We start from the raw sequence: 72,089 nt of genomic DNA, 5'->3' as shown, positions 1-72,089 counted from the left end.
GAAAATGCATAGAAAACAGTGTAGTTGTAACACTGAGCTACTGTACTGAGAAAAATTTAGGTACAGCTGTAGATAGGTGTACTCTCAGTACTCAGAGCAAGTGTGTAACAGGCTTGGATTTATAATGAGATCTCAGATCAATATTATTTGCTGTCATCACATGTATTTCTGGGCACTTGCTTAAAGAATAGAGTTACATGTCAGGCAGAGTAGCAAATGACCATGTTACAACAAATACGCTTTTTCTGAAGCATAAAGTAGGGAATTTTGAATATTTAGTAACCAATTAATATTTGCAGAAAATCAACCATCGATTATGTCTGGTATTTTATTACAAAAAAGTCAGATAAGCTCAGACATCACAAAAGTCCACTACTATACTGAATAAGAAAAACCACAGATATTAAGTAATATTCAAATTATTCCATCAATAAAATCACTGTAGAAATGAATGAGAAAATACTGGTTAATGAAATCAGAATTGCTAAGTTCTTGAGTTTTCCTGGAGAGCTGTGACCTCCTAAATTATTTATAATGTGCCCTGCACATATTTTACTCAGACTGACAATGAATTGAAAGCTTTTTAGAAATATCTTGTTCAGATAAAATGTTTCTGAAAAGCAAATTTAAGCCTGAAAGTTACTTCTGATACCTCAACTTAGCCAAGGAATTATTTTTAAATATATGCTTCAAAGAATGTTCAAAATTTTCATTGTTTGCTTCGAGGTAAAATTACATTTCCTATGGGATCAGCATCATTCAACAGATTATTTTCTTTTGAGTTAGCCTTTGTAATACACAGTGATTTTTAAATCAGGAGCTATTTTTCAGATACACAAAAAGCCTTGTTCAAAGTCTCAGTTACATAATACTCACTTTATTCAGCCTGGACATAATTTCTATTCTGATAACTGATTTATCTTGAACAGCAGTTACTTAACATATTTTCAGGAATTAATTTACTAAGAGGAGTAAAGGGCTATACAGACTTCCCCCAATATCTGTCTCAGTGCGTTCCCAGGATCTGTTCTATGGCTCTAGCTCCCCAATCAGGATGTCTTCAGGACAACAGTACATTACAATCCACCAAAATCGGAACCTTGAATAACTCTTATGAAGTTACCCCTCCAGGTAATTATTTCAAGACATGCCTATATAAAGATTAAATTTTGTAAAAATAAATTAAGTACAAAAAAAAAAAAAAGTAGTGAAATGTAATTTAATAAAACTTGTTTTCCTGAGTACAAACCACAGGGAATGATATTAACCTTTCAAGTCAGTCAATACCAAATTAAAATAATACTTGGTAGTTGCTCATTCATGGCTAATGCATCCTTAAATAGATGACAAAAACCTTTTCATGAACTCCTTAATAGTCTGAAGCTGTTTTATACAAAACAGGTCACACAACTTCATCATCAGAGTTATCAGAGACCTTTGGAGGTCTTTTAGTCCACACCTCCAGCATTTCAGTCCCTCTGAACAGCAGCTCTGACCTTCAGTAATTTCCACTAATTTGGTGTCATGTCATTCTGCTCCATCATCCTGAAGATGTTACAACAGCAATGCCTCTCACTACCAGATGCAACTTGGACTTCAAAAAACCACTACCCTTGACAAGTCCAAACATTTTTTCTCCATGCTTTGTAATCCACCCGTGCAGTTCATAACTCCCCAGCTTGACTACAGCAAGGATGCTGTAGGAAACCGTGTCAAAAGGCTCAGTATGTGACATCCTCTGTTTATGGCTTAGGTAATCTGAGATATCTAGTGGTTTCTTTGTTTCTGTTCCTGTTTTTCAATAAGGCTCAGTTGGGTATGATTAAAGTCCATTCCCAGAGGAAAACTAGATTTACCCAGTGTATACAAAGAGTAATTGTGAGCTCATATAATTTTGTTTTGGAGTTTGTTTGCATCAGGTCTTAAAGAAAATTTCAGTAAATACTGAACCTCATAAAACTACGGCAAAAAGAAACACTGGTATATTTGTACAATGATGATTTACGTCTAAGTAATTTTCTACTTATCTTCCCAGGGCAATGTTATCATGAATAATAGTTTTCAATTGAGAAATTGTGATAACATAATCTTATTTGTTTTCTTATCTTTTTTATTGGAAGAGGAGATACTGATTTTTCCACATCAGAATTATCCTAAAGCTATTAAGACTAAATTTATATTTCTCAAATGTTTCAACAGCAAACTAAGGGCCACAAGCATAGACTTTAGTGAAGTTCTTGAATTGGTTAATTTAGAATTATTGGAAAAATTAATTATTTTGTTAGTGAGATACTGGCATATCTCCTGGGCATTTTTTTTCCTATGGGAGATGTAGGTTGTGCAATATATTGTGACCCATCTTCTTAACTACTTTATCCACAACAACTCTTGGTTATCTGACAACCATGACTCTTAGTTAAACTGAATTCTACCTAATGGCACTGGTTTTGTATTATTTTTTATATTTGAGAAATAATTATTTATTGGTATAAATCTCTATACTTTTTTAGATATAGGATATATCATTGCCCTTTTGTACAAGTAAATTCAGTAGAATAAGCAAATTTATTTTCTATAAATAATTTATTATTCTTATACCTCTCAGTCTGTCCCCTTTCTAAATAAATTTATTCTAGTACTACTACTCTTCCAGTGCTCTAATACATTTTTCAGCAACTCTTCAGTCCCCACTGCTTATTCTGCTTACTCCTTTTTGAAGTGTTCTGAGAGAAACACATTAGATTTTTTGATACACGTTACATCACGTAGGGAGAATTAGTCACATCTTTGTCCTGTGTGTATTCCTGGTCCACAAGGAGGACATCTGGTTCATGAACAGGCTTGTTCTCTGACTTGCAGCAATAGTCAGTCCTGTTTGAATGTATCCTAAAAGCAGCTCAAGATACAAAGATTGCTACTGACCTGTTTTCCACCCTGTCTCTGAATACATGCACATTTATCAAAAAATTAAAAACATTACATGTTAACCATCTCCCATGAGGATCAGCTTTAGCCATAAGCAAAGAACATGGTCTCCGGCATTTTTGTTTTCAAAGCCTCAAGTTCCCCTCTGACTCTTTAACCTAAAGGCTAATCCTACTTCCACCTCTGCCTTTCACATAGCAGGCAGGAATTTACTGGCTCCCGGACACCTCCTTGGTCCCCAAGAAAAATTTTGCAAGTGTTCTTGCTTTTTTTTCTCATTGTGTTTAATATGTTGATATGAAAATTATATGGACATTGCCATGTAACAGGCCCAACAGTACATATTTTAGTAACACATGCAATTAACCTAGATACGCAAAAATGCAGATGAAACGCAGATGAGTAAACTGGAAGCTATAGTCCATGCTATGTCACACAAAGTTTCCAGTCTCATGGAAGTCCCTCCTGGCCCAGAAAACTATACTGAAACCAGAAGCAAAGAACAAGAGAAGTTCCCCTAAGGTAGGAAGGCGTAGAAATAGTGAGATTGGCAGTGTTTTTACCCTTCTACTGAATTTGAACAGGAATCAGTGTGATCAGCAATCTGCGGCACAATTAACCTGGTTCAAATTTCTGTGCTCTAGTCGTCATCTTTTGCTGATCTTTTTTTGTCCTTTGGACTTGCTTTCTCATAAAACCATGTACATATTAAGTTTGAGTCCATGAATGTGAATATCTTCACTGCAGCAGTAGAGTAAAATCAGTTCCCATTACTTGCCTCACATTTACATATTGTACCCTAGTGGCCTTAAATGATTGCTGTTGTCCTTATCTAGAGTGAAAGTTGCCATCAGAACTCTCTGAGATCTTTAGAGTTTCTTTCAATTTAAAGAGTTTTTCAGTATTTCTTGGCACCACAGCTGGAACATTCATTGAGGTGTCTCTTACTAAATAATTTTATATGCAAGTAATTTTGGTTAGTGCTGGTCCAATGCATTTGAATCAGAAGTACTAGAAATTACAAAAAACAAAGATCCTACTACATCATTTTTTCATAAGTTCTTCAGAGTTTTAGAAAATCTACTTTTAAAGCAAATTTCAGCATCCAGAAAAAAATACTGTGTAGTTTATGTTCCTGCTCCCCATGATTATTTTCATAGATCTAACTTTTGCTGAAATGTTACAAATATATTATTAATTGTGATGATCTGATACATAAAATTGTTGTTTTGGAGAGACAAGAGGCTTTTCACAGAGAAATGCTCATGAAATAATAACATCACAAATTCTGTTTAGAAAAGCTAACTATTAGCCTGTGGGATTATGGTTCTTTGTAAGTTTGTGATTTTATTATCAAAAAATGCAATGACAAAAATGCTGACCCTTTCTCTGGAAAAAGCTAAAATGTTTACATAAGGAAAATAAGATCTCTATCTTGTTTTACATTATCCAGTCTATGCCACCAATCAATCTTTTTCATAATTTCTCATTTCCAGGGACAAGTTATCTTTATTATTTCTAATGTGTATTTCCTGCTCATTTATGAAACATGTTTAATTCACTACATCTATTTCTATTGATTTAAAGATATAGCTTCTATTATGAATCTAATTTCTTACAAAATTATTGCTCTTGGAGGGTGTGAAGGATTAAGGGCTAAGGACAGAAGGGGCTGGTTTATTTTGGGTTTATAACCTTTCTATAAATTAAACTGCGAGCATTTGTATCGGGCCTATCATCATCAGTCCACTATGGAAAACATTTATTTCAGAAGTGAAGCATCGTCCATTATGTCCACTGTGTTTGCTTTGGTGTAAAACACTGCTGGACAATAAATCATACTCACAATAGCAGAAATTTTCTGTCCTTTGTTACAAGCAGCAAAATACAACTTTAGCCTGAGGACATATATGCTTGTTCTCCTCTTTGTCAATGAAAAAGAGGATGCATTTGAAGAAAATTTTGAATGGAAATATTGACTGAGTCAGTGTTCTTAGAATGTCCCATATATTTAGAGCATGGTGGTTATCTTTTTTTAAGATAACTCTGTTCTCTAAGGTGTTCTTTCTCACCTCAAGGACTCAAGAATGAAAAACTGTATTGGCTGAATGCATAATCACCATTACCATTAACAAGTATTTCACGAAGCAGTAACTTTGCTTTTGTGAGTGCCACCAGGGACTAGGTTGTGGAATTTTGGAGTGGGCAGAGAAGAACAATTTCTCTTCCTAAAATGCCTGTATTTATACTGCAGTCAGCAGTAGCTTTACCACTCTTCCTCCTCCCACTCTGAGCTACCAGCTCCAGAGGGCAGCACATGAGGAAGAATGGAAATGTTACTCATCTGCTCTTCCAACTCCTTCAATATCGTCTGTGTGTGGAGGGATGTAAAAACAGATCAGTTCCTGTACTTGTTGGACTAGACAGTGAAATTATCCCTGATGGATACAATGTACAAGGAGAGGGAAGGTGTGTGTTGGCTTAATTTGTGTTTCCTCTGGCATGAATGAGAAGAGACACTCTTTTTCCTCTGGAGATTTCAAAACACTCACCTAAAACAGAATGACATGGCTTCCCTGATGTCTCTGAGAAGGCCACTGCACAAGCCACCAGGTGATACCAAGAGCCTTGAATTACAAATTTTTTGAGAAAATGAAAGAAAAGGCCTTTTGATACAATACTGGCAGTAGATGTAGTATTCAAATTTTCCCAGTTCTAGATCTGTCAAATGAGAAAGCTACACTAATGGCTAAGGTTCACCGCTGTTGTTCATACAGAATAAAAATTTACCCAGATGCTACTGGCATTCATACTACATTCACTTGTGTCTATCAGGAATAGAATAAATTGCTCTTGCTTATAGCTCTTTCCCATTTAGAAATGACACAGAAATTAAATAAGGTTAAGACTGGTTAGGTCATCGAGTCCATCTCCATACAAGGGACATGACCAGTTTGTGTTTTCTCATGTGGTTCCACAAATCACTTTCTAAACAGATGGTAACAGTGATTGTACATGTTAAAAAAAATTTCCTGATAAGCTCTAACCATCTAGTTCTTCTGTTAAATAGAAACAAGGTTGCAATTTTTTCTCCTTTGGAGTTTTCCTGAACCAGGTACAATTTATTGTCAAACACTTGCTTTCCTCTTCTCATTAGTATTCTTGGACATACGCTATTTGTATTTTGTGATTTTCCTGGTTTAACAGTCTCTTGACACTTAAGAAGGAGTGATGTTATTGTTTCACTTTCTAATTATTCTGGACCCCCCTACCTCCAGAACCTAATCTCTTAGGCAATGTTTTTCATGTTAAAATATCTTTTCTTATCCATTGTCATAAATTTCAATTACAGTTCTAAAGACTTACTGTATCGTGTCATCATTAGTTTCCTAAACATTTGCAGTTTTTAAGAAACTAGTAAATATGACATATTTGTTTTCTAATATTTTTGCTTCCTCTGTGGAAAATACACTATTATTAGCTAATTTCATACCAAAGTCCTTAGGCTTCTCCTTTCCTCTCTCTCCAAAATGCTAATTGTTATTCTGTACCTGCACACTTCTTGTTTGCAGTCTTGGAATGCTTTCTGACTAGCCATGGTCCTTACAGATCCCCTTAACTGCTAGGCACTTGCTCTAGCTATATTCAGTTGTCTTTATAAAGGATGGCATCTTTTTTCCAGGAACCTTTTTCAAATTTTTCAGTTTTGAGAGATTCTGAAGAGTTTTGCTAAGTTTTGACAGATTCCTCCAGTCCACTCTACATCACTTCATATGCTGAATTTTGTTATTCCTATTATTATTCTTAATAACAGTTGAAACTAATTCCTGTGAGCTACAAACAAGTGCCTTTCAAGCCAAATGCACTGTTAACCTAAGGAAAACATCCCAAGATTACAAGAATTCAGATGATTGTGGTTCATGCACATATGCACCATATATGTTTGATTTTACTTAAAAGTCCATAACAGACAGATCTAGTAACTTGTTCACTGGAGTGGAAAGACATTCAGCTATCCTTCCAAGGGCATATATCCAAATTCTGGAACAGTTACTCCAATTAGTATCAGTTTAACTAAAATGCTTCATGACAGGCAGGGGTGGGAGGGGGGAACACCACTGCCTAAAGGTACCCCTTTTTATATATTGGTTGTTTTGGGGACACCATTTTTAGCACAAGTCTTCTCAAACAAAGCATTAACTGATCAGCATACCTACCACCATCAATTTAAACACAAGCTGAAGAAATATCTTAAATAATCTACTTAGTTATATTAAATTTTTAAAAAATAATTTATTCAGTCAGACAATTCACATTTGGAGATCAGGCATATTACTTCAGAGTCTCTACTTTTTGTGCTGAGCTCTTTTTTGAATTCAGAGCATTTTAAAATTGGCAACATCCTGTTAGAGACATCTTTACGCCAAACAGAGCACATCCTCCCTGTTTCCAGTCAATAAGGCTTTGCACTTCTGTTTTCATTAGGGCCAGTGTGCTCTGACCTACAGTCATTGATGCTGGGGACATTCTTACCTGACAAAATGACAAGGCTGATTCCACAGCATAAGTGAGTGCCATGGTGTCTATTCGTTACAAGACTCAACTTCCTTAAAGAGTAACTGGCTGAAATACCAGATATAACACTGGAAGTAATGGGAATTTCAGAGTAAACCCTTGTATCCACAGCCTAACTGTGGATACACGCTGTGCCAACTGCTGACTTAAAAGTGACCTATAAATCCAATTCAAAGCTGCATGCTAGACCACCTGCACTGTTTACTTTGAGGCATGCCAGAGGAAAACTTTCCAGCAATCCATTGTACAGTCATGTATGCAATTGCAATATGGACATTCCCATAACTAGGCAGCTTAGGTGTAGCACAGAGGGAACTGTACATGCTTAAGAACTGCATATATATATATATATATATATTTCTGCCCTGTACTCTGTTGTTGTTGATGGGAGGCAAGCACATAATTTTCACTGGGCCTTTCTTTTCATTAATTTTTTGCACCACTGATTCTGAAGGGAGAACCAGCATGATAGGTATAGTTGTTGGAATATTTCCCTTACAAAATCTGTTTTCTAAAAGTGAAACATCTCTCGGTGGCAAAGACTGCCTCCACAGTAAGCAGTAGATACATGCTAGGGTACATCCGGGGGCTTCAGTTGTTCATTGTTCAGTATGGGTCAGTGGGGACTGGGACTTGTTGCAGCTCTCCTTGGGTTTGTCTTCCACTGAAACCAAGGTACAGGGGACCCTGGGGTTAGGTGCTCATAACTGGCCTTATGTGGGTTTATAGCCTAAGCTTGTACCTGGAGCTAATAGCTTGCAAGCACTCTCAAGAGCCCAAATTTAGAAAATCAGAGTTGAACTGATTGTATCCAAGTATCCAAGTTGTCACATGGCACAAAAATTGTTTCTTTTGAATTGTGCTGCTTGAAACAATGCCTATATTATAAATTCTGAATGCATGAGGTATCCTTATTACAGGATAAAATATAAAATCAGTCTCAAATGAACAGACTGTGATACAGTGATAGCTTGTGATGGGAAGAAGGATGACAATAACAAGGACTTAGCAGAATGTGCTAAATAGTGGGCACACTGTGAAAAGTGTACTAGGTATTCTGAGAAGTGGAAGAAATAGGCTTAGGAAGGGAAGATAAGAAGAAACCCAAATGATATGAGGTGAGATTAAAATAAGCAATTCTACTAGGAACACCCTGGAAACACTGAAAATTGAAATATTTGAAAAAAAAAATCCACATTATAATATCTTGAGTACTATTTTATCTTTCATAAAGGTACTGACCAATTAATAAAAGAGCATATTAAAAATAAGATAGCCATACCAAAGTAGATTGAGACTGGGTTGTATTTCATTAAAAAATAACACTGCTGTTTGCCTAAAGAAAGCTGTATAGCTTTACCTCCCTCTGCCTTCCACCAAGGACAAAGCCAAGATATCTCCAAGGAACAAATAGTGTCCACATCAGCAAAGCTAGGTTTGTTTCTCAATTGCAACATCAGTTAGAATTTTACCATACCTGTGACTAGGTCAGCAGGCCTATGCCCATCAAAGATTATCTCCTACTGGGCAAGCACATCAGTGCAAGATGTCTATGAAGAAAATGAGGATGAAAAAGATCAAATGATTCAATATTTTTCTTTCCTGATGCACTGTCCTTGGTAAATAAGAAAGGAAACAGAAATAAAATCTTCCACAAATAGTCATTCTAATTTTTAAACAAATGTAGATTAAAAATTGTTTGTATTCTTTTTCTAGCAAGCAAAATTGATAACAGAGCAGAATGTTAAGTGAATATTGTAATAATTTTTAAAATATTAATTTATAATTTGTACCAGATAACAAATTTTGCCTACCGATTTAAGAAATACCAGTATATTTTATGGTTTATCAATCCAAAGTAATTCAAATTTTAGCATTCAGATTTGTGTATTATTCATAAAATAGCTACACACCAGGGATTATTTATATAAATGTTGCTGAAAATAGTAAACTGTCTGTAGACTGATTCTAGTAAAATAGGAAGCTAATTTTGTTAAATTGTTTAGATCAAATTATCTGCTTAGCCTTATTATTGAGTATACAGTGCAGTCTATTTTTAACTATGCATTGAGGCTCGCAGAACTTCTCGGAAGAGTATCATACAGCCTAACACATTCCACTGCTGCAGTTTTTTTCCCCAGTTCTTCATACTCAGATTCAGTCCCTACTGTTGTTTATAACAAAACCACCCACAGTTAAGTAATGCTTACAAAGCAGTATCTGTTTTACGGATCACTGGGGAGGAGAAATATATGCCTTTGTTGTACTTTCTAAAAAGTAATTCCATACAATTATGAAAAATTAGAGAAAATAGGCGAAGGATCTCTGACTCATTGTACAGACCCAAGGATAAAAAGAAGAAACAGATCAGTCACTGAAGCCTTATAGAAGAATATTAAGTACTATTCAATGGCAAGGAAGTGTAAAAGACTAAGAGATGATGGATTTTCCTTCAACATACATATGAGAAATGTGTCAGAAAGAAAAAAAAACAAGGAATAAGCTACTATATATTTCAAACATAATCCTACAGAATGAGATATACAGCTGTTCCCAGGTTTTATCCCTCTTTAGCTAGCCATAAATCTCAAGTAGTTTGCAAAAAAGAAAAAATCTCTTTCCTCCTAGTTTTATAGTTTCTTGCAACATCATTTACTACATTTTGAAGTCATGTATTCATATCTTGAAATAATAAGCACAACTACATAAATGCATTTTAAAGGCTAAGGGGGAAATTACATACTTGGATTCTAAAATAATTTTACAGTCTTATTTGTTTATTTCTCCTACTACAAACATAGATCTTTGCAAGATGGGTCTAGATAGATAGGTGGATGCGCATGAATAGAAGTCATGTGGTTAGACAATGAGACCACGTGATATTTTCTGCAAACAGTCCACACAGCTCCAACAGTTGTCTTTCGGATGGGTAACAGAAACAGGCTACAACGAGTCCAGAAGGTGCTTTCCAGAACTTCATGAGACTGATAATATTTTAGTAACATAAAAAATGTTACTTAAACTTCTCAAGGTAATGTCCATGTTTTGTTGTCTATCCAGGAAACAAATGTTGTTCTGTAGGCCTACTATGATATATAATTATGAATGGATCCAGTGTATGGATTTGCTTTGAACTCTACTATTCAAGTAAATCTTTCATTGCGTTCCTGGGAACTTCTAAGCCATCCTTTTCTGTTTCTGGACAGATTTTCTGAATCTTCTGCCTACTGTATGATTTCCTCAAAAGAAAAAAAACAGATAACTTCCGTATGAGAAAGAGTAAACAGAGTAGACAAGATGACTGTTATTATGGGGTTCACGAGGGGTTTGTATAGCACAATCTCAAGGCAATAAATTTCCTTACTCTATAGGTAGGAAAGGAACGTGTTGGAGTTTAGTCTGAGGTACATTTAAAAAGCATTAGGACACGTAGGCCAATGTTTCTGCTCAATGTAGTTGCTAACAGTATCTGCAGCAGGGAAACAGAGGCAAAGACTAAGGATTAATTTACGACCAAACAACATCGGAGAGGCATCTGATCCTAAAAGGTCTGTCTTACAGAACTGGTTTACAGTTTTTATTTATTCAGTCTGCAGAGTTATAAAGACATTTTATCTGAAAAATATAATCACACTGCACTCCAAATCAAGTCCTTGGAGAAAATAATGATTTTATTTTCCTATTTCAGTATTCTTTTTCTTTTACTACCTGCAAAAGAAAAAATAAAACCTTTTTGTATGTTTCTCCAAGTTTGGATTTCTTAGATAATTTTGCTCTGCCATTTCCAAAGATTCATGAAAAGGGAAAAAAATTCTGAAGCTGAGACCTGTAAAAGCCCATGTATGAGCTGCAGGAGAGCAAGAATGGGAATTAAAGCTAATTTCTTCATTAATACCAGACAAAATGATTGTATTTTAAGGGGAAGAGCCATCCATAGCAGATCAATGCAGGCAGCACATTGCTTGGATGATTCTATGGACTCAAGGTGAAAGAACAAAACAGATACTCAGTATGCCAGAACTTGTAAACCTTCTGATAAGCCCTTTTGCTTTGGCCATTCAGGTTGCGTATGGTGCATGAGGATAGCATAAAATTACCTTAGCTCTGGTCTCTACTTCTAATTGAGAGATGCTGCAGCCCCTGAGCAGTCAGAAGTCAGACAAGCAGTTATACTAGTTGAGGACTGTTGATTGTTGTAATTTTGTGGTGTTACTGAGTGCTAAAGTGATCCTGCCATCCCCAAACCAGTAATTGATCGCTATGCCCGGGACTGACACCCACACAGCATTAAAAAGCTAGGGAGATGAGACAGAATCTGTCCACCATTATTTAACACCCTTGTCCCCATTTTCTTCCTTCCACCTCCTCCTCACAAAAGGAATCCTAAACTGAAATAACAACACATTTTTTAGAGTAATTTCTGTCACCAGAGGTTCTCTGAGAGGTCAGGCTGTGTCAGGAGCTGAACTCATTCTAGTGTTAAAGAGAAATCTAACTGCTTTATGTGCAGTGGAATTCTCAACTGCCTTTTTCCTCTGCTTGAAAGGTTTTTAACAAAGTCAGTCATGCTGCTATTTACTCCCTATTCATCATTAGCTAAACAAAACTGCTGCATAAATATTTTATTCGGGTAAGACCTTAATATTCAACTAAATCAACATACTCCAACAAACATGTCCATTATTACAGGTTGCTCTGAGTTGACCAGGCACATATAAAGACTTTTTTTCTCCCAGACAATAAATAGAATTATTATGTTTTGGAAAGGATAGATCACTCTGAGTGTTTTAATTCTATTTTATCTGGTGATCCAATGAGCAAAAGCAATGTCCATAGAACAGAATTCTGACATCCCATAAACTGGTATTAACAAGACAGTCAGTACTCAGTGCTTTTCAAGAAGACAGCCAAACATGCATAATACACTGACGTTTAATTCTCAGATTCCCTACTCACAACCACCTTAAGGTAAGCTCAGAGTTGCATTTCATACACAGAAAGGCCTATGAAGCTAAACATCATTTATACTTGGTAAGGATTTTGCTCATCATTTTTCTGTTAGTTATCATGCAGGTCATGTTTCATTATTTGTTAACGCCAGGACTGGAAATCTACAAAACACAGATACAATAGTTTTGAATTCATGTCTGGTTTTTTTCATCTCAATTTTCAGAGACTATTTTGAGAACAGTGCAATAGCGGTGTGTGAAAAATAGAATGGTATCTTTTATTTCTGTACAGTGACAGGTAACACCACACACACTTGCAACCAAGTAATTATGTTTGGTGAGCAGACAATATGGAGAAAAATCCTTAATCCTTAACCTTTTTAACTGAATAAGAATTTAGGGATTTAACTTTACATAACAATTGCTTCACATTATTAATATATGATTACTTTTACCATGTTTAATAGTGAGATAATGTTGGCACCTAGTGTTTAGTATTTGTACATAATCTAGAAACAAGGTGCATTTATGTGATGTTGTCTCACGCATACACATATATTCTCCATAAATTGTGAAGTAGCATATAGATATGCTACTGAATCATACAGAAGGCATATTTAAATCATATATAGGATATCTTTTTTATAACAAATCTGTAGCTTAGGGGCTAGATTTCATCATAGATGTATTAAAGTACAATCAACAGACGTTACATTCAGTTCTACCTCTATTGCAGTCACTCCAGGGTTTTAGGAACTTAAGTGTAATTTCATATCCATGACAAGAATACACACTGTTCATCTTGTATGGGAGGCAACAGGATTTCAGAACTCCTGTGGCACTTGGGAGATGGCAGATTCTGGGACAGTTCCCACCTCCACGGAGTTTCCACAGCATGCCTATCAGGAAACCCTCCCTGCAAAATTAGTCTACTCTTTACTGACTGAACCCGAAAAGTTGAAAGTGCAGTAGAAGTATTTGCCAAGTGACAGAAATTGATCCCTTGTCCTTAATGAAAATTGTGTTCCAAACCCTTCAAGCTTTCCTATAGTGTAGGAAAGTACAGCTCATTTCCAAATGATCTAAGGCCATTCTCCTCTCTTTATAAGATTAAGCCTTTGGAAACTATATAGGTCATCTACCTCCAAATTATGCCCTGGGGATACAATTCTTAATGAGCATTAGATTGTTTTACTATTACATGAACAGCACAAAGAAAGAACTGTTTTCTCCTTTCCTCCCAAAGATTGATATTAATATAAGAAAATATTTACTATTCTTGTCACACTGGCTTTTTTGCAGTGGCAGATTATTTTGGGAAGAGACAAGCCTATATCCATTTTTGTATTCCTCCCTGCTCTGAAATTCTGTATAGCTCTCTCTGGAAAGAACAAAAGAACAAGACTCATTCTTCCTTGTTTTCCTCAGCAGTCACACAGCTGATTTCATAATATAATGCTGAGTTCATGATGCTTCCAGTGTTTATCAAAATAAGAGAGAGAATGTTGTTTGTGTGTTTGACTTCACATTATGAGAGATTTCAGGAATATATCAACTGAAGGAGGGAGGAAGTGGTCCAGAGCTCATTTTGGGTTTTAATGTTTCTGGCTCTTTCCATTCTTATTCCATCTACTAAAAGAATAATGTAGAAAAAATAATTGTAAAGGGACACAGGAGGGACCCTTCCTTTGTTCACTCTGACACTTTCTTGGCATTTATTTTATCTCTGTTTGGCAAAATTACATTGCAGCTGTCTGGAAGTGTTATTTAGTCTATTATAAACCCTGCATGAAGGATTTTTAGATTTGATTTTGTTGGGCCTCCTCTCTTTTAGCAAGTTATTTCTAATTCATATGAGTTACATGAACCTGAGTGCTCCATTAACCTTTGTTATGCCATCTCCACAGTTCATAGTCTGAGCTCACATACAAACACAAAGAAAAGATATACATGAATGAGTGTCTTCAGAAAGATTCAAAATCTATCAAACAAACTACTGATTTAAGGAGAAACTAAGAGGCACAGCTACTTTGTCTATACTAAGATACCACAGTTCCGTTTGACTGGTTTTAGTGGACCAGAGCCTAGTCAATAATTTCTGGCTTTCGTGTCTTAGTTTCTTGTCAGCTGTATCAGAAGAGCTCGTTTTCTGTCACTCTGCTGCCCTCTAAGAGCATAGCTCACTTTAATAGTATTTGGGGGGATTTTTCCCCCTTTCAGTCTCATCTGAAAAGTGGAAAAGTCTCTCTGGTATTTCCCAGTTCAGTCCTTCCACCCAGAAACAAATCTTTCATTCCCTACCTTCATCAGAAGCTCAAAAAGAATTTAATCTGTTCCTCCAAAACTTAACGATTTAACATACTTGCATCATAAACACTCAGCCCTGCAGCATCCTAGAAATACAGTTGAAATTAATTTCCTTTGAGTTCTTTTTGCTGACAGAGGATGTAATGAGACTCTTAAGTGGGAAATGAACAAATCTGTCTCAAACTAACAGAGTTCAGGCCATACAGCTCTTCCCTTTTGCTCTAAAGTCTTCAAAATCACTCACCAAATTTGTCATCACTCATAACTTGGAACTGTGCATTGGGTTATTTGATGGAATATGCAGATGGGATTGAGCAGATCTAAAATACTGTGCTATGGAAAAGAAAGGAAAAAAAGTGATCAGGTCAGTGCTGTGAAAAGTGTTGCAAATTGTGTGGCCTGTAGTTCAGTAACGTCATTCTGAACATAACTGGCATGACTTATGTTCCCTTTAGACTTTTAAGTCACTTCCACTTCATTCATTGCTTCGTTAGTGTTGCCTCAATTCCGAAAGATGATAGCTTATACTGTATTTTTTAAAAAACATTGTACAAAGCAGTGACTTTCCTCTGTTTCACAGAAAAGGACAAATTTGCCTGGAAAGGTTTACGATATTTTTTTTTTAATATTTTAATATATTTTTAATATATTTAATATATTTTACAAAACTAAAAAGTTGCAGTACAGTTTCCTCAATTCTAGGTGTTTTTTTTCAATTCCTGTGAGTAATCAGTAATTTATATATTAAGAGCAGAGGCAGGACCCATATTCACATTCTTGCGCATAGTCCTTTAATTACAGGATATCCATGAATCTGTGTCACGAGCAGGAAAAGATAAGTGTTGAAATAGCAATTGGTGATTTCACATAAGGTGAAATAAGATATTTCCTTTTATAATTTCATTGATTAAATAGTCAATTTGTAGCAGGAAATTTTCTCCAGTTTATTGGAATGAAAGATGTTTCAGTGGGTACTGGTCATAGGAATTTTTATTCATATGTACATTCCTTTGTGTTTCAGTAAAACTAAATCATACTTGGGTCATGCTATTAATTCATGCATGGAATAAAAAACATCAAAAATTACCACTGTATACAAGATTTTTTAGTGATATGTGCACACTCCTTTACTATTGATAAGAAACTCAGAAGAAACAGTAACATACCAGTCCTTTTTCCTTTAAAACTGTTATCTCAGTACCAGAGCCTGGCATTTCTGATGCACTTTCCTAAAGATTACAGGTTTGCTTTTCAGGAACTGCTGACATGTATCCAGTAAACGACCAGAGGAGAAGAACTAAGATGGTCATAAACCACTGGCAGTACTGTAGACTTGCCAGGAGAACCTGCTCATCATAACATAAATCAGAGCTGACTGAAGCCTATGTTGCCAACAAGTGATTGTCTCAGAGGTTCAGGAAGACAGTGAGCAAGAGAGTCATATAACCCAGAGATTCCCCAGCCAGTGCAGTGCAGCTAGAGAGTCCCAAAGCATCCTAACAGAAACCAGAAAGCATCTGTTTCTCGAATTATGTCAGCCTTAGTTCTTGCTCTTCTGTTTCATTGTCTCTGTGAAAGAGCTCAATTTTCAGCTACAGCAGTTTTCTTTCAGTAGATTGTTACCATATTACCTAGTAGGAACAACATACTAAGCTGAGGAAAATCTTATTAAAAAGGGTCACTATAGAATAACGAAGAAATAATGTTATCTCATTCAGCTTTCCATAATAATGTTCCAGACGGATTGTTGCAAGCCCAACAAGTTGCCTCTCTTGTTTCTTTGCTTTGATTGCCACTGGGAAAGACAGAATTATCCATTAAATCTCGAGTAATTCTGTTACTTCATACATGTCCTTCTGCTTTTATTTCTATTTGTGTAATTCTACTTCCTTCTTCTTCCCTACTTCCTCATTTAATCTTGTATCAGCCTATGTAGTATTTTTGCTTTTTTCCTCTTTTACAACAGATTGCAGACAACTGTTTCCCAATCCAGAAGTCTTAAATTACAGTATGAATATAGATTGTGAATTGCCTTAGATTCTTCATAATTACTAGAGACTTTATGCAGTAACTGTATAGAATGATGGAAGGCTTTTATCCTAATGGTTACATTCATAATGCATAAAACAGTATGCTGTATTATAGCTACATTGCAGTTCATATGCCTTTGATAATGGCTTTAAGTAATATAGAATTTATCATGTCTCCTTCAACATCTGATAAACCACACTCTTCTTCAGGGGTGCTTATTTTTTCCAAGGTACTGATATTCTCGACTGTCAGCCCTTTCAGTTTCTACTTCATTTTTAAAGGGTCTGTATAGTCATCTCAGACACACTATTTTCTCCAGTTTGTCTCAGTGATGTGTTTGATTATCTTCTCTATGGGTACTGAACATTTAAAATTTGAAAATTTTCACATATAGACTGTAAAGCCAGTTTTCTCTCTTTTTGTATTTGATAAGTTCCTGGAGAACAGATTTGTCTAATGGAGCAGTACTAGCATTTTGTCCTCTGAAACAATGTTGTTTCCAATTCACTACATAAGGAGAAATGAGGCATCTTGTGAAGTAAGCATTAGAATATGAAGTCAAGAAGTCTGCATGTGCTAAGCCAGATTGGTCTTTGGAGAAATTGCAGTTTCCACCCCACTAAAAAGCTATTATAATCACATTCTTTAGACTGCCAAACAGGCTGCACTAGAGACTTCATTTGGTCCCTCCTTAACGCATCTGACTTCTAATACCTCATTTTTGAGTCAAAGCAAGAGATTTTACCATTTCTGTTGTGAATCTTTTGCACCTCCTGATTCCCAACCTTCATTCCCATACTGGTTTCATTAGGTTCTAGCACCCTTGCCAAGTCCAGGACAATGTAAACTTGCAGCAACACAGGAACAGTATCTTCTGAATTAAACACTAATTCCTCCAAGGCCCAAAGTGCAAAGAGGAGAAGTAAAAACAGTAAATGGCGTTTATATCTAGATAGTATTTGTAACCTTTCTATGTTTCACCTTAGCTTTCCACCTTTATTACTAGAGTACAATGCAACTGAGATAAAAGCTGGTTTCTCATCTTCTATGTAAAACCAGTCTTTTCCTATCTCCTCCACTCTGCCTCCTTGCTCTGATGTGTTCAGGGTAGAACTGTCTATGATCCCACATTTCAGGCCTGAGAGAAGTACTCCATTCAAGGCTGCAGGAGTCAGATATGCATTCTTCTGTATTCATGATCAAGCCATTGTCATTTTTGAACCACTTGAAGCAGTTTGCCTGGGACTTACCTTTACCTCCATTTAATTTCCTGTATGTTTCGAGTTAACAATCTGCACTGAGAAAGGATACCATCACACAAATGATCTCATTTATATATGACAACTTGTTACATTTTGAAAAAAAAAAAAAAGTTACAAATCCAGTATATTGTTTTTGTCTCTGGGACTGTCAATCTGCTCAAAGGATAGCCATGACATTTCCCATACATCTGGGAATTCATAGCAGTGTCATCAAGGAACACTACTTAGGATACTGCTTTGTGTTTTGCTGTTTTAAACATACTGCACAGTCCAGAATTTATTTATAGGCAGTTAATCATACCCTCAAGGAACTACTAGGAAAGTCCATACTAGGTCTACAATCTAAGTCTACAGTCAGTCTCTTAATACAGGTACCCTCAAGCTATGACTCCTAGGAGAGTATTTGACTCTGCAAGGAAAGATGCAAAATCTGCAGTGAGATTACAGAGTTCTTCTGAAAAGAGTTTCAGATCTGAGAATCTGGTTCTGAAATCAATTGTTCTAAACCCAGAAAGCAAACTTTAGCACAGAAAACTAATACAGGTTAAAGAGTGTTCTACATCCATGTATGTACATAAGCCATGTAAAAATTTAGGAAGAGGTCATATAATTTATTAAACCTACTGACAGAGTTAGAGAAAATGGTTTGCTAAGGGAAAAATTTGACAATTTATATTGCTTAAGAAACCATAACCACGAGTTATGAAGAATCAAAACCACAAGAACTACAAACCGCTTCCTCTGTACAGCTCAGACCTGTATCTTAACAATAAATAAACATGAAACACTGCCAGCAGCAAAACATTCAGTTAGATTTCAGGATAAAACAAGATTGCTTGAATGTCCCCAGTTAAGTGTTTTTGTAGTCTGCTTTCCCAGGCTCTAGATCATTCCCATAGGCTGTTTTGCTTTTATTAGAGTATGGCTATATCCAGTACCCTGTTAAACAACAAAGTAAGTATATTTCAAGTCTCTATCAATTTTTCAAAAGAATTAAAGTGTCTAAGCTTGTATTTATTCTAAACCCTTTGAAATAAGATTTGTTTTTCAGCCCAAAATATCCATTCATGTTACTAATAAACCAATGAATTTATGTAAAATGATTTGACTGACAAGATTTTGTGGATCAAAGAGTCATTTGCAACTGGGGGACTTGTCTCTTTCACACATTAACAATTTATTAAAAGGAAGCATTCCAAAATGTTTCCTTTTTTATCAAAGTCATTTAACAAAATCTCCAGTGATATGTTTAAGATTTTAAGTTCATCCACATATTTTTAATATTCATCATAGTGCAGATGAAAGAATGTGCATGTCACTAACTTTATCTACTGAGTTTCCCTTTAACTCATTAAATAACTCATCTGCGTCCTTAGTTCACTGAAAAATGAAGCAAAAATCTCACAGTCCAGAGCAGAGTTTAACAACATGAGCAAAGGTAATCTATCCAAACCAGAAGAATTGATACACTTCTTGTGCAAATCATGCAAGTTATGATTTGCCTTTAAATGATTTTGATTATTTGACTAGAATGAGCAAAATCCATTTGCAAAGTGAATTAAATTTAATTAACTTACTCCAGACCTAAAACTTAGCACTTTGTTTTAAAACTCCACTTAAATTCTTCCAGGAAAACTTCGTATAAATTCAATGGGTTTTGTTGAAGTGCCCTTCAGGAAATGGCTTGTATTATCTCTAAAACATGCATGTGGTAGTAAAAGAAAAAGAGCTCCCAGTGGAGATAATTTAGAAAAGTATTATTAACCATCTTCAGCCTCAAGTGGTCATCCTTTGCATAGATTTAAAATCTGCAGAAGTCTGTTTCCTAAACAGTCTAACATAGGCGAGAAGCTGCAACTAGCTAATTACTGGTTTATTGGGTTTTCTTTCTATTGACAAAGCCAACGTCTTTAAAATTATCTGCTACTGTCTATCCATTAGGCAAGTTTTCTTGTTATTACTGACTGCGCACTGCTGAAGTCATGCATTAATATTTCTACTTTCTTTGCTCCTTTGACCCTTTACTTCCCCTTTGACTTCAAGAAAGCTTATGAGAAGAACACAGACAGCAGGCTTTTCCCTGCAGCAACCATGTTTTCAAGCTAGAGAATGTATTTTCACTTTTTTTTTTTTTTTCTGCATTATATGTTACATTAAAGAAAAAAGCCCCATCTAATTCTTGCAAATAGCCCCATGGCATTCCATCTGGCCCCAAAGATGACAAATATTTTCCCTAAGCACTGGCTGAGGTGGCTTCCATCTGGACTCACTTTTCTCCTTACTTGTGATAGGTTGACTGTGTGTTATATTCAAAAGAAAACAAACAATAATTTGCTGGTCCATCAAATGCAAAAAATCAATTAAAAAGAAGGATATGTGAAATGCAGTTTCCTCAGCTTCCCACTTTCAACCTCTGCAATATTTTCTTCAGCATCTTCCTATTTCTGTCAGTCTCTTTTTACATAGATTTTAAATAATTTTATTATAAATTTAAAACTTAATTCCAAGGCTAACAATGATGGACCTTAGTGCTTACTTATTGCTATTTAATTGCCTTAACATCACCAGCTTTGACAAATTGCCTAAGTTGTATCCATTTTTTTCCAGTTTCATGTTATTAGTTTTTGCTTTTATGGTTTAATGTCTTGGTGCTTTTTAAAAGCAGATCTAAATCTTGGCTAGGAACACACTATTGCAAGACAAAAACTCAGAACAGAATTTTCGCTTGCTTGGGACAGGCGGCTGTAAAATACAGTAAAGAACTGTATAGTCATAATTATTACTGCCTTACACCTCTTAAGCAGCAGAATGGCAAGTCACACCCCTTAACAGGAAGAGCACCTTGCAGTTAATTTTATTAGGCTTCAAATAATGAAAGAAAAGACATGATAATTATATTTCAAATAGTAAACATTTTAAGGCTGCCAGCAATCCTCAACCTTGTTATATTTAGAAGTGCCTGAAAAGAATATGTATTACATTGTGTTCTTGAATCATTTCTTTATGGGATATTTTGGAAGTACTGAGTGACTCAAATATGATTCAAAAAATACAACTCTAATATGCTTTACTCAGGACAAAAGTTAAGAAATAAAATTCCAGATATGGTATAGCCAGATATTTGAAAAAGATACTTCAGTTCTGAGGCATTATCTCCATTGTTCTCAAGATGGATTAATGTTTTGAGAGGAGAGAAAAGCAGACAGATTTTTTTCACATGGATCTTCCTGGAAATATTAAATACTTCATCATTTTCTCCTCTCAAGCCGCATTTCAGAATGTAGATTTTACTTACTTACAGCATTTCCTATCTGTCTCCTGATACCAAGATGCTGAAAAAGACAGTTTCACCCCTCTAAGCAATATGTCACCTAGAGCACACATCACATCTCTGATGTTTTTATTAAGAAGGGCATGTTGGGTTTCCAGGTGAAAATTAGTGTTTCTGCTTACTGTGAAGACCAAAATTACAATGCTTTGTTCATTTATGAGAGACATTATTATGACTCATGATACTAAATGATGGTTCACAGAAATCATACAGAAAAATACTTTCCCATGATTAAAGAACTTCACCTTTAGCTCCAGCAATAATGATGACACAATTTCAATAGCTTTTCTCTGTTGACAACAAAGGTATCAATATTCACAGTTACTTTCAGTGTATGAAGGACTGATCTGTGAATGGTTTGGGTGCAAGAGTAATATATGTATCTGGATCTTGAACACTATATTCTATACAGTGTTACATGAGTGGTGGGGGGTTTTCCTGTTAAATTACAGAAAAGTGCATACCACATAGTCTGGAACATAAGAGTGCATGTAATCCAAATAAGTATCTCAGGTGAACTGTGTAATTGGCTGTAGTTTAGTTTTAAGATATGGTGATATCACAGAAATGAATTAAAACTTTTCCTCTGCAGACGTTCAGGTTTCAACAGACCTGAAGAATATAAGGACTTTGCTTTCAAAGTGCTGTGTTTGTTTGTTATTGGGGTGAGGGAGTGTCTTACCCTCATGACCTTTACAGTCATTCGGATTAAAATTTCCTTTTTTGTTTAGTGATCCTTGATGAGTTTGTACATATTTTTTAAATGATCTTTTTGGACTGAAAACAGTTTTCAGGAGCTCCAGCACAAGTTGTGTCCCAATTTAATTTTTGCCCTTGTGCCAATAGTTCCTTCACTTTCTGCATCACCGTTAGCCAAGCTGCAGAAACAAATTACAATATTTAGTAAAAATCTTTTATTAAATTTCTCTGTCATTTGCTAATGAGTTAGTTAAATCTCCCTGTAAAAGTAGTATCAAATCTCAAAAGTTATGTAAATGCCTTCATTAACCAAAATCTTAGCCCTTTTTATTAATGATATCTAAAACCTTATGTAAAGCTTCACCAGCTTTGCCAGTGAATTTTGGTCTTCACAATCACATTGCTAAGCAGTCCTTTAAAGACTCACTGACTGTGATTGTTAATTGGGGAATTTCTCCTAATTCATGCTAGAAAGAAAAACGCCTGCATTGAACTTCTTGTGGACAGAAATCTTTTTCTCTGGGATCGAATTCTTGCTTCAAACTATTCATTGATGCCAGCTCCTCACATATTTCATATTTTTTTCCAGTGAGATAACAGTCATCTCTATAGTTTTTAATTTTAATATCGTAAACAGAGGATTATGACTGCAAACAGTGATTAAGCGCTGAAGATGATTAAAAATAGCCTTAGAGTGAAACTGCTGAAAAGACATTTTAGAAATATAGGTTACAGACTGTATGGAGAGCATCAGTAAACAGAAGGCTTCTGATGTGGTATTGCCTGAGTCTTCATCATTTATATTGCTCTGTTGTCAGTTCAATAAACCCTGCAAAACGGCAAAATTCCAGTCATCTTGTAAATTGGGAATGACCTTGTTTCGTTTTGATCATAAAATGCAACTATAAAAGAATGAGTGTAATGTGTACCATTATTTTTTTAGAACACTTTGCATTTGGAAGCTGAAATGTGAGCCTTTCGTGTGGGATAAGTCATTGATCAGTTTGATGTCAGAACTGCTTACTGTGCTGTAAAAGCTTTGTTCTCTTTCACTGCCATAGCCTGTAGTATCAGACATTCCACTGCATGGCTGCAAAGCAACACAAAGCCCAACCATTTTCAACCATCTCCTCAACCGCTGCAATCGTGTTCTGTAATAACTGAAAAATCACTCATTATTAGTCCGAGATCACAGCTTTCTAACTCAGAGAATGAATGTCAATGCCTGTTTTAGAGACACATGAAAAATGGCGTAAAGGATAGCACATTACAGGGTGAAGAATCATAAGCATTGAAATGATTAACCTTTAAGTACCACCATGCAAGCCACATAGTTATATATATGAACATAATTGTTTAGACTATCTCTCCATTTTTTATTTTCTGCAAGTTTGATGAAATATTCTACATTTATCTCAGTGTTTGCACTGGCTCACATTTTTCTGTGCCTAGTTTTGCGGAATCGTCAATGTACACCACTCTCTTCTAATCAAAAGAACACGGCCTCTCCTAATAGTTGCTAACTATTGCATATATGTATTTTTCTGAGCATTGTGCTAATAATAAACCTCTGCAAAGTGGTATGTCAATCACATCTAAGTCAAACTGCTAGTAGAAATGGAGGAAGGCAAGTCAGAATACAAATTACTTCTTTCAAAACAATGTGGATAGCTGTGGTTGTTTAATACTTGCTGAGCCTGGGATCCTGGAAAATCATAAGCTGTATGAACTACAGTAGCTTCATTTGTCCCAAAAAAAGGAGGCAACTTCCAATACTATTAACCAGTTCAGGATTTTGTTAATTCTCAAGGAAGGATATCAACCCTCACACAGCAGGCAGTATACCCAGGGTGACAGAACGACCATGCTGAGGATGGGCATACTAGCATGACTGCCATTGTCCCATGCATAAATATTGAATTTATAAAAGGTGCCTTGGACTGTCCGTCTTCTAGGTATCTTTCTTTTATATTTGAGTAACAAGTTAGGAGCAAAGAGGCGGCGATCCCTAATACCTCAGCACTAAGTATGTCTCAGTACTTACAGCTCCATTTTTTTCCCCTCTCTGTTCCTCCCTGCAGCTTTCTTTTTCTTCCTTCTACTAGTTTTACAAAGTTAATGTAAACTTTTCACATGCAAACTAGCTTTTACAATGTTGCTTCTCACCGATATGCAGAAATCTCAATCATCCATATGAAAACTTACAAAACTAGCATTTTGTCATTTCAGGAAAATGGTAGCCAAGATTAAACCACATTTTATTTATTTGTACAAGCCAGTGTTACCACATGAGAGGTAAGAGCACTGATGTTCACAACCTCTGGGACACGTTTATGGGTTTTTTCATATTTACATTTGGTTTTGCTCACTGCTATGCATTACACAACTGCATTTCTCACAGTACGATATTCAGACAACAGCACCAATTTAATAAATTTTTATTTTTGCTCACTAGGGACTGGGAACAGAACCTTGGACCTTCAAATTTGACACCCAAATTCCTCATCCATTAAGAGCTTCAGTTGCTATTAGCATTTAGCCCTCAGCAGCTCTGCAGAGGGCAGCACCCATCCCTTAAGAGGATGGCCCTCCCACAGCCACCCACCTATTTTGATAATCTCAGTAAGGAAAAAACAAAACAAAACAAAAACCAGGGTAAAGAGCAAGGTCAAGATTCATAAAAATGAGCAAATGAATCCTTTAAAGTGAAATATGTTTTAAAACTTTTATTTCTGTTCTGTAAAATAGGAAATAAAAAAGGCTAGAAAAACTGCCAAAAGCTAGAAAAACAGTATGTCATAATTTCAGTGAGGTCTATGACATACTCTGTATTATTTTTCTGCAAGTAATTTTGATTCATTTCCAAATAAAAATCTTTAGTTCTTCTTAACATTATTCAAATCAGAAACTTTGAGGATTGTTACAGCCTTACAAAATAACAAGTGTTTGCTTTCTATACCCTTATTTAAACATTAAAGTATTTTATAGTGTCTTTGATCTCAGATCATGCTTTGTGGCATATAGATGACTATTTTGCCCACTACTGAAATGCAGACATCTCTGAGGTGAAACACAGCACCTGTTTAATTGTATTCAAAGCACTATACAGCATTTAGAACAGATTACAGTATTCAACTGAAACTGCAGGAAGTATTTTGTTAGACAGAGCATAGCTAACTCAACTGGAATTTGGCCATAGCATTCAGATTAACACCTCTGTCTTGCAGGAAAAGTCACCCATGGAATTTTCTCAATATTCAAGTATACTCCTTGTATGCTTTCATCCCAATTTAAAAGTAAATCAGTCCTTCCAGAATGGCTTCAAGAAACAGTGTACATTAAAAATGGATTCACTTGCAACGATAAATGTTCACAAAATCTTACTTTTTGAGGATTTTGAAGGAAGCACATGAAGTGCTTTCTGAAAGGCCATATAATTTTCTTTCTCAGTCTTTCTGCCTCCTGAAAGAGATCTTCGTATCTCAGAAGAGAAATGTTGTTAATGCCACTGTTGTTAGAAGATCCTAACAGGAAGATGTGACAGCCTTTAAATGCCGTTATCAGTGCCATGCTGGTTAAACCTATAAATTTTTGGTTAGTATGAACATGTACTGTAGCATGGGGGTGTGCCAGACCACTGCAAGTAAGCACTAATTTAGACTTCTGAAGAATTTTCCCTTATTTCATCCTTACAGAGGATATGACAGGGATATGTTAGCAAAGGGAATCAGTATGACATGACAGTGTGAGACTTGCCAAAAGAATGTATGAAACATGGTGGGATGAAGGTTAAGTCATTAGGACAACCCTCCCTATTTCACTTCTTTATTAGTCAGTTTATAAAGTCTTGACAACTATCTGCATCAGAAAATAAAAGGAGGATAAAGCCAAATGTTTCTGTAATGCAAATCTGTTCATTTACAAAGAACATACAAAGACCTCTTTGTCAGAATACAGCAGAAATCAAACAAGAGTAGATGGTTCCTTTGTTCTCAGTTCCAATGACAGGACTTAGCCAAATGTGAATACAGCCATGCTACTAAAAAAAAGGAGATGAGATTCTCTCTGGACCACTAGGCACAGCTCCTTCCACACACCAAAAGTATTCTTTTTCCCCCCTGAAATGCTGCATTCATGTCCAAACCATCTAACTGAATCATACCCAGGCATAAAAGGAAAATGTAATCAGGGTCTGTTTTAACAACAAACAGTATGGTTTGGTATGGGCCAGTGTCCAACCCCATGCCCCAACCCTGTTGTATTTACAGGTACAGACATAGCACATTAGTCTTTTCCCAAAGCCAAAATTCCCCCTTTACAGGGAATTTTATTTTACAAACCTTTCCTATTTTCTTCATTTCTGTCTTTTTCTCAGTCACAAAGATTCAAGAATATTTTGAAAAGGGACTGAACTAATTTACCTGTAGCTATTATATGTGACAGTCCACAGGAAACCTCCAGTTTAGGGGTCTGTAACCACTGACCACCAAAAGCTGTAAGTATACATTAGCCATAGAAAGTTTCAGTTATACTGGCCATTTTCACAGAATCTAAATGGACTGCCATTCTATGTATCTTAGGTTTCTGTTTTCTGACATCCAGTTGCAGTCAGAGCCAGCTGAAACCACTTACTGTATTAAATTACAACAGAATTCACTGATCTTCATGGCTCAAGCTCTACTCGAGGATTATATATAATCTAACTTCACAGTGAATTTCAGCTTCTGGACATCTTAGAAGAATGACTTCCTTTTTAAGTTTATCCTCAATGAAAACCAGCTCACCTGCCTCACCCACCCTCAACAGAATAATATGATTTTGAGGATGGAAAAAAGACAAAATTGCACATGCTTAAAAACCTTAAGCATGAGGATTACTCCAGGAGGAATTATGCATAAATCCTTATATCCAATCCCCACGGTTTTCAAAAGAACATCAAAACCGCAGTACTGTGAGATGCCCAACCAATTTCAGACCCAGGATCGTCCCACATTGCACGCTGCCATTCTGTGGATGGTCACAGCAGGAGGAGGGATCCCAGGATGCTCCAAAAGCATGCAGATTCCCAACCTCTGTTGAAGGGAAAAGGACTCTGCACTATCTTTAGTTGTTCTTCACTGAATAGATACCTCTTTATAATTTAGAAAGTAAGTTTTTGAGTAAGCATGAATAATCTTGATCAGCCAGAGAAATAATGAGGACAGAACAGAAAAGGGTGACCTCACAAAACTTTTTCTCCCATCAGATCCATCATCATATCACACCTTTGAGGGAAAAGCCTATGAGGTTTTACCGAGTATCTGATATAAATGTTACTGAAAATTAAAATGGCAGGAAATCAACTGAAGAAGGTTTGTTTTCATTTCAGTTAGTTCTTCTCTGCTCATTTTTTTTCCCAGCTGTTTCAAGTAACTGCAGACTTTTCTGAAGCACACTGCCCAGCCTGCTTCTAGTTTCAGGCAACTCATAGTGAACTAAGCCTGCTGTAGACACACTACTTTGTTACTCTGTACATTGGGAATTGCTAACAGCAGAACAGAAGAGAATAGGTGGGGGGAAAAAAAAACAAAACACAAAACGAAACAAAAACATGAAAGTTCTGAGAACAATGTCTTTCTTCATACAAAAGAAGCTCCCTGAAGCCTGAAAAATGGACAAGCAGATAGCTAAGACCGCTTCAGAAAGAATGTCACCTCAACAGCAATGGTATAAAAGCATGTAATGGACAACAGACTTCAAAAATTCCTTGCTCAATACTTCTACTATGAGTGGAGATGCCTGACTGAAGAATGTCACCGTGTATGCACAGATGATCTGGTGAAAGGATATTCTCTAGAAAGGGCACAAACCTCTTAATCTGCTCTTACAAAGAACGTGGATATTACTATTCACAAGTAACACTGCAAAGCCAGAGGTTTTTTGTTTAACAAAAACATATAGTTTGATGAAGAAGCTCATCTTTTCTTGGGGTGTCTATATTCAAAGAACTGGAATTGAACTGAAAGGGCAAAGATGTACTTTCTCAGTCCACCTGCAGTTCTATGAATGTTAACTGCTATTCAAATCCTAAGAACTTTGCTTTATACATGCATTAACCTTAAGTGAATAAATAATAATGCTCAGAAACATGACTAAAGTACTGCCATATGCAATATACTACTGAGTCACCCCGAGAGTATATCACATGAAGAAAAAGAACTCTACACTATAGAACACTATAACAAGGGAAGATTTTACTTTATGCCTGAGTTTACTTTCTAAACCTAACCTGTCAAAGTACAAACTTGAGGAGATTTATTCCTGACTTTGCTCTGCTTCAAAGGAAGCTATTTAAGAAAGCTGAGCCATGAGTATGCAATCACTTGGATATCTATCTTTATAAAATGCCATGTTTTAGGCAAAACCTGTATAGCATTTACCCATGAACATGATTTTGAATTGTAAGAAATATTTTTACATATATTAAATAAGCTGACATCAGAGTTAAGCGACTGCTGAACTTCACCATTTCCTCATTCTTACAATCACTGTTTCTTTTCCTCAAGCCAGGAGGTAATTAGACATTTTTCATGTATTCATACATGTGTGTTCACATGTTGCTGAATCTCAAGACATTTGCTTTGTGGATATTCCTAATAGTGATGTTAATTACTTTTTATAATACAGAGATTATCATACTTCAGATGTGATAACACCACGTGCTGTACTTTCATTTAGATTAGACTTTATTTAACTCTTATCAAAATGTAACAGGATCTCAAAGTGAAAGTAAGTATCAGAGTCTAGAAGAGCCTCTAACTTATATAATAACAGTAAATAAAGGCATTCGTGCAATACTTTAATAATACCTTTAATACCCCTAATAATTTATAATACAATAATTAAATATTACAGAACTGGTATACAGTAACTCTGCTAGCAATACTGAAATTGTTTCAGATTTACATATTTCTATGTAAAATCAAATTACGGCATCTGTAGTTATTCGGAATAAAAATTTTAGCTTTTACTGACATTAGAAGTGAGATACAAAAAGAAGAAGTTATCGTACCAGTAGAAATTTCAGGGTAATAATAATGTTCATATTCTAGAATTACTTGCTCTTGTTCAGAAAACTACTTCATAACAGGTTATCATAGACTAGAAATCTGAAATACCTTTATAAAAAAACCAAAAGCAAACACAGAACTTAAATGAAACACAGATCATAAGGTTTTGTTTCTACTTCCTAACGAGGTGAGAATTAACTCTTCAGCTATTCTCTGGTTTCTGGTAAGATCTTTGTATATGTGGTTTCAGATGTGTTTCTCACAGAAAAAATCTACTATTTGCTTGCCATTTTTTAATTTACCCAAATATTTATGGCAAAATACTGCTAAAATTATTTTAAACTCCTTAACAGAAGGGGGGTTTTGACATTTCTACAGTTCTGATGAGAACACAAACAAACTGTAGTTCCAGTGAGTATTTCCACTGTTCAGGAAAGAAACCATTTCAGAGACAATCTCCATTCCCACATATGTCTTCTCTAGCAGTACTACTCTGAAGCAACTATTTGACAGATAGCTGCATGAAATGAGGAATATTAGATACACAGAATATTGACTATTACACAGAACAAGTAATGTCCCTGTCTAGGTGAAAAGTGTAGCCTATGTAAACAATCCCAAGTTTAGCATTACATGTACAGGACACAGCTGCCACATACTCACTTACAGTCCTAGAAGAACAGTTTTGCAGCTTTCCAGTGTAAGATACGTTACTGTTAGTCCAAGGGCTAGGGCTGCCTTAGGAGATTTTCATGTACCTCTGCAACCTGCCACCATCACTGCACTGCAGTGCAAACGTGCTTTAAAGCCCTTGTGTAGTTGTAGGGGATCTAACTTAAGCACCATGGGATACCAAACAGATACCCACTATATGGTAATTTTAAATTATATAACCAGCCAAGAGTACTAGAGGATTATCTCTAAAGGTGTGTCTAGCAGCAATACTGTGAATCACACATCAGCAGGTTTTCTCTTCAGCAGGTAAACTAGTTGGAAGAAAATAAAATTCTAAACTACGTTAATGAATACTCTTATCACAAGAACCAAGCAGCATGTCGTCTGTTCAGAATAATCATAATAACCAAAGAGTGTTCTATTCAGGAGATAACAATACACTGGATTAAGGAAAATCAGCAGTAATTATTCATCTGGACTTTAGTAAAGCCTTTTGTTATCTTTTGAATGTACTTTGTCCAAGGTTAAAACAATCAGGAGGGGACCAATTATGTTCTTTTGTGGAACAGAAAATGTTTAATACAAGAAAACCAAAAATACTAACAGCTGCAGCTCAAAAAAAAAAAAAATCTATCATTACTTTAAGGAAATGTCTTGGAACCAGGGGAATTAATGTGCTTATTAAACTTCTGAAAGAAGACAGGAACAAAAAAGGTGGTAAAACTGGTGAATGAAAATCTTTTTTGTGTTAGGTCTAGAGAGGATGCTGAGGTACTTCAGAAGAACCCTATAAAAGTAGAAAATTGTGCAACACTGCTAAATGTTACCTATTCCATACTGGAAGTAATCAGTGGAGTTACTCAGGGAATTGATAAATTGCCAATAATGTGCAACATTTCAGCAAAAACTTGACTGTTGACGTCATTCTGGATGGTTCAAATATGCACATCTCTTCAGCAGACCACTTTAAGCCTGTCTCCACAGACTCAAACACCTCCACTCACTATGCCCTTCATCATGTTGAGGTGATGCCTGACTGACCTCTCAGTCTCAAGACACCACAGGGCAATACACTTAATGGTCACCATCACACAATCCAAGTTTTTATGAAATTTATCTTTTGAAATACAGAAAATATGCTCAGTAGAACATCTGCCATTACAGAACTGTGAAATGCAGGAGTGCTTGTGAAGCTCTGGATCCAGCAGCACATCCCCACACCACCACAAGCCCATACTGGGCTGAAATGTGGCACATACCAGCCATCTTTGCACTCTGGTTTTCACAGTAAGGAAACCCAGATGCCCGGCTGGAGCCAGTGTAGCTGCTTACTCCAGACAAGCAGGAGGCCAGGTTCCTAGAACACACCCCAGAGAGTAAGCACAGACACTGCTACAAAAGTTGATTTATGAAACCTAGTGCTGCTATTGACGCCAAATGAGTCAATAGAACAAAAGAAAGTAAAGTCACCACTGGCTCTCAAAAGGTACCAACAGTGTTATGAGATTTAACAAAACCAAGTTTATTCATGGGCTTGATTACTATATTTGCAGCATCCAAATGCATCGATGAAGGTTTTTTTTCTGTTAAGTAGCTGAAAGCAATACTGGTCGTTGGAAACAGATGAAGTTTATAATTTTTTTAAAAAGGCTTTTTAACAGAAAATTGCAGATTTTGATTGAACACAGCATTTCTCAAATTTGCAATCTAATCATGACTTCTAGTAAGTATGTTTTTCACATAATACATAATTAAACTGTGGAACTCCATCCCAGTGGATGTTGTGCCTCCTAAAAGTACAGAAGAGTTTAAAAATTACTTTAGAAATTCATGGAAGCAAGCATTGTGAAAGACTCTTGAACACAAAGTTACAACCTCAGGTCTAATAAGTACCACACTTTGCTGGAAGGTTACAACAAGAAAAGTATTGTTATATTTTTCATTCTCTTTTTACACTCCTCTTTTAAGCATCTACTGCTGGCCTTTGCTAGAGGAAGGAGCTAAATGGATCAAGGAGACCAATCCAGTGGAGCATTTTTTTACTGGGATTTTTTTTTTCTCAGTCCCCCAAAAAAGTATCATGTTTTCTTATTCAGACATCAGCGTCATCAACTATCAGTTCATATTTTGAAAGTAATCCAAGTTCTCTGAAGAAAACAGCCCTTGTGTGTTATTTTGTTCCAGAGTTTTGGTATCAGTTAGATAAAGTATGTGAAAAAAGTCAAAACGCATGCAAACAAATGCATGCATTCAACATGATGTAGGTAAATAAAACTACAAGATGTTTAGTATTTAATTGATTATCATATTATATTTAGGTCTTTTACTACAATATCTATACGGAGAAACTAGCAAAAAGCTTATTTTTCTGTGCAGAAGCTCTGTATAAGTAAACTAATATTCTTTCACTGTTTTCAAATGCATGTCTTCAGTGAATTAAGTTTTTTGAGTATTTGAAACATTTCACAGCTCATCTTACTGTGTGACTCCCAGAAAACATTTAATACTTGGATACACAGAATTTTTCTCTGTATTCTATTGCTGGAATACTCCTTATAAGATTATAATAGCTCTCAATGTGTTTTTCAGTTTATTCTAAAAAAAGAAAATTTTCTATGTGTCTTCATTAAACTGAAGAGATTTATTGAAGTAGTTCTGAAAATGTTGGAAGAGAAAAGCCTAGCCTGAACTTGGTGTATGAGCTCTGAGAATCTGAAATGCATTCATGATCTTGCAGTCCTATAAAAATACATCCCTTCAGTTTCACTACAGGTTTCCTTCATGCAAACAGCTAAAATTCCTTAAGAAAAATAGAGTATTTTGGAAGCAGATTCAGAAAGAAAGTCCATAACTGCCTCTGGGAAAAAATATATATAGTAGTCTATCCCTATACTCTTTTTTTCTGGTGTTTTTTTTTTTCCCCTATACTTGCTAAATTTATGAAAAAGATAAATTGCTACTGAACCTGGAAATCATTCTACAGCACTAGAGAACAGTAGATTTAACAGCAGATTAAAGACAAAAGAACCCTCAAAATGCTACATGAGCCCACAATTTGTCTTCTGTTCTCATCCAAACGGCAATGAAGAGATACTTGGTTTGCTAGCTCTGGATGTAATGCAATAACTCTCAGTATAAAAACTTGTAAACTAACAAGAACACTGAGAAATGTGAATCTTTACTGCTAATGTTCTTTTATGAACACCAAATATCTTAATAACAGGCTGTGGAAATTATAAAGTCACTGATGTTTGTAATTTATGTGAGATCAACTAAACCAAGAAAAGTTTAGAGAGGTTTCTGGTGTTTTTGTGAGCAGGCTGACAATTCTCCCCCTTCCCCATCCACTTGGACTAGTATCATATTTAGAAATAAACCTCAGCATATTTCTACCAAAGCAGTGATGGGGAATGAGGGGTTATTTGTGTCTGGGTTTATCATTGGGCTCTTGCATTTCAGACAGGAACACAAACTACTCTGCAAGGACTGAACTAATTAAGTGCTAATTGAGTCTCTAGCACCTACAAAGAGGTAATTCACCCATGCCATCTCCCACTGGAAGCTGCAATGATTTTTAGCATAAAAAGGACCGTATATTTAGTGGTCAGTGTAAGATAGTCATAAGTATTTGTTAGAGCAGAAAGACAGCGGGCAAATAAGGATATGAGTGTTTTTAATGGATGACTAAATCTGGGTAGCTTGATCTCCTTTCGTGCTGTGGATGTTGTGTGCTGCAGTCACGCCTCTCACTGCCAGCCTGCACTGGGATGATAATCAGTCACTATGAAAACTCATTAGCTCCACAGCAATGAGTCCTCCACTGCTGAAGCTTGGTGCTGTTCTTAGTACCATGGCAATGATCTCTAACTGGATGTCCCAAACTCTCCCATCTCTGGTAGGACTAAATACCACCAGAATAACCACTTCAGATACTCTAGTAAGTAGCTGTGATGTGTTGCAAGCCATCTTAATGCTGAAGTAGTATTTAAGTGACAGCAAAAGCTTTAGTTTGCTGCCTCTTTGTAAATCTCTTTTTAAGCTACTGATCTTCCTGTCATCACTTAATGCATGCTTCTCTTTGGGCATCATAAAGCTGCACATTGGTGAGCATGTTGCGGTCTTACTATGAAAGGAAAGATTTTAAAATAGCATCCTTAAATATTAGAACAAATGCCTTCATCTTGAGTGTGAAATGCTAAAAATAGTAGAGCAATTTAATTTTGTTTGTCTAGACTTTTTTCCTATGTTTACTGTTCCAGAAAAATGTATTGCTTTATTAAGAAAGAAAAAAAAATCTGGCAGTGTGTTTCTTTTTGTCTGAATAATGTTACATATTAGCTATTTACTACAATATGTAAGGGGTCTGATTCTTTCTCATTTTCCTTTACTGGACTACAGTTAAGGAAATAAATAGCTGTTAGAAGCAAAATAAAATTGGTACTAAGAGGTTAGGTACCAGAATTTTAGAAAGGCTGATATAGGAATAATACAAGTGACACAAATACCACTCTGTATCTTTGATGCTCATATACAGCAGTCTCTGTTAATGAAGACCTAGAGAAAAGCTGTGATTAACTACTCATGGGAATCCTAAAACTTAAAGTAATACTTTAATTGGACATTATCCTAAATGTTTAGTGAAAGACTCTTCTCTGTATCTTTTTGTGTAACTGCAATCAGATGTTTACATAATAGTATGTTATGTAAATTTAACTATTTGTACAGTAGTTCGCTATACTCAGAACTTAGTTTTTTAGTTGTAACTGAAAATGATGGATTTACTAATCAATATTTAATTAATTGAATGTATGCATGCAGGAAAAACATTACTGCAGAAAATCACTGCATTTAGAGTTAAATATTGCTGCTTTAAAATTAGTTAAATGATGTTAAAGAATTCTGTTGTGGTTTAGAGCAGCAAGGTGAGGGGACAAGGAAAAGCTCTTTTATTTTCCTTAAATGTAACTTGTGCTCATTGAACTACAGTATATATTGCTAGTTTTTGTGACAATATGATATTACAAGTAATAAAGTTCCCTGTCACGTTTAAATCCAAGTTTAAAGTTGCAGCTGAGTAACTATGAGATGCACGCTAGTTATAACACACGTACATATATATATATGTATATATTTATACACATATATATGTGTTTATATATATTTACATGTTCAGATTTCAAGTAGTGTAAACTGTTGAGCTTCCTGTGGCTACAACAGAGCACTGCTGATACAACTACCTCTAAAGTATTATTTCAGTCATGCTATTTGCACCCATTGAGTTGGAGTTATACGTGTATTTTGTGTTTCAAGAGGGGTAGCAGGAGTGCCAGTAGAGCTGGGGAAACAATCACACAAACCTGATTATCTGAGCTTGGCAACATCTGCCAGGTAAAAAAAAAAAACAAAACCAAAAAAACAAAGAACTTCAATCACATGGGGTTCTTTCTGCATAAAACCAAGCACCACAAATTTGCTACCTTTCTCTAAACTTTAGATGTTGGCTGAGAGACTTTATCCCCCAGGTGCTTAGTAATACTGAGGTCATCGCTGACTGGTTTTTAACTGCCTTCCAGAGTTATCCACTGGCAGGTTGTCCTGTGAACAGTGCAGCACATGTATTTCTCCAGCAGTTCTCTCCTAGCACATACACAGTTCATAAATTGTGTATATTGTACCAGGAAAAAAAGAACAAAACCTCCCAATTTCCTCTTTTCAGCTGGAAGAATTGTACAAGGAGGTGGGGTCAGGGAAAGGGACTCCTCTTTGAGCTCTGTTCCAGTCCCAGGATTGAAATTGCAAGACAAACTAAAAAATACTGTTTATATTTAAGCAACCATATTAAGTATACACACTGCCATTTGCCCTGTCACTACTATCAGTGGAGATAACTAAGTTTTATCAGAATATATAAAAGTGCAAGTGAAAAAATAAATCTTTTGGAGGTAAGTGATGTGAGTCTGTAGCCCAGCAGCCTTCTAAGGCAATGGTTAGTATTGCTCTTTGTAGGGACTCTTGTTTTCCCCAAATATTCAGGAGCTAGCATAATTTATTATCATTGTTGTTCTCCACTTGTTATTTCTCTTCTTGTTTGTTTACTAAGGCCTGTCAGCAGTAAGCCTGCATTTGAAAAGTAGATTCAGTAGCTTCTGTAAGGTTTTGACGCCTTCTAGCTCTTTCCCTGCACAGCACAGCAAAAAAGGGGGGGGGGTGGTCAAAGTGTACCTACATTCACATGATTGTTTTTCTCTGTGATTACCCATCCTAATTAATGAAGGAACCCTAATGGCCCAAATACAGGGAACCACGGAATGCTGCTAAGCACTGTAGCCTAAATTATAGGAGTACTATGAGAGTGCTTATTTATGCAGAGGCAGTCAATAACCATGCAGTTGTATTTGGCCTGACAGTCTCTCACTGTGAGAAATATTTTCCCAAATAGCAGCTACTTTTTAAAATCAACCCATATGTTAGACGCCATAAGAAAATATCTGCTAAGTTAATCAATAAAGGTGTTTTTTTTCCCATAGATAAAGCCAGGAGAGACAGTCATGACATCACTAGAATATCTAAGTACCTTTGATAACACAGCCTGGATTATAATGGCTTTACTGCAGACTGTGCATGATCCTCGTATCTCATACACTCTCCACTGTGGAACAGTTACGTGAATGCAGTAAAACCAGTTGCTACCAATCTAAATGTAGCAGGTATAAAGCTCAAATATCACCATTTTTCTTAAATTTATATTAAGTATTTCTGCTCCAAGGGATTATAATCACAAACTCTAGATTCCTGAACATGTTCCTGAACTTCAGGAAAAAATCATTTTCCTTGCTCTTGTATGACAACATGGCATAAATTCTACAGAGAATCATGGAAACTACAGAGTGAACAGAGCTTACACTTTGCAAGGGTTATCAGCCTTGATAGGCTTCACTTGTTCAAGCTCACAATTTTAGTAGCTGCTCAAAAACAATTTAAATTGTATTTGCATATGTAATTTGTTTATTTTTTACTGTTCTCCATGTCTTAGACTAGATTCCCTTTGCCCTAAAAATTGCGGTGAAGAGGACACCATAGAGGCGGTATAATTTAGCACCGAAATCCGGATACACCTTTCTAGCAAACCCTAAAGCAAGTTCAGCCGTCCTCTTTTTACAGTCATCTACATTATGACACTTTGTTTTTCCTTGCAAAACAGGGGAACAATAACATTTTGATTTTTCAATTAACTCTGCAGTAGAAGAGGTCACTGCTGTCTTCAGTGACTTCTTCAGAAGAGTCATCGTTCTGAAGGGTCTGTGCTCTTTTTCTAACCTCAGTCTGCAAATATATTGTTTCTCTTTTGAGGTGAGGAACTCTGCAACTTATTCTGCATTAAGCCGCCAGTAAAGTATCAAAATCAAAGTTTGCCAGTTTAAATAATCTCTCTCTGTCCTGACACTGAGTACAATTTTATAATATAACTAGTAATTGATTCCAAATGTGTTCAGACCAAAATGACTTCAGTGGCATCCACTAGCATCTCTACTATGAAATTCAATAGTCAATACTATATTTTTAAGAAAGGATATTGCATATTAACTTTAAATTACAGTTTAAAAATAAAGTTAAAAAATTGCTTCATGTGTCCACTAGTTTTAATGCCATCACCTGAATCTTTTCATTCATCTAATTATATCACTTTCTCTCATTCTTATGGTGTGTATTTCTATACATCTTATTAACCAGATACCTAGTCTTACAAGGTATCACACAGACTTTAAATGCAGTGCAGTGTTAGCCTCCTCTGCAAGCAAATGTGATTTTTTGCTTTTCTTTCTCAGTCATGGTTACTGTAAACAAGAACTCTTGCTTACTCCCAAATTCTTCTGTCCCACTGAAGGATGTGCAGTGTCTTAGCTGCAGTGTCATGCTTCCCATAACCCCCATTCACCTAAACTAACCAGACGCTTTTCAGTACAACCCTGCAACAAGCCTCTCTTCCCTTTGGTGTACATGTGGTAGCAGTCAACAGAGAACAGTCTTCTGTATGCTACGTCTTCTAAGGGCAAACCTGCTGATCCGCATCCCAAAGTGCTGCTGAGCCAGGTCCCAATGTGGGAGTCCCATATCCTGTGCTCTCTCTTTGGGGTTTTATAGCTGTTCTCTTCCGTCTTTGTTGTTTCCATTGCTCTAAAGTAAAAGTCATTCAGGCTGAAAGGACGTTTGTTCTCTGCTGATGAAAAACTGTAACATCCCTTTACAAATTATTAAATCAACTAGCTGGTGTTCAATCACAAGCAGAAAACTGAAAACTGTTCTTATCCACGCTGGGAACAATGTGTGCTGGACACTTCTAGACAACTATTACAAATATGTGAGATACAACAAAACTGCAAAACCACCAATCTAATTAGTTAAGAGAGTAGTAAGTATTGACTAGGAGGAACCTAATTGCAAACGTATACTGTAAAAATAAAAATTTCAAACAACAAAAATATCAGTTCAGTTCCCTTTATTTTTATTATTTTATCATTACAGACTCAGATTAGCCCCAAGGAAGGGTGGCAAGTTTATAGTTCAGCCCAGGATCCTGATGGCCGTTGCATTTGCACTGTTGTTGCACCAGAGCAAAACCTATGTTCAAGAGATGCCAAAAGCAGGCAACTGAGACAACTGCTAGAGAAGGTAAGTCTTCCCAACAAATTCCTCCTTTTGATGACTGTAAACTTCCCAAGGAAATCCACTCCTTTCCCTCTAAGTTTAATACATAATGGAGTCCTGATAAGTTATCTAATAAAAATATTTCTTCAGGATAGATCCCCTACCTGTGCTCTCACCACTGATCCTTATTTGTCTATTTTCCTTATATCACACCTTTCCCAACTCAAGCCACTTACCTAGCAAACTGAAGTTGCATCTTTTCTTGTTCACTCCTCCCAAAGTTCTTTCTTCCACACAGACGGGACTGATTTTTCTATGTACAAACAGTTACAAATCCAACGTCAAACTAGCTAGTTGCTGTGGGATTTAAACTACAGCTTCTGCTTCAGTCATGAGTCTCCTGAAGGTCATTCCTTGTCTCTTATCAACAAATAAAGCGATATAGACATGACAGCATCTGTAAAGCAACATGTACAGAAGAGAAACAGTTCTAATTTTCTTTCATTTACTCTTTCCTCAAATAATACTATTTATTCATTCTCTGGTGGTGCAAATTTTCCCCAGACAACCCAATTCTTATTTCCAGTATTATCCACTACTGAATATATAGTAAAACCAATTAGTTTGAAGTATTATTTTACATCAACAATGGAAAAAATGCAGCAACTGTGAAAACACAAACTATTGTTCTGCATTCCTGTATAAGTAACCAAGGTTATAGTTATTGTATCACAGCTGGTGGTACAGAACCTGAGGCCTGAGATGGTGGTTGAACAGCAGCAGAAAGCAACATAAAATGTAGAATAAAAATACATTTTTTAGCATACAATTTTCAGTATTTTTTCTAGCAATAGAAAAATCACTCCAGTGCTAATATAGTGCTAAATCCCTGCAGATTTTCCCTTCCTAAATCTCCATGAACTTCAGAAGGGACATAGTTTCAGATTGTGACAGAGCCCATAGCATGAGATGCAGGGAGAGGACACTGATGAAGCAGCATGCAGAGGAGGAGCTACCTCTCCTCATGCTGTCTGTTTACTTAACAGAGGAAGATTTCAGTCCCCAGAGTCTTTGTTCTAGCATATTTTCCAAACACTAAAATCTTACTTTCTTTTGGGGTGGGGGCTGGAGCAGTGTTAAGATCTCAACATAGTTTTTGAGCTGCCACATAGAAGAACCTAAATCATCAGTCTCTGAATGCTATTTTCTTATGATTAGAACCGTGGTAATTATGGGTATGTAATGTCACATCATTACTTCACTAAGTCCATGCACACTCATTTAATTAGAGCCTTTGTGAATGTATCTTCTGCCAAATGGACACACTCAAAAGTTCTTCCAAGACCTGAAGGACTTCATTTGCCTGCTTTCAACAATTAGAAATCAAATAAATAGGAAATTATTTTTTTTTCATTAAAAATACTAAGAACTGCTAATGGCAACTGTGCGATAACTAATGTATACTATTTTTAAGAGTATTTCCTGAATCCATACATTCTGTAGGTCACAATATATTAGTTTCAAATGTGAATATCAGTTCAAACAGTCCATATTCTTGCAAACAACAGGAATACTGCTGGGTTTGTCTTTTATTAGGAAGCTAGAATTTATTTTTTTTTTTCTCTTGAGCCAAAGCTTCAGTGTGGTGCCTAATACATTTACAGCAGTCTACTTTTTAATGTTTTGTGAAAACAAAACACTTACTGAAATAGAATAACTGTACTTGCAAAATGTGTGACTGGCAGAAGAATTGCTTTTGTAACAGATACTTTTAAAAAATATATGTCATTTACTCTACATAACAGTTATTCTTGCCTCATTATGTTAAAAGTGTCCGCTATAGCTACAAAATCACTTGGTCTACAAAAGTTACCTGAACATTCACTACTTCTCATCTGTAAAAAAATTTGGTTTTCTAACGAGACAATTGGATTAAATTTCTAATTTTATATCTACTTACAAAATCATGAGCAAACACCTATTTGATCATGGGCACACCCCATCTTATCTCTGGATAATCTCATGAATTCCTTATACTGAATTATGATATAAATGCCTACTAGCAGTGAAAGTCATGCTCTTCATACTAACCAACATCTCCAAATCTCAGTCCTGTCCCTCATGCTATACAGCACATCCTGAAAAACAGTCAGCATCTACTACAAGTGTTCAAGTAGACTCTGCTGAACCCATTGATAATGGTGCTGAAAGGATATCTCTCTCTCTCTCTCTACCTCAAAGAACCTAGTCCATTTATGGCTTTGGGGTCTTGCTGCTGATAGTCCTATGTTATCCCCATTCCCCAATTTTTGGACTATCATGTAGTTATGGAATTTAAAACTGTACTGTGGTATAAATGACTCGCAACTAAAGCATTGACATAAGCACAGTTTATTGCCTGATGTTTAACTACCTCACCAGGAAAAAAAGTAAAGCAACAAAAAGTGCATTTAGAGTGTTCTTCTTTAACAGGTTCAGAATATGTCCCAATCTATTGAAGTTTTAAATCTACGGACTCAGAGGGATTTCCAGTATGTTTTAAAAATGGAAACACAAATGAAAGGGCTGAAGGCCAAGTTTCGGCAAATTGAAGATGATCGGAAGACATTAATGACAAAGCATTTTCAAGTAGGTTCTATTTCAACAATAACTTTGAAAGCCTGCTGGACGCAATGTACTAAGCAGCAATGCATGGACTGCTAAGATCTCAGCTTGAAATGCTCATACAAGAGCAACATCAAAAAGAAAATCATAAATAAATCTTCCTTTATGATTGTAATCTTTTGCTCTGTTCAATTTAATTGTAATAGGGAGTAACTATTAATTATTAAGTCATTAGAGAAATGTCACTATAAACAGATTCCTGTTTTTTCTGTATCAATGTGCATATCATACTGAGAAATTTGTATTCATTCAAGTTCCAGTGATAAATGGGGAGATCCAGTGGAATTAATAGCAAGCAACTAGAGAGTTCTGCACTTTTACTGTTGCCTGACATTTACTGCAGTTGAAGGGAAGAAAGCCTGTAATAAATCAGGTTATTGTCATTTTTATCCCGTACAATTAAGATCCAATTTCATGTCTGAAGGTTTGCTATTTTGAATTTGGGATAGGGAGGAGGGCAATCATTCCCAGTCACATTTGTGTGATTAAAAAAATACTTTCAAGGAATTTTAATGACAATAAAAACCACAAGCCAATCTTTGTGAGGAAGGAGGGTTGCAGAGATTACAAAATAGCATTGTGTATTCTGAAAAAGCTATCTGAAGTACTCTTAAGATATAATGCTACAGGAGCATATTTAAGTTCTTTAAATATCAAGTCTGATAAATTGATATTTCAGGACTGCGAGGCAGAAAAGTAAGATCTAGAAAATACATTCTGAGGATTACATTATGTTAACCAAATACATATTTTCAAAGTATTTATGAATATTTAAGTTCACATAAAATAGACTTAATGTTGTAAGTGGTGCTAAAGTTAGATATCTAAACAATTACATAGCTAATTTATTTTTCAGAGACACTGAATATCCAGTGGGTCTTAATAATACCAGGAATTAAGTACATTAATGATATGACTACCAAACTTTATGTCATCATTCTTAGTTTAGGTGAGAGTTTGAGCACATACTTCCACTTATTTTCAGGTAGTAAGAAATGTCTCCAACTTTTTTGCCTTCGTCATTCATTGCTAGAACTGCACCACATTTGTATAATGCCATTATCTGTTCTGTATTCTCATTATAGTTTTCCATGGGAACAAAATATCAAAATCTGAATGTCTGGTACACTATGTCAAAGGTAGCATATTTCTGCAGTACTCTAACCTTCTAAATATTCCATATTTGTATTGGCCAGTCACTTAACTTCAGTTTGACAGTTTTCCAGGAGTATAGAACAGATTTCCAGCCAATCAAGTTATAGAGTAATTTAAAAGGTCAACATGATAAAATATGCTGTTGGCTTTCTGAAATTTGATCTACTAAATTTCCAGTGCTTTATCTTTCCTGAGACAAAGAAACTCATTGTAGATATAGCATAACCCCTCATATCAGCTGGCACAAAGTGCTAGACTGTGTCTAACACCTATCCATGTTGCAATACAAATTAGTTCTTGTACCACTCATCATAGCACAAGCTAGGAGTGCCAGCAGAAACCAATAAAATTTATTTTATCATGAAAATACCAAAACCAATACCAGATATATATCATTTACTGAAATGAGATATTCTAACGCTGTGGTTCCATGTTGATGAGAACCAAAGACAACAAATTTGATCCGAATCACACTTGAGCATATGGTCATACTTAAGTCAAATCAGCATTTATCCAGCCAGGAGATACCTGATTACCACAAAAAGTTACAACAGTTTGCTCAAATGATACCTCATCTGGCATAAATCAGGAATAAGCTACCTTCACTAATTGTCTCAAACACGTTTTATCTCTCCGAGTGTTTACAAGCTTTGCATTTTTTCCATCATGGTTTACCCATGATTTTTGGCAGTTCACTGCTCCACAGAACAAAAGCCTCAGTTCATAATTTTGAAATAAAGTAACAAAAACTTAAGCCTACTCTCCTTGTCGTCAAGGAAAAAATAACTATACATTTTAACAGGCATAAAGTGGGCTCCAGTTAAGTTTTTAATAAAAACAGTCAAAAATAGTTTTAACTGTAGACAAAAGACTCTGCACTTCTTTCTGCCCATTTTAATAATACTGCTTGGAAGAATTAATAATAATTGGAAGACCCCTTGAGAATAGAACCAATCGAACTCCCAATACTCACAAATTCCTTTATAATGACATATCTGCATATAACTTAAAATGAAGTTTTTGAGCTATTAAGATGGCCTGTGTGCAAAATATACTTCCTAACAACACATATAAGTCTTTATTTTGAGTAAAAAATCCAATATGAAAGCAATTGTTAAAACAATATGGATATACTAGCTAGGTGATGAAGAGATACTGCAGAACTCTCAAGCTGTCTTAGAACATGTTTGAGAGGCAAAAATAAAGAGGTAGATCTTCAAGCAGCTCAAGTGCTGACCGTACCTATCAGCTTCTTCCACATCTCCTTAGCAAAAATGCATTTGGCATCATCATATTTTGGAAGTGTTCTACCCTGTTTATTGCATCCTCTAATACGGGTGATGCAACAAACTGTACGTGCTGTCTTCACACAGCTGCGCTAACCTCCAACCACATTTGCTTCTGCACCTCTTTCTTGTGCTTGGGCTTCCATTTAGTTCTCTTTTGCTTTCCCTTTTACCCTGCTGACTACTCCAGCTATTCTTCAGGACTTGATTTTTTAGCCCCTTCAAGCCTCTCCCTGTGCATCCTCATCTGTTCCCAACCTCTATTACCACCTAATGCTGGTACCTAACAAATCTTCATTTCCATTCTTTGCCTTGTTTTGTCCAGGCTTGCATCTGCTCGTGTCTCTCTGGCATTTGCTCGTGAAAGTCTTGCTGTTTCCTCAAATTACAAAAAGATATGCAAATCTCTGTATACAGATGATACCTCAGGGACAATCCCGTATGCTTTTCAATAAAGCAAAACCTTTTGACTGCAAGGATTCTTTGAGGTTTTCTACAGAATAATAACTGAAAAAAAAACAACCTCAAACAATTAGTTTAAATTTAATAAAGCCCCTATGGTTAGTGTATTTAAAAGAATAATTAAGAAATGAAAGATGAGCAGCCAATATAGGTTACAAACTGAGACAAATTCTCAAAGTATGAGACTCAGCAAAAGTCTGAGAAAGGGACAATCTGAGATTCCAAAGTGGAGCCTTATTTTATTTAATCAGTGTTTAAGAATAGGATTGGCAACACAACAACAAGAGCACACAGCAAAAAAACAATTTGTGATAATCCAGAAGAGAGATCAGTGAAGAAGTTTAAAGGCACTTACTGATGCAGCAGGATGAGAAATATAAAGTGCAGTTAAGAACCATGGATTTTTTACTTCAGAAGAAAGAGGTATATATCACAGTGGCTGGAACAGAACTAAACTCTGTTCAACAGCTACTGAGAAAAAATGAAATCAGTATTTCTAAGGAGTGACATAGAAATTAACGGCTCACCAACTATTACAGTACCGTAAAACAGGCATGACCTTTAACATCACTGTGTTCAGGCCAAATCACCTCCTCTCAAGAAAGACACACTTAGTGGGGATTTATATCCTCTGGATGGAAAGTCAGACCTTCAACAGAATTTGGTTCAGATCACTTGAAGGTAATTGTGTACTTCCAGTAGAAAAACTATTCTTTCATGCATTTTATCTATTGCTTACTACCCTTAAGTCTAAGGTTTCCAAGACTTTCACAATATACTAATAATAGATCTGTAACTAAAATCAATAATAATTTTTAAGTCATTTTAATAATCAGGCGTAAATACTACATTAAAGGGAATTAGGGGATTTGAACTCTGTTAAACTGCTCTAACTCACATTTGATTGCCTTTATCAGGAGTTGAAAGAAAAGATGGATGAGCTCCTGCCACTGATCCCAGTTCTGGAACAATACAAAACCGATGCCAAATTAATCACCCAGTTCAAGGAGGAAATTAGGAATCTGTCTACTGTCCTCACTGGGATTCAGGAAGAAATTGGTGCTTATGACTATGAGGAACTACACCAGCGTGTACTTAGCTTAGAAACCAGGCTTCGAGACTGCATGAAAAAGCTCAGTAAGTTAACAATTTCATGGCAAATTTGGTCCCTCACATGTATATTTTTAGTTGCATCCCTATAGAAAGATGAAGTTTTATTTTTTCTTGTTTGATGAAAGACTGCATTATATTCTGATCTGTGCTACTCTAATAAAAGTCAAGAGTAATTCAACCTAAGTTCAGTTATATCATTTTAATTTTGCACCATTATGTCTTATATAATGATCTGCCCTACTGTATACAGAATGAATTAAGGTGGAAAATTATAACAGACAACAACGTTATAATCTAAGAGAATTGCAACTGGCTGGAGAGCTACAAATATTCTTTAAAAGAAGCTGAGACAGGCATTTCTATTTGGGTCATCTTTGGAACGTCAGTGTGAAAAAAAATTCAGTGGGAAGTAGACTACGCTCAGTTTTGAGACATCCACATCACAACCCTGTCATCTTGCTATGACATCTGAGAGGCCACTCTGACTGTACAATCTTTAGACCTGTAATATTCATGTTGAGGGATGTGTTACTCTCAATTTGCAATACGACATAATTGAGCATTACCCTAATTTAAGTGAACAAAGCATGATTTTCCTAGGAAGCACAGCAACAGTCATTATGAGCACTGCACTACATTTACATCAGGCAGCCTCCATCTTGGTTGCTCACATGCTGGCTTTAGTTAGAAAAATCAAATGTTGAGCATCTCTGAAAATCAGTGCTAGTTCAGTATCAGATACCAAAACTAAAAGTCTAAAGTATCATTATCAAGTGTCATTCTTAACTTCCATTACCCAAAGAGGGATAATTAGTACCTACCTGCTTTACAATCACAATGCAGCATCCCCCCTCTGCAGCCTACGCATGCATTGTGAAGACTCCTGAATGGATCACTATTGCAATCTGGATTACTACACCAAACAATCCGGCCCCTCTGTGAGACGTAAATTACATTTAAGTTACCACTGAACATGAATAAACTAGAAACTCCAAGTTTCACTCCCGTGATCGGTATCTCAGTTATCAAGTGTGAGATGTTTACTTTTAAATGCTACACATGACATGAAGTATGTTATTAACTTGATAAGCAGTGCCTCTTTATTTTTGTGAGGCAATGAAATGAGAAAAATCTAGGTTAGTTTAGCCTCTTAAATTATTTATTTTCCATTTCTTTATTTTACACTAGAAATAGCACAGTGATGATGGGCTAAAATACATGAAAGACTTCTTCAAACAGAAATTTCTTATGATCCTATTTTCCCCTCAGTACACACACATAATAGCACGTTACTGCATTGACAGGAGGCAGGCAGGAGAAAATGGCTGCATTACAATACCACAGCAAGCAAGAAAATTCATATAAATAGATAGTATTTTCTGATAGTGAGTGTGCCAATAAGTTTATTAGACACCAGAAGATCATCAACTTATCTTTAATGAGTATCTTGTTTTTCTTTGCTTTTACAGCATATTTTTGAAACATTGATTAGTGAAGTGACTACTGTGTAAGATACATTTTATACATCAGAATGACTGTGTGTATTCAGAGGGTTTATTTCCCTATTTTTTACCCACGTTTTCCCTCTTGTCTATCCTGAATTCTTGCAAGACGTTTTATTTTTCTTGATTTACTAATGTAAAAAACCCTTATTCAAGTTTTCTCATTAAAGAGAAAAGTTTTGTATGAAATAGATTATTAAGCACATCCGTTATTAAAAGGGGGTTGGCCTTCTCAAGCTCTAACACAGATTTATTCATCGTTATTGGTATTACTCACTGTTTTTACATGATTAATTGACTTTTATGCTTACCTACTAATGGACTACCTGTTTTTCTGGCCTACCCCTGTGTGCCTTTTAAAGTAAAAACAGCTTCAGTTAGGCTTACTGTGAGTAACACCTGAAAGCTGGTACCGTGTCTTCAGATCAGCAATGCCTACACCTTCTCCCCAGCCACATTCACCACGCTGGAGATGATCCAGCTGTGACTGTCCATGCCAATCTGAAAGCCAGAAGCCTATGGCAGCAGAAGGCAGACTGGCCCTAATGTGCCACAGAATCTGGCTTGAATCTTCACAGATTTTGTTCCATTTCACAATATAATTATCTAACCAGCATGTGTAATAGCTTTTTTCCATTCTTCTCCCTAGCAGGTGTTTTTCAGCAGTATAATGCATTATTTATATTGTCCTGGCCACTTAAAAGGGATCTTCCATCTGCACTGGCAACACTTTCAACACTCATTAACATACAGTAAGCAGTTGTCTTACTTTCTCCACGGTTTAATGATTACCACAGCAATTGTGATAACTGAGACTTGCTCCTTCTCTTTGAAATAAGAAAAAAATCAGGCTGAAGATGCTGAGAAATTTGTCCACAGAACTTTAAAATAGTGCATGCAATTAAACATGTAGGAACAAAGTGCGTATGATTGCACACACCACAAATTCACATACACTTATGCACATATGGGTCCTTTGCTGGCGATCATGTACGGCATGTGCATTTATAAGAGAATGCAGGTTGAACAGTATGCTTAGAACCCTCCTATTCTTGTCATAATGTGTTTATGAAATTTGAAAAAAATTATATGGGTAGCATTCATAGAAGCCAATACTCTGTCAAATGTTGCTTATGAAGTACGAAGAAATAGAGTAGATACACATGGGATTCACTTACATTACAGCTACATCCAATTATAATGTAGAATCTAAATATTTTAAAGTAACATTTTTGGTTAGAAATTCAAAAGCAAAATCTTCTATGTATCCAAAAAAATGCTATTACATCAGTGGCAGAAGAGGTATTAGTGCAGGCATAAGATTACTTTATTGATTACAGGGATACTTGTACTTCCAAAGCATCCTTCCCTTTGAGATTTTAAGATCTTTACAAATCTCATTTAGTACAAAACTGTGCAATAGATACACATATTGTTATCCCCGTTTTGTAGATGAAGAAACAAGCAGCCCAGGAGGATAAATTACTTTCCCAAAGATTACACAGCAAGTCATTGCACACATGGAGAAGAATCCAGAGGCTTCCTCTCAGCAAGCTCTAATTGCTGTAGTGCTTCCTGGATTTGTATTATGCAGCACAGCAGATATACACCCATTAAGTAAGGACTAATTCTTCATTCCCTCACATTACAATGTTACAACAAATTTGACCATAAGCAGAAAAGTGCAAGTAGTAAAACACCTGGAAGTCATTTGTGTAACTGCTGAAAAAAAACACTCACTTTATTTTCCCCTATTTATTACCTACAATAAATAGAATAATGATGCTAATGAACACTTCAAGAGAATGTTTTGATTTTATTTCCCTCGCAAATCCTTCTATAAATCATACACTAACTTGCTATATATAGCAGCTACCAATATTCGTCTGCATCACAGAGACTGGGACTATCAATAACCTGTTCCTAGCTATCTTCAAAAGAGCTCCCATCCAATTGGTCTGTCACAGCCTTCTCTCCTGGTATTTGCTCACTCTGGAGCAGCTTTCCAGATGCGTTCTGCCCCATAGACTTTCCCAGCCTACAGGGGTACTACATCTACTTTCTTTTTTAATGGTCGCTTTACTTCATGGTCAGCTTCTTTCTTAATATAAATAAATACAGGAAACCACAGACTCACTGGAGTCCACAGCACAAAACTGTTACAAGAGATGAATCAAGCCATAAAGACCCAGATTCTGCATGATGCGATATTCCTTGTACAGTTCAATTGAGGATGGATAAACAGAGGTTTGATTTTCCAGTTACTAGAATCAGTTATGGTTGGGATTTTCTAATGTAGGCAGCCTGCATATTTCAAAATAAAGAGACTGAGTGCTTCTAAAAATCCCAATCTTTTTTTCTGTGTAACCCCATATGAACCTCTTAGTGGTGTAAAAAATGCCTAGAAATATCACTTTTTCTCTTTTTTTCTTAGTGTTCTTGAACTTCCTGACATTTGCTAGTATGGGGATATTTTTCACCTACCTTCTCACTAGCATCTGTTCCTTCTCCCATCAGGGAATTAAAGAGCAGAGTTTTACTATATATCAAAACTTTTCAACCTTTCCCACCATCACAAGAGTTATTTCCATAGCCTCATATGTCCCCTTTCTGTCAGTAAAAAAAAAGAAGAAAAGGAAAATAAATGGAGTTGTTGGCCATGTTAATAAAAATGCACAGGCCAATTTTAATTCTCAGCCCCCTCACTGCTATGGAAAATTCATAGCCCGGAAGTGTTTCCTATTTCAACATGACATCTGTCTATCTTCTATTTCTCTACATACAAAATGAGCTAAAGAAAAGTCTCAACTGGAAACTAAGTGGAATTTTTTTAATTTCAGACTCCCAGACTTGCCACGCCACAACAGTGTTAATGATCCTGCCTTTCAGTATATTAGTATCACAGTTCCCTAGCAAGAAATCGCAGCATGCAAGATCAATTTTAATATAGCCACACAAACAATGATAAGGTTTATTCTGCAGCTAAGACTATAGGCTGGGATTAGATCAACACATTTTACACTTAAGCAGACAAGAAGCTGCTTCCAATTCTGGTGGAGGAGTGAAGAAAATTTTTTGCACTGAATGCAAAGTTGGAAGTGCTTACAACCACACAGAAAGCTCGCCTTGCTTTGTCAGTGAACTGCTAAATGTCATTTTGAGCTTTACTCTTTCAAGAGTTACTCATTTAACTTCTGCATCAAATGCAGGATCAGGCTTGAGGAAGTTATAGGGGAATTTATAAATTTAACTTTATAAAGTCAGTATTGTTAATTATTTCAGTGTTAAACAGATTGATAAACTGCACATTGTAGTAACATCATCAAAATGGTGTGATATTCATCTGGAATAAATTATGTAATTTTACTAGTAAGTCAATATATACTTCAGCACAGACAGCACACTTGCTCCTTTATAATGAACAAAACATAAATGATCCCAATTCTGCCAATTTTTATAGGTCTGCTGTAATGTATGGTACACACATTTGAAGGCAGGTCTCCAACAGACAGAACTGGACAAAACAATACCCTTATCTTGAAGAAGGAGGAATTACTTTTACTGTTTTCTTAATTGCATTCACTTGATTCTTTTAACTTCTGAACACATATTGGAAGCAATACTGCATTAGAGGGCTCTCTGAAGGTTTGACAGAAGGTTTGTGATCTGAATTTGAGGGATTTCCATGAGGAGGGGAGGACAATTTGGCCACAATTACTTTTTCCTAGTCTCACATTTCACTGCATCATCAGTCAGCAACAGGTTCAGTTAACAAGCCAGTTGATTTGTGGAATACTTGGGACAATTTATTTCTATGAAAGTTACTTGTGCAACAGTTCAGAACAGCATGAACTGATTTATCAAGTTGACCATTTGGCCAAGACTTGCTTTGGGTCCTTGTCCTGTTCTTTCAAGCAGTTCTTTCTCAACTATGAGGACTTACTGATAAGGGGTTCCAGTCCACATGTGTCTGGAAGCAAATGTTTGAGGTTTGGCTGCTCAAAAGAAAAGAGAGATGACAACCATGTACTTGGCCATGAACATTTTTCAAATTAACAGAAGAGTGAGATTCTGAGACAATCTGCGGTTGGGGTAAGGGTAGGCAAGGGCAAACAGTATTTCCCCATTTTTAAAATCATATTAATAATTTTATAAAAAGGCTGTCTGCAATAGCAGGGTACTAGACTTATGTGACTAGAATTTTGGAGGAGTCTTCATGTATTAAGCTCCTGTGCCTAAGGCTCTCCCAACTATAAGGAGGCTGTGATGACAAGACAGAGGTGGTCCCTGACAGCTCTGCTGCTTCCTTCTGACTGCCCACACTGTCAGCAAGTAGCCCAACAGACCTCAGGTACTGCTGAGGTTCACAGAGAAACCTGCTGATAGGATATGAATTATCACTGCAGTGGGAATGGCTTGCCATATGTGGAAAAACTACTTGTAGTATTACTGCTCAGTTTTAAATCCCAGTTCCATCAAATTGTATCACAAATAGGCAGATTTATGGGTCTCTGTTTAATGAACAAGGACAAAAAAAGATGGGATATACTATAGGGCAGGAGGAAAAAAAATCCTCATGCCTCTTGCAAGATGCTCTGTTTTGTTATGCTGAAAAGAGAAGCTTTGTCACTTTTCCAGTCAGCTGCCCCTCAGCTATATAGCAACTCTCCTAACAAGTCTTCTTTTCTTAATCACTACATGCTATCTGGGAATAAAAATCTGATCAGATAAATACACCCTGTCTCATCATTTAGTGGCTGAAGTTCAATGTCATCTCTTTTTTCACATTGTATCTCAATACATTTTGAAATATTCTCTAAAAGCATCTGACTCCTGTCATGGGAAAGTGGCTCAGTTCATATAGTTTAAACCAAAACAAGACTGAAGAGGTTTATTAATTATTAACAACATGTAATTAACTGGCAATCAGTGAATTATACATTTGGGATCATTACAAGTAATACAACAGATGAACGACAGTACTAGATACTTAAGAAACATTCATCAGCCTACAAATTTCTGAACACCTGTCTCTAACTAGAATCAAAAAGCTCCAGTCACACACAGCACACCACGCGCACAAACAGCCATGGAGTTAGTGCACACACTCCACCAACAGCTGGCATGGACTACAAGCACACTCCCTGCTTTTACACCTCTTCTGCTGGAGATGTCGGGCCTCGAGCTTGATGCGTGCCCATGCTGCTCCCCACAATCCGCTACCACACACGCCACTGAGACAGCCCATGAGTTCACACGTACCTGCCCTGGCTGTGAGACCCAGCCCGCTGCCCCACACTCTGACTCCACTGCCTGAGCGCTGCCTGCTCAGGGTACCTGTGGCGCTGTGCACGCTCCCATGCCTGCCCCAACACCCAGCCGTGTGCAGAAGGTGGGTTCTGTGAGCACCCCCACATCTCTGCTGTGGGTTCTTCTTTAAGTTTTGTCCATTCAGAAGTGAAATTTCACAGCTTATTTTTGATTCCACGTTTAGCTTCCCGGATATTTTTTTAAATAGAAAAAACAAGTGTTTCAGAATTCCAAATTCTTTGCTTGCTTACATTTTCCTACTAATTTCTATACTGTGTTTTAAATGCACCAATTAGTATACCTTTTAACTCATACATTCACTGTATTTTAATTCTAAAACTCCAAATTAAAGACTACAAATTCAGGAGTAATTATTTTTTTCCTGATTTTGTTTTACTCATTATTGGGTTTCTGATAATTTTATTCAAAATTAAACCCCTCTGAAGGTTTGAGTTTACCTTGTGCCCATTTCTGAGACTATTTACTAACATACCACCTAAAAATAAAAGCCTTCACCTTGATGGGATATAGTCCTCTAATTTCCAAGCTAATAGCAGTTCATTGCTGTAGAACACAATACTAGCAGCCTATCTACAAGAAATTCCAAAATAAAAATCTATGTACTATGATAATCAACTGTAGAAAACCTATAATATCCTTTAAAATGGGAAATTCCAAAATATCTTCAAAACATTGTAAGATACATAGATTGAGATATGTAAATAGTAATGTCTATGAATTCACCCAGAAAACAGACAGAGCCTACCCTGCTCACTGAGGTCTCAGCATGTACACAATTATCTTCAGTTTCATTACACTTCCCTGGCTGTGAACAAAATCCCCGTGAGCAGCCTCTGACTTGTCACCACAACATTAACCCCCTTCTAATTGACTGAAATAAGTTTGCACAATACATTCCTTGCCAGTTACATAAAGCAGAAAATCCAGGCTTGATGTGACCTTCTCTTTTGGACTGACTAAATAAACGCTCAACACCAGATGCAGTTTGTTTTCCACATTTCCTAGATAGATAGGGCTATACAACACAGCATAATCATGTATCATGGAGAATCACTTATTTTTAAATTTAAAAAATTAATTAAATATGTTAGTTCCTTTTACATTTTTCTGGAAAATATTTTCTTCAAAAATATGCTACTTCACCTGTTAACCTACAAACCTTTGTGAGATAGTAAGCCTCTTGGTAAACATATGAATTCCGCCAGGGGCTTGTTGCTAATAGGTATGTTATTAATGTCCCCTAAAATATAGATTTTTGAATTGTTAGGAAGGTTAGCACCCAAGATCGTATCGACTCTCATCATTTCCTCCCAGACAGTCTAATATGAGACAGCCTAATGGATTAGAAGCCAACTGATACAGCCAAGGTTGCTGAATAATTCTTATATTCTCTCTCTTAACTTCAGACAGGCCCCTAGTGCTGGAACGGCTACATGTGTGTAACCAGAGGGCAGTCAGACACAGGCATTTGTTTACAGCTATACATTTTGTGTACAAGCTCATTTTTTCCTGTCTGCTTTAACCTCTTTGTTACCCTGGTCAATGGAAAACTGAAACATCCATCAATCCTAGCATGGCACTGAACTTTCTGAAGGCAAAAGTGAGGGGGATTATGTCTTCCTTTCATTTATTATTAAATGTTACCCAGTTCATCTCAGATGATATTTTACTAGGTTGTATTTTTCTATATGCCCAGAAAATGTAACTGTGCTTTAAATATATAAAAACAAAAATATACAGAAATTTTTATTTGTATATTTTTACATACTTATATTACTGATTGATGTGGAAAAGGTCATATGGTGAAGATGAAAATCCATCTTCATAAGCCTGAATCCCCTCAAGCTACTATTTAGTTTAGAACAATTGGTCTTGTACTCTGACTGATGTCAAAGAGACTTGTGTAATTATTTGCATTAATGCGTTTGTTTTTCTAATTTCAGCATGTGGCAAATTGATGAAAATTACAGGCCCCATTACAGTCAAGATATCCGGAACCCGATTTGGAGCCTGGATGACAGATCCATTAGCGTCAGAGAAAAATAACCGAGTATGTTAAGGCACTGAATACTTTGTGCCCTTCTGGAGTTTTACTTGGTTTATTTTAATCTTCAAAAAGATATTTTCCCCCTAGTAGGTTACACTTGCAAGCATGTTTTTTCTACTTCCATCATTTTCACTGTTATACATCTTCAGAGATAAAGCAACAGTGCTGGTTCAAAAATATCCAAAGACAGAAGTTACTTAAGTACCTTTGTGCCATTTCCTTCAACTGTTTCAGCGATGACATACACCTGTCTGAACCGACTACACAATATTTTTTTTCCTACCATATTTAATTGAGCTTGGATCTTTAAGAACCCAAGTAATAAAACATAAACATCAACACTTTTACCCAAGAGCATAACCCATAATGCAGCACAGTAAAAATTTGCAGGATTAGGCCCCATAGAAGCTGTATTCAGACCCTTTGCCTCCTCAGATCCAAGTTACATTATTATCCTGCAGTAGGATCTCAAATTGGCCACAGCTTTGAGGAGGTGCTCTCTCCATCAAAGGGCTTTTGAAGTCAAAACACTATGTTTCATTTGTGTGAGATCCACAAGGTTAATTAAAAAAAAAAAAAAAAAAAAGACAATAGATAAGACAACATACAAATGGTAAACTAAAGATTTGTATGCAGCTCTCCCATGCCTTCTATGTCCATGCAGGTTTACTACTGACCCTGGGAATCCTGATTATCTTCAGGAGAGCAGCAAGGTCTGCTCAGCCCCATCTTGTCCTGAGGAAGTTTCTTCAGCCACCTCAGAGCACCAGTGGCTGCTCCATACCATCCCCATGAGCCCTTGTCTCCACCAGCACTTGCCCTGTGCCCTCTCCCCACACACCCTGCAGCCCCCTCCCCAGCCAGAGTCCACATTCCCCCTCTGCCACCCTCTTAAGGCAACACAAATACCTATGTGCCAGCAAAACAAACCGTATCCCTCACAGCATCTTGACTAGTAGGAAGATGAGGAGCTGAACTGGCATTTATACAGATAATTTGTTACTGCCAGTTTTGAAATAGGCACAGAAAATATCTCCAGAAATTATTCTGTTCTTTTATTAGTCAGGATTTGATTTATCCTCTGACAAACTAAAAGGAGAAAAGGCAAAATGCATGAAAGAAAAATGGGTAAGTTGGCATACAGAACATAAAAAAAAAAAGTATTTTGTTTTATTTTGGCTTAAGGAAAAAAAAATGGTTCCTAAGCTTTACTGGTTTCATTGCTATTGTATTTGGTTTCTTTACCAAGATTACACTATTTTTCACTGATTAGAGGTTCAGCTAAAAAAATTCAACCAAATTTATTCCTAAGCATATTCCAAGTTTAGATCACATGCCATTTCTCATCTCTCTCTTTGATTATTAGTCTCTGAGAATATATTTAAGCAAGCCCCATATATCAGAGACCCAAACACTGAATGATCCAAAATTAAATTTTTCTGAAAATGCAGACACTGTAGTTAGCAACAGTCACCTTGAGAGTTCACCTGTGTTGGTAAATTTTGATTCAGAAATTTAAGAGTTCCTCATGCTTTTGTAACAGGAATGTGGACAATATTGTATTTTGATGGACTGCTGCATACCTAAAAATTTTTTCTTCTTCTTCTGCAGTGCATCCATCATGCCATATCATGATCATGTACCACAGATTGTGTTCCAGGTGTTTACTCCCAATCTTTGTTTTCTTTCCAGGTCTGGTACATGGATAGTTACACTAACAATAAAATTGTCCGTGAATATAAATCAATTGCAGACTTTGTCAGTGGGGCCGAATCAAGGACATACAACCTTCCATTCAAATGGGCAGGAACCAACCACGTTGTCTACAATGGCTCCCTCTATTTCAACAAGTATCAGAGCAACATCATCATCAAATACAGCTTTGACACTGGGCGGGTGCTTGCACAGCGTAGCCTTGAGTATGCTGGCTTTCACAATGTCTACCCTTACACCTGGGGTGGCTTTTCTGATATTGACCTGATGGCAGATGAAATTGGGCTATGGGCTGTGTATGCCACCAACCAGAATGCAGGCAACATTGTCATCAGCCAGCTAAACCAGGATACACTGGAGGTGCTGAAGAGCTGGAGCACAGGCTACCCAAAGAGAAGTGCTGGAGAATCCTTCATGATCTGTGGCACTTTGTATGTTACTAACTCTCACTTAACAGGAGCCAAGGTCTACTATTCTTATTCCACAAAAACTTCCACTTATGAGTATACAGACATTCCTTTCCATAATCAGTATTTTCACATATCCATGCTTGACTACAATGCAAGAGATAGAGCTCTCTATGCCTGGAATAACGGACATCAAGTCCTGTTTAACGTTACCCTTTTCCATGTCATTAAAACTGAAGATGACACATAATTTTCTTTCCATTCCCTTTCCTTCACCTCCTTCCCTCAAATCAGTGTCATTTGTGATAAACTCTTAAAAGCATCCATCTCTCTCAATTCCTTTTAATTTACATTTCTTTTTTCATTAAGGAAAAGCAACATTTTCTACCATATAATGCATTTCAAATATGGCTGAGCCTGTCAAAAATGACCTGTTGGAAATAAAAGCATCTTAACTCATGATTATACAAGGTCTGTCAGGACCTTGTCTTGAAAAGCACTAAAGAGGATTAAGTGGCTAAAGACAGTTTTTAGAAGATTATGATCTGCCTTATTTTAGAGTCAGAGACTAATGGTGGCTTAAATGCATGAATGTCTTTTTTTACCTCATTTTTATTTTTAATCTATTGCTCAACTTCAGGAAACATATTGGTAGTTTCAGACATGTATTGCACATTGTATTTTTTATTTATTCCAAAAGAAAGATTTAGGAATTTAATTTACTGGGACATGGAGTATGATTCATTTTGCTATCACCCAATTTCAGATGTGGTGCTGTACAGTATGTTTTTAAATATCTTGCAAACATTTTATCAACAGTATGTATTTCTACCATTGTAACCACCATTGTGCAATTGTATCTCTTCACTTATGTGAAAGTAAACTAAGTACTATTTTTTATAAAATATATTGAAGCTTAATTGCAGTTCTGGCTATGGGTCAATTGAAAGTGGTAAAAATCTGAGAAAAGGTGGTTATTTCTGAGAAAAAAGTATCTTCTCAGGTGCATGTTCTTTATTCTCAGCTTTGCTTGGTAGACCCCTTCTTATTCAACATTGGTGCTTACTAGCAAATCTGCAACTTTGAAGCCTCATACTAGTCCCAGCTTTACAATCGTTTGCCCTGCCCAGTTTTTATCTCATGCTGCTGGCTTCTCTCGCTTCAGTCTCTTTTTCTCCTACTCTTTTTCTTTCCACCATTTTATTTCCTTTGTTTATGCTCACTCCCTGATCGGGGCTTTACAAGGGAGAATCTGAAAGCAGCAGCTGCCTGTTCTTCCAGCCCGAGTGTATGCGTGCATCACATATTTGCACTGTTCTGGGGAAGTGAAGAGCAATGTTAGAAGTCAAGTTGCTTTCCTTAATTTGCCTTTCTTCTTACTCATAGTAGAAGAACATTTATCTCTTGACATAGCTCTTCTCTGGGATGACAGTAATCAGAGAGAAAATACAAAGGAAAAGGTTCAAAGCCAAAATGATCAGTGTAGCACCTGGTAGCCACCGTATTGCTTGCCCTTGTTAGAAGACAGCCACAGCGCTGAGGCCAACCTCTTGTAAAGAGGTTTGGGGTTTGCTAGCTACACAATCTCATTAGAAATTGGGGGGGTTGGGGGGGCGGGGCAGGAGGCATATTTTCTTGAGAAAAAGGAATAAGGTGCTATTTATTTTGGCATAAATGGAAAGTAACAACTAGTGTAAGCTGGGCTGTCACATAAAGCAGAGAGACGGGTATCTGAAAAATTGTTTGCAAGCTGTGTTCCTCACAAAATCTGAGTTTTTCTTCTTTATACCCTTTGAAATTAGGTGCACAGAAAAGGAAGAACATTTGTGAAAATGTTTCTGTTTAAGAACAAGAAAAAAAGTTAAATGCACTGACATTTTGCCAGATCTACTTTGAAGACATTTGATTGCTGATTCTTCCAACATACCAGCTGAGACCACCTTAAGTCTCATGAATGTTTTTTATATTATTAATATATATGTCTATAAACATTTACAAGTCTGCTTTACAATATAAGCCCATGTGAATCTGAACAACAAATTGCCTTATTTTTCATACTGGTTGCAAAACTGAAAACTTACTAATTAGGTTTCAAGAACTTACAAAGGCGAAAAAAACCAACAAATTACAACACAACATGACCAGAGAAAAGTTACTCTTCTACTTCCATTGCTCCACTCCTGCCTAGCTGAAATGATGGCTGTTATCCCTTACAATCAGTTACACAGGATTTGGAGACACCGAGTTCAGCTAAAGAGACAAATTAAACCACTCCTGTAACCAGCTTTCCTGTATTGACAATAAAACCTTTGTGACACATGAAAGCATATACAACTACTCATTAAAAAAAGATATTTTGTGTCATATAGGAATGTTTTATGACAGTTAAGGATGTTCAGATTTTTATCAAAAGCCCTAAAACAATCCCTAACCTTCGCCCCACAGAGTAACTTCAACAAAATAGAATATTTTCGTAATACAGCAGTCTTAAAAACATCAGTCGTTAGATTGAGAAATTAAATTTCTTTCTACCGTATCATCATACACTAGACTAATAGTCATGACATGAGGATCACTTCATCTGAAAAAAATTGTTACTACTGTATTTCTTTATAAGAATTTCATACTGTGTAATTAGCATGCATACATTAGTACAAGCTGATAGCAGTTCTTACAGTAAAATTAATCTCACCTGATTTCAATGCCATTTAAAGGGTAACAGACTCCTATTAGTCAAAGGAAAGAAAGAAAGAGACACTTCTACAGGAGACTAGAGAGGGGTTGATAAGAGAGGTGATTTGTCTTACTGATGAAGCTACTGTGCTAAAGCATAGAAGTCATATGTAGCTAAATCCTGCCCTTCTAAATTTGTAACAGTGGGTTGGATTCAAATACCTTTAAACATGAAATAACAGCTTGCACAGCATCAATACAACAAAACCTGGTGAGACATTATCAAGTAAGTAGCACTGCTTTCCACTAAGGAGCATTCATTTTTCTGTTAATCAGTGTTGATCACCTGTCTTTTCCAAATTGGAAGTTCCAAAGCCATTCCCAAAAGGCTGAAAACACTGTGCCTCAATATAAGCAAATCTGTGTTACAAGCTTTGCCTTCATAATTGAGCAGCACAAGCAGAAAATATTCATAATATAGCAGCAACCTACATAGATATGTTTTTATTCTTATAGTTGAAGCATGGGCTGTTTGTTATAAGGAGGTACTGATGCTACAGGACAAAAAAAAACAAACATAAGAAAATTAATATCTTGGTGACTTCTTGCTTCAAAGGATAAACATGTAAAAGGACCGTGTCATTCCTGCACCCAAAACAGAATTCTTAAATTTCACAAAGCTGTGATACCGGCAGAAAGGGATGCATACAACCACAAATCTAGCACAGGGACACAAGCCTGCCAATCCACCAGGCGTGCCTCTCCTGAGGGAGCCTAAGGAACGTCAACGACACACACCACAAAGCCCACAGCTTTCTCCCTGGAACGGGCTAACCATTCCCCGTGACAAAACAGGTAAAACAATCCTCCCCAGAGAAAACTTCCTGAACAGCAATAATCTTTTATAGTCCCTTCTGGCAATTTTTTTCCAGTGAGTAACTACTAAGTGTATTATTATGTACACAGGCTGTTCAGCCTTCCCTATCTGTCAGTGTACTAAGCAGAACACTGGCAGAGTGGCTCTGTGGAGCCTACTTGGCACTGTAGTCACTGCTAACAAAGATGGTATTCAATTTGAAAATTTAAAAGAAAATAGTTGAATGAGACAGAGTGATACAATGTTTGAATCACAGATTGCTTATATCTACGAATATTCATTTCTAGACAAGCTCAGGGGCACTAGTTGTCACTCAGCTCAGCTGGCTGGATCCACAGCAAAGGAAGACAGGATCTTTGTTTCAAACCACAGCCTGAATAAATCCGTTACCTGGTAATTTGTCAAAATAAACAATTGCTTAGAAAACACTGGAGATAAACAAACCATTCACAGCAAATTATTCACCTGGTAAATCATACCCTTTTCCAGTTCAAGAATTGCCAGTGAACAGTCTTGATTCATACTGATTTTTATGCTAGTCAGAATGTTTTTGGAAACCATTTGGATGGGCATGTATCTTCCTATAAATCATCAAAGCATTCCCTGCTGCACATCTTACTATACATCCCTAGCATTCAGGAAGCAATGCTGAGCATTTGGGCATCTTGTCCACATGAAGCCAATGAGGGCTGCAGCTGCAGAACTCTGGGAAAGAGCTTCATCTCAGCCAGTTGTGCCAACAAGCTCCCCACTGCACTAATTCTGAGGAGATCGACTCTTGCTCCATGACATTCTGTAACAACTACATCCCACCAGAAGCTCACACTCAAAACAATTCAAGCACGCAAAGACTAACTTCCACAGATCATAGATCCAAGTCTTGAAACTTACTTCCCCGCCAAGAATAGAGACCATCTTACTGCCGAAACAAAAAGCAAAGCCCGTTTTCTAAGCTTAGCTTTCCTCAGTAATTCTTCCCACATAACTATATATATGCACATAAATATGCAAGCAAATAAATTAACTATAATGCTAGAATTATGGAATAATAAGGTGGTTTCTCCTACAGCAGACAAACCATTTAGGAGATTATGCAAAGATCATTATTACTGGGGTTTCTACATTGTTACCAAGAAACTGAGGAAACACAGAGTTACCGAGCAGCAAGTTGTGCAGAATGGCATTTGCTGGGCTCTAGGGAACAGACATAATACATGGATGCTATAGCTATGACCACAGATTCACAAAACAGATGTGCAGGGGTTTTCACCAAACTGCAAACAGATCACCTACCTGATTACTCTGGTATTATGATTAATTACCACTTTTATAATCTGTGAGCTTTTGTAGACTTTCAGTTGCCATCAATCAGTGCATTAGTAAGCATTTCAAGACAACTTCTAGCCTTCCACATCTCCCTTTTTCCACAGAGGCCTCTCATATAAGTAGTGCACATCGTGTCAGACAAGCTGCAAGGGTGATGAACACAAGTGACACAGCCTTTCTCCAGCTCTCATTCAAGTCATCGGGGGTTATTAATAAACATAGAGATTAGCCCCAGATATCAAAACTGTTTCTTCTGAGACTACCACATGGAGGACATCCTCACTCTTAAAATACAAATCATGTTTATTGATTTCATATCAACAGGAGTTGCACAAGCTTCCCACAAAAGTGTTCAGCCCCTTAAAGACTAGAGATATTTGTCTCTATCTCTGAAACACAAGCAGGGAAGAAAATTCACCATTTCTTTAGAATCCTAAATTTCTGTTAGTCTCATACACAGCTTGCCAGCTGAGCATCTGCAGCAGAGCCTGTGGAGTTTTCCTTTATCTACTGCTTCAGGATACTCAATGGAAATAATTACATTGCAGAAACATTTCAGTAGCCCAAGTAAAACAAAGCTTCTTCAGGATTTTGTTTTAAAAAAGGCAGAGTTTTAAACACAGCCCACTATAAATGCAGATAATATTTAGATCAGCTGCATTCTGCTCCCACCTTTGAGTCCACTGTACAGAAGTTCCATTTTGCCTGGAAACTGTGCAACTGATACACCATAGAAGCACATAAAAGTATATGAAGACACAGGAAAATGACAGGTCAAATTTGACATCTCAAAACACAATCCATTTTACTGTGCTTTTTATACAGAAGCTTTAATTTATATTTACACAGTTCTTATGGCAAACATGAACAGTAAGAATCCAGTGTGTTGGAAACACTCAATTACTTCAGCCTGCAGTAGCATACTGTTTTATGCTGTGGGCTCCACACCCTGAGCAGATATTCCCAACATTTGCTCCCAGCAGAAAATGCAGTTGATACTTTCTCAGACAACCTACATCAAAGCCAGCACCAACTTTCCACAACCAGTTGCGTCTTTCTGCAGATAATTAAATCTTTCTCACCAACAGTTTTTCTGAGCTTTACAAGAGCTAATTATTTTAAGCCCTATCCATCTCGCAGCAGAAATTGTTCCTAACACGGTGCCCCTAAAGGTAAACCAAAGACTCTTCTGGCTCTGATAATCAGAACATGCTGGGGTACGCACACTTAAGAGTTCTCCATTGAAAGAGCCTGAATGAGCTCGTGAGGACCTCCACATTGCTGCAGCTGCTTATTTATAGACAAATCAACTATCTTCTAGTGTTATACTCAAAGGTCTTACTGACAGGTACAGTTATCTGTAGATTTATATGCTCTGTATCATCTAAGATAATTTTTGTTCTTTATTCAAAATAACAATACTAAAACTGCACTTACAGTGGCATTTATAAATTGATTAAAGTGATTGATGTATATTTTACTCTATACTAGGTTTGATTCTCTTTTTTTTTTTTAACATAGATGGTTTGGAGCCCTTTAAGATGAAAACATTTAATATGAGACACTGAAGCATCGAAGCCACTAATTTCAGACTTCTGTAAAGAGTACTTACCCAGTGTTGTCTACTCCTGTCTGGTACCTGTGGAGACAATAGCTTATTTTAGGTTTCTACTGACTGCTACTGTCTCAGGAAGTGGGGAAGAGAGACAAGGAACCAGAATAGGATATTGAGAAACTATCTGCAGTCTGAAGGAATGGAGTACTTGCATGTTGGTAACTGATGGATGCTGCTCCCTTCTGCAGATGCACAGGCCTGAGTCCAAACTGGGCTGCTTAAGTAGGTGCAGTCAATCTGCAACCATTCATTCCCAAACTAAGGCAATGTGACCTGGTGTACATGGATGAGAACTCTTCTACTCCAAAAACCTGTTGGTTTTGAGTCTCATGGCTTTGATTTTTTGTGAGAATAAGGAAAATGTATTTTTGTGCAAATAGGTATCAACTGCTATACATGTATTATGTAAGGTTATACATTACGTGAGTCTGAAAGGTGACCACATGAAAAACATTTGGAGAGGAAAATACCTATACAGCAAAATTGTTGTTTCAAAGTAATCTGAAAGATATGGACTATGTTGTATTACTGAATTGTTACTCCTTGATTTTCTTAAGCTTCCTGAAGTCATTCCCTTAGTTTCCCTCACACAGTATCAGCCACATGTACAAACAACTCCAGATTATTTTTCTTTGCATTTTCTCTTGTTTGTTCTAATCTTCTTGATCTTCACCTAAACCTGCCTCAACCCCTCTCATCTTGCAGTATGAATGTTAATGAAGGGCTGTTCAGACAGAACTCAAACTGCACAGATTTATAACACAGCAAGCCTCATCTGGAGAAGGCCTAAATTTATTTTCCCGGTTATGTAAAATTTAGCTCTAGTGTGCTCATAAAACTGCCTACAAGCAGTAGTGATTGTATATTATGGGTTGCTCTACAGAAATAATTTAAAACAGATTCAAGGTAACTTTCTTCCCCTTTATTTATTTATTTTTAAGGAAATATTTTGTTTCAAATCTGAAATGGTGTGAAATTAAATTAGAATCATCTTTGTCCTGAGCAGGTTCAGACATCCATTTCTCCCTTCTGGATCACACCCTCAGGGTGGTCAGCAACACTTCCATCTCCAGGAAATCAGGCGTCACAGTAACTGAGTGTGCATCCTGTCAAAGGTGCTTATCATGCCTTTTGAGTTAAGCGCCAAGTCTGTGCACACAACGAGACAGGCTGTTTATTTAAGCTCTGGGTAAACTGGGTTTACTGTCACCTTGGACAGTAAGGACATTACAGATTGTTACTCAGGGCCATCACTGTCAGTGTAGCACTTTAAGAGACAAGTGCCTTTCAGAGTAAAGTACGCAGGAGAACTGCTTTAACTCATTACTACAGTCTAACAGTATCTCATTCCTGGAGAAAGAGAACGCACCACCTGACATTTCAGTAGCAGCCACCTTCTCAGGACTGCAAGGCAATTTACAGACACTAATTAACACAGTTTCCCACTCTGTCAGGAAAGTAAGGAAACTTTTACAAATCTCATTCTTCGAGCTGAGCAGTTTGGACAGAGTACAGCTCAGCTTAAGCCTGACAGGGTTTCTTTGGCTCACCAGGAGTTGATGTTAGATTTCCAGTATCTCAAGTCAGTGTATCATTCATTAGCGCTCTTGCAGAAGCAAGTATCAGTGCCCAAAAATCAGTTCCCACACTCTTACACTGTTTTTTTTAATGTCTTTATCCTATTTTGGTTTTCAATTTTAGCTGAAGAGTTTAAGTCTCAGTGGCATGTATTGCAGAGGTGGCTAGTTAATTCATAATCATGGCATGCCTGCATTGGATAACTGCCTCCAATAATGTCTGAGCAAAAAATGTCACTTCTGTAAGGAGTTACTTTATTTCCCTTCATGAAGAAGGAATCCAAATGGTACTGTATGGGAACACTTTTATGTTGCCTGTATTTTGCATACCTGCAAAGGTCCATCTTTCCTACAGTCTGATTTACAGTACCTCCAATACTGCTAGACTTTACTAGCTTCCCTTGGTCATGAAGAGGATTAGGCACAGTTCAGAGCATTTTACTGAACCCAAGACACTCCCATAGCAGGGCAGTGTAAGGGATGGGGTATAACCTCGCACACAGCCCTTAGCAAAGCTCCACACTCACCCACAGTGCTGCACATATGCATTCAGAAAGAACAGTGGGTAACCTCCTTAAACATATTTTAGGCTCTTATGCTCTTTAAGAAGGAAGTGTTAATGTGTGCTGGAGAGAGGTCCTACCAGGACCAGAGACCACGTTGCTGTTGTCCCTCCCCGACCCTCGGTCCGAGAAGGGCACAAAGCCCAGGGTTGAAATAAGGAGAAATTTAATACAACTGTAATAAATAACAATCTGTAAAACAACAATAGCAATAATAACAACAATAAACTAATAACAGTAAACAAGACAAAATATATACAGAGAAATACCGCAGTGAACACAGCCAGCTCGCTGCACGTGCTTCCTGCGACCAAAGCCACACAGGAAAGCTTTCCATGCTGCTGCGCCGGACCTGACATCAGCATGGTGTGAATAACCCAGCTCGAGATCCCTTCTCCCTGCTGGGGAAACTTAACCCTATCCTAGCTGAACCACTACATAATCCACCCCTTTATTCTATACCATCTACGTCATGGCCAGCTGCCATTTAGCAGTTAACAATAACAAAACAACAATTAACAAAGGCACAGCATAATTCACAGCATGTTCTCACCCAGAATCAAGTCCCCCTGTGGCATGCATCGGAACTCTCCATCTTCCTACATCACCCACCAGTTACACCCAGATCCTTGGGCAATCCCGTGGATGGGTTTGCCTTTACCTTTGCCTGGTGCAGGACTAAACCAGACCATTTTTCCCAATATATTCCTCATGCGCACCACGGGGACTTTATCCCCATCTAGAGCACGTGGAGGTCACAACTGAGCCGGGCCAGCTTGACTGGCAGATCCTCTTGTGTTGACTAGCCAGGTGACGTTTGCTAGATGCAGGTCCCAGTCTTTGAAGGTCCCGCCTCCCAGTGCTTTCCATGTGGTTTTTAACAGTCCATTGTAGCGCTCGATGTTCCCAGAGGCTGGTGCGTGGTAGGGGATATGGTAGACCCACTCGATGCCGTGTTCTTCTGCCCAGGCATTTATGAGGTTATTTCAGAAGTGGGTCCCATTGTCTGACTCAATTCTCTCTGGTGTGCCGTGTCACCACAGGACTGGGGTCTCAAGGCCCAGGATGGTGTTCCGGGCGGTGGTGTGGAGCGCTGGGTAAGCTTCCAGCCACCCAGTGGTTACTTCCACCATTGTGAGCACATGGCGCTTCCTGTGGCGGGTCTGTGGCAGTGTGATGTAGTCGATCTGCCAGGCCTCTCCACATCATATTTCAGCCATCGCTCTCCATTTCGCTGGGGCTTCACCCGCTTGGCATGTTTGATTGCAGCACACGTCTCACATCTGTGGTAGATCTCTGTAATGCTGTCAATGGTGAGGTCCACCCCTCGATCTTGAGCCCACCTGTATGTTGCATCTCTACCTTGGTGACCCGAGGTCTCATGGGCCCACCGGGCTATGAACAGTTCACCTTTGCACTGCCAGTCCAAGTCCACCTGAGCCACCCTAGTCTTAGCAGCTTGGTCTGCCTTCTGGTTGTGTCGATGTTCATCAGTGGCCCGACTCTTAGGTACATGGGCATCCACATGGCGCACCTTCACCACGAGGTTTTCCACACAGGCAGCAATATCCTGCCACACCTCAGTAGCCCAGACGGTTTTACCCTTAGGTTGCCAGTTGCTCTGTTTCCATTGCTGCAACCATTTCCACAGGGTATTTACCACCGCCCACGAGTGAGTGTAGAGGTAGAGCTTCAGCCACTTTTCCCGCTCAGCAATATCCAAAGTAAGCTGGAAGGCTTTCACCTTGGCGAACGGGCTCGATTCACCCTGTACCTCAGCAGCTTCAGTGACCCGTTGTGTGGGACTCCACACGGCAGCCTTCCATCGTCGATGTTTTCCCACAATGCGACAAGACCCATCAGTGAACAGGGAATATCGCTTATCCTCATCCGGCAGCTCGTTATATGGTGGGGCCTCCTTAGCACGTGTCACCTCCTGTTCTGGTGACATCCCAGAATCTTTGCTCTCTGGCCAGTTCGTAATCCCCTCTAGTATCCCTGGGCGGCTGGGGTTCCCTATTCGAGCCCATTGTGTTATCAACGCAACCCATTTACTCCACATGGCATCTGTTGCATGTGTGGAAGAAGCCTTTCCTTTGAACATCCACCCCAGCACCGGCAGTCATGGTGCCAGGAGGAGCTGTGTTTCAGTGCTGACCACTTCTGAGGCAGCCCAAACTCCTTCGTACGCTGCCAGTATCTCCTTCTCAGCTGGTGTGTAATTAGCTTCAGAGCCTTTGTATCCCCGGCTCCAAAATCCTAGAGGTCGGCCTCGGGTTTCCCCAGGTGCTCTCTGCCAGAGGCTCCAGGTAGGGCCATTCTCCCCAGCTGCGGTGTAGACCATGTTCTTAACCTCCTGCCCTTCCCGGACTGGCCCGAGGGCTACTGCTTGGGCAATCTCCTGTTTAATTTGTTCAAAGGATTGTTGTTGCTCAGGGCCCCATTCAAAATCGTTCTTCTTACAGGTTACGTGGTAGAGAGGGCTCACAATCTGGCTGTAGTTTGGGATGTGCATCCTCCAGAACCCCACAGCACCCAGGAAAGACTGAGTCTCCTTTTAGAGGTTGGTGGGGCCATGGCTGTTATCTTGTTTATCACCTCCATTGGGATGTGGCGACGCCTATCTTGCCATTTTATCCGTAGGAACTGAATTTCCCTTGCAGGCCCCTTAACTTTCTTTTGCTTAATGGCAAAGCCAGCCTTCAGGAGGATTTCAATTATCTTCTTCCCTTTTTCAAAGACTTCCTCAGCTGTGTCCCCCCATACAATGATGTCATCAATGTACTGCAGGTGTTCTGGAGCCCCACCTTTTTCCAGTGCAGTATGGACCAGTCCATGGCAAATGGTGGAGCTGTGGTTCCACCCCTGGGGCAATCGATTCCAGGTGTACTGGATGCCTCTCCAAGTGAACGCAAACTGTGATCTGCACTCTGGCGCTATCGCAATGGAGAACGCGTTAGCAATGTCAATCATGGCATACCACTTGGCTGCCTTAGACTCCAGTTCATACTGGAGCTCTAGTATGTCCGGCACTGCAGCACTCATTGCTGGCGTAACTTCATTCAGGCCACGGTAGCCCACAGTTAGCCTCCATTCACCATTAGGCTTTCTCACCGGCCATATAGGACTGTTGAGGGGTGATTGAGTTTTGCTGATCACCTTCTGGCTTTCTAGTTGACGGATCAGCTGAAGGATGGGGACAAGGGAATCTCGGTTACTGCGGTACTGCCGCTGGTGCACTGTCTTGGTAGCAATCGGCACTCGCTGCTCCTCAACCTTAAGCCGCCCCACCACTGAGGGATCCACTGAGAGGCCGGGTAGGGTGGACAACTGTTCAACCTCCTCCAGGGCAGCTACACCAAAAGCCCACCGGTACCCTTTTGGGTCTCTGAAGTACCCTCTCCTGAGATAGTCTATGCCCAGGACGCACGGGGCATCTGGGCCAGTCACAATGGGGTGCTTATGCCAGTCCTTCCCAGTCAGGCTCACTTCAGCTTCCAGTAGGGTCAGCTGTTGGGATCCCCCTGTCACTCCGGAGATGCAGATGGATTCAACCCCACTGTAGCTCGATGGCATCAGGGTGCACTGTGCGCCAGCGTCCACCAAAGCCTTATACTCTTGTGGGTCTGACGTGCCAGGCCATCGGATCCACACTGTCCAGTAAATCCGATTATCCCTTTCCTCCACCTGGCTGGAGGCAGGGCCCCTCTAATCCTGCTCATCATCACTCACTTCTTGTAAGAATTTTTCACTGGTCCCCTCAGAGGGTCAGACATAACATTCACCATTCTATTCTGTCTGGGGGATTTCAATCTGGACACTGGAGCTGCACTTTTCTTGGAGGACTCCCCTTTTGTGATGGTCTTCCCTTTCAGCTACTCGACTAATGCAGCTAGGGCAGCAGTGGGCTGTCCATCCCACCTCCTCATGTTTTCTCCATGGTCACAGAGGAAAAACCACAGGGTGCCTCATGGTGTGTACCTTCTGCTGCCTTTCTCTTGGGTGGGGAAACGTTTACTTCTAATGGCTGAGACATCGGCCCGTGCAGGTGGAATGTAGGACATGTCCTCTTCCATTTTCTGGACCCTCTGAGAGAGTTCCTCCACAGCTGAGATCAGGGAATGTTGAGATGAAGGGAGATTTCCCTCATATTGCTGGAGCTTGCCAACCACTCCATCCACTGTTAGAGTGTGGGTGTCTGTCCACCAGGACACTATTGCCAGTGCTTTCGAGTGTGCTTCTGGTGCGCTCTTCAAGAACTTTCACCACATCAGGTGTGTGCAAGGGGCCTGATCTGGGTCCATGGGTGACTGCTCATCATTCAGATCACCATAGATCATCTCAAACACAGCCGGTTCCCTGAGGTTCTGGATGCCTTTCTCAGTGCTGGTCCATTTGCCCAGCTGACATAGGATATCATCCTTGTAGGGGTGCCTCTCCCTTACACTGAGCAGGAGTCGCCTCCAAAGGCTGAGGGTTTGAGTCTGTTTCCCTATTGCCCTGTCAATGCCAGCATCCTTGGCCAAAGATCCCAGCTGCTTGGCCTCTCTCCCCTCCGTTTCAAAAGCACTGACTCCATTGTGCCGGCATTGGAGCAGCCAGGTGCAAATGTGCTCGCCTTCCAGGTGGCCGAAATCTCTCTGCATATCTTGCAACTCAGTCGGGGATAGAGATCGGCTGGTCACCACTGGCCCTTCCTCTTGTTCCCATCCTTGGCCTGGCTTATTTGCTATATTAAAAAAAGAGTAAGAAAACATGGAAATAGAGATATTTTACACCACATTGTAAGATGGTACTTATATTAAAGATATAAATTAGAAATCAGTATATACAGTGCATCAGATACATCTGAATGAAAGAGCTGCATAAATTTCAGTTTTATGCTTTCCTTTCCAAGTTGTACTTAGAAAAAGCACAGAATTGATTTTACAGATAATGTAGACATTGATGCAGATGTAAATATAGATAGATACATGGTTGTGTCTGAGTTCTACATGCCATTCACAACCATACCATATAGCATCTCTGGGCCACCGCTTACACACTGACTGAAGCAATAACATCCGGAAAAAAATCCAACATGCAACATGAGAAAACTACCCCTTTGCTAATCAGACTCCCTGAAATGGAGATATTTCTTCTACATGGAACAAAGTTTGTATTACTATGTAGAGGCTGCAGCCTGCCAGAGCTAATGGGACAGCCGTGGATCCCAGCACCCACACAGCTACCGCTGTGAAGTGCAAATAGCAATATATTCATCCATCCTATGGAAACTGTAAAGCTCTCAGAAGATGGTCCTGAGAAATCAGAATGCTCCTTCTTTGCTCACCTGAATAATCACAGCAGCCTTTTTTATAAAGTCAGGCAAAATGTACAGTGTAATGAGCTTTGTAAGAAAAACAATCATGGTGTGTAAACAGAACAAGCCATGTTTGCCAAAATTTCATGCCACTGACTAGCTAGTCCACTTGATGGCACACTGACAAAGATGGCATTTTTTTTTCCATGTTTGCCACATGGCCTCCCTGGAATTAGGTGAAGGAGATGGGCAAGATTTATGACAGAAATTTTGATAAATGAGCATACAGCTACAGCAGGCCTGGAAAAGCTAATCAGGATTTTTTACAATTTTTTTTCTTATTTGTATTCTTTTGGGATACCTTACTCATCTGCTACTAAATAGGAGTTCCTCTGGCCTGCCAAATAACCCATTTAAATTAGCATCATTTACATACACTGACATACAAACATGCCCCACTGTCATCCTTGGGTATGGTCTTGTCTGAATCCACCTATCAATATTATCAGCTGAATTATTGTTCACTGACACTACTGGCCCCACTCCTATAAAGTTTCTGAGCCCTTTTACAAGGTGTTTCACTAAATTACAGACAAGAGGCTTTAGCATTTCAAGTAATTAGATATAATTAGAAATCAGTTTAATAAATGCTCTATTTTCCATTTCAATTCTTACATAAGCAATACTGTTGATTAATTTTAAAAGGGGCATTAAGAAGCAACTTCTAAAGAGACACCATTTTAATATCAGTGAGAGTTGTGAAAGAAGTGTCTGAGATTTCTGTACCCAGTGATGTTGGCTATGTGTAAACTGTCATGTTACACCTCAGTTTTGCTTCAGTCAATCTCAAGCTATGGGACTTAGAGTCAATTTTGGAGAAGTGTAATGGTCTGTGAAATAAGAAAGGTCAGATTAGGTGATGCATTATTCATTATGGCCTTAAACTGTGACTGCATGAATCTCTGACATATTTAGATCTAAAGCATTTATCAGCGCTTTTGGGTGCATTCTTCCATTCAGATTTATAAAGACTGAATAAACACATAACGATGCTTCAAGAAATACAAAAAGGTCAACATTAAAGCATTGTCCCATTGATTCACACTTTCCTGTGCTTATTGAGTTACTGAACTAGAAAGTCATATGTATTTATGAAAGTTGTTATGAATAACCCTTTGTGACTTTGTGTATTTCAAAAGCAGATAATATTAAACAATGGTTACTTTGGGCTGTCTTTTGGTAATACACAAGATACCAGCATTTAATCATTTTTTTAACAATTTGTTTTTAAACACAAAAATCATTAACTTTGGGGTTTTGCTGGATAAGTAGTTCACTTGGAAAAATTGTAGAATTTCTGTTTTGTCAATGACTGTTACAGACTTGGCATGAATCAAGACTGCAATCAGAAGTTTTTACAGAGTACAGGTTTACATTTCATTTTCAGTAGTACTAAATCCAGTTAAAGAGTTTCCCATGCTTCTCTTCCTGTCTCTATTTCCACCTCTCTGCTGCAACTCACAGCCTGTTTGAGCTGATACAACTGTTTGTGGGGTGTGCTGTAAAGTTGATAAATGGAATAAGCTAGGGTAAAAAAAAAAAAAAAAAAGTGTCTCATGAAGTAGAAAAATGCAGTGCTCATTGATTTGAACTAGAAATTAAGTTAAACAGAAAAGAAAGATTTAGTATCCACTATAATTTTGGAACATGATTACAAAATTGGATATTGTAACAAAATACAGACCCTTCCAAATCTCTGTCTTGACTACAGTAAAGTTAACCTTGCACATGGAATATACATGTTAAAGCAAGAAATACAGAAGCACCAACTACAAACAGCAGGGTGCAGCAAACTGAGTTTCCTATTTTTAGATAAATTTAAGATGAAGTTTAAAAATTGTCTTGGTTAAAACAAAAGCATAGTATAGAAGATCATGGTGAGCTACTGATGGATTTGGCTGAGTAAACCTCTTTTGGTAAGGAGAGAAGTCTTAGAGGGATTTTCTGAATTCCACCAGTCCCCCACA

At 37.6% G+C, this 72,089-nt stretch overlaps 1 protein-coding gene across 3 annotated transcripts; it reads left to right on the top strand.

The window, feature by feature from the left end:
• Positions 1-33,562: 33,562 nt before the first annotated feature.
• On the top strand, positions 33,563-57,054 carry OLFM3 (olfactomedin 3). Of its 3 annotated transcripts, none has more exons than XM_026854128.1 (6): positions 33,567-33,698; positions 38,327-38,473; positions 40,922-41,077; positions 44,934-45,153; positions 53,906-54,012; positions 55,702-57,054. In XM_026854128.1, the coding sequence occupies exons 1-6, from the start codon at positions 33,612-33,614 to the stop codon at positions 56,377-56,379; spliced, it is 1,395 nt and encodes a 464-aa protein (XP_026709929.1). In that variant the 5' UTR covers positions 33,567-33,611; the 3' UTR covers positions 56,380-57,054. The 3 variants fall into 3 exon arrangements, with proteins under 3 accessions (XP_026709931.1, XP_026709929.1, XP_026709928.1); XM_026854127.1 differs by having other exon boundaries at positions 33,567-33,740; XM_026854130.1 differs by lacking the exon at positions 40,922-41,077 and having other exon boundaries at positions 33,563-33,740.
• The last annotated feature ends 15,035 nt before the right edge of the window (positions 57,055-72,089 follow it).

This window comes from Athene cunicularia (genome assembly GCF_003259725.1).
Source record: "Athene cunicularia isolate RWA chromosome 8 unlocalized genomic scaffold, athCun1 chr8_part1, whole genome shotgun sequence".
Taxonomy (NCBI): Eukaryota; Metazoa; Chordata; class Aves; order Strigiformes; family Strigidae; genus Athene; species Athene cunicularia.
This window is presented reverse-complemented; position numbering and strand designations above follow the sequence as displayed.

Excerpts from the sequence above, each read along its gene's own strand:
- OLFM3 (XM_026854127.1), top strand. The coding sequence starts at position 33,612 with ATGAGTCCTCCACTGCTGAAGCTTGGTGCTGTTCTTAGTACCATGGCA. Across the intron at positions 33,741-38,326 it reads TAACCACTTCAGATACTCTA|ACTCAGATTAGCCCCAAGGA; the intron begins GTAAGTAGCTGT and ends TTATCATTACAG. Across the intron at positions 41,078-44,933 it reads TAATGACAAAGCATTTTCAA|GAGTTGAAAGAAAAGATGGA; the intron begins GTAGGTTCTATT and ends TGCCTTTATCAG.